General features: G+C 43.7%; 6 protein-coding genes across 9 annotated transcripts in view; 4 read left to right on the forward strand and 2 right to left on the reverse strand.

Annotated features, from left to right (window-relative positions):
• The first annotated feature begins 3,458 nt into the window (after positions 1 to 3,458).
• On the forward strand, positions 3,459 to 14,973 carry RASL10B (RAS like family 10 member B). The gene is made up of 4 exons (XM_067472082.1): positions 3,459 to 3,884; positions 6,744 to 7,169; positions 9,346 to 9,470; positions 10,888 to 14,973. The coding sequence occupies exons 2-4, from the start codon at positions 6,945 to 6,947 to the stop codon at positions 11,156 to 11,158; spliced, it is 621 nt and encodes a 206-aa protein (XP_067328183.1). The 5' UTR covers positions 3,459 to 3,884; positions 6,744 to 6,944; the 3' UTR covers positions 11,159 to 14,973.
• A 4,341-nt stretch (positions 14,974 to 19,314) lies between these two features.
• Positions 19,315 to 30,253, reverse strand: GAS2L2 (growth arrest specific 2 like 2). The gene is made up of 6 exons (XM_067472083.1): positions 29,476 to 30,253; positions 28,020 to 28,264; positions 24,858 to 24,965; positions 24,452 to 24,548; positions 22,002 to 22,323; positions 19,315 to 21,596 (listed from the first exon to the last, which is right to left on the reverse strand). Exons 1-6 carry the CDS (start codon positions 29,810 to 29,812, stop codon positions 20,177 to 20,179), a joined length of 2,529 nt encoding a protein of 842 aa, XP_067328184.1. The 5' UTR covers positions 29,813 to 30,253; the 3' UTR covers positions 19,315 to 20,176.
• Positions 30,254 to 35,323: 5,070 nt separating this feature from the next.
• C11H17orf50 (chromosome 11 C17orf50 homolog) lies at positions 35,324 to 39,604 on the forward strand. Its single transcript, XM_067472084.1, has 3 exons — positions 35,324 to 35,568; positions 37,132 to 37,343; positions 39,540 to 39,604. Exons 1-3 carry the CDS (start codon positions 35,324 to 35,326, stop codon positions 39,602 to 39,604), a joined length of 522 nt encoding a protein of 173 aa, XP_067328185.1.
• A 172-nt stretch (positions 39,605 to 39,776) lies between these two features.
• Positions 39,777 to 52,347, reverse strand: MMP28 (matrix metallopeptidase 28). The gene is made up of 8 exons (XM_060768366.2): positions 52,225 to 52,347; positions 48,893 to 48,963; positions 48,183 to 48,355; positions 46,661 to 46,882; positions 45,931 to 46,176; positions 44,564 to 44,701; positions 43,542 to 43,709; positions 39,777 to 41,740 (listed from the first exon to the last, which is right to left on the reverse strand). Exons 1-8 carry the CDS (start codon positions 52,327 to 52,329, stop codon positions 41,337 to 41,339), a joined length of 1,527 nt encoding a protein of 508 aa, XP_060624349.2. The 5' UTR covers positions 52,330 to 52,347; the 3' UTR covers positions 39,777 to 41,336.
• Positions 52,348 to 54,152: 1,805 nt separating this feature from the next.
• Positions 54,153 to 55,655, forward strand: LOC137097684 (tropomyosin-2-like). Its single transcript, XM_067472245.1, has 2 exons — positions 54,153 to 54,284; positions 54,519 to 55,655. Exons 1-2 carry the CDS (start codon positions 54,153 to 54,155, stop codon positions 55,653 to 55,655), a joined length of 1,269 nt encoding a protein of 422 aa, XP_067328346.1.
• Positions 55,656 to 58,274: 2,619 nt separating this feature from the next.
• Positions 58,275 to 70,905, forward strand: part of ASPA (aspartoacylase) — a 16,507-nt gene continuing 3,876 nt past the window's right edge. Inside the window, exons 1-5 of one of the 4 annotated variants that reach the window (XM_067472087.1) lie at positions 58,275 to 58,422; positions 61,176 to 61,454; positions 65,631 to 65,826; positions 68,583 to 68,676; positions 68,808 to 68,915. In XM_067472087.1, coding sequence (XP_067328188.1) covers positions 61,213 to 61,454; positions 65,631 to 65,826; positions 68,583 to 68,676; positions 68,808 to 68,915 — 640 coding nt within the window. In that variant the 5' untranslated portion in view covers positions 58,275 to 58,422; positions 61,176 to 61,212. Of the gene's footprint in view, positions 58,427 to 59,651; positions 59,706 to 61,175; positions 61,455 to 65,630; positions 65,834 to 68,582; positions 68,677 to 68,807; positions 68,916 to 70,905 lie in introns of those variants that run through there. The other 3 variants (XM_060768363.2, XM_067472085.1, XM_067472086.1) reach the window with 3 other exon arrangements.

Raw genomic sequence — 70,905 nt, forward strand, 5'->3', positions numbered from 1 at the left:
TTCATTCAGGGATTTGGACCCGAAAAGGCAACACGTTTCGTGACTAGGGCCAGGCTTTGAATCTCATGGAAAGGGAAACTAATTATCATATTTGTTTGTTTTTATTTCCTTTATTTTTATGCCGCCTTTCATGGAGGGATGGAAGGATGGATGGATGGGAAATGGAAAGGAAGGATGGATAAACAGATAGGAAGAATGAGTGGATTGATATATAGAATGAATGGATAGATAGGATGGATAAAAGGTAAAGGTTTCCCCCTGATATTTAAGTACAGTCATGTCTGACTCTGGAGAAGCGGTGAAGTGGGGGTGGGGGGTGGGGGGTGGTGCTCACCTTCTTTTCTAAGCCTAAGAGCTGGTGTTGTCCATAGACACCTCCAAGGTCATGTGGCCAGCATGACTGTATGGATTGCCAGTACCTTCCCGCAAAAGCCATACCTATTGATCTTCTTACTTTTGCATGCTTTTGAACTGCTTGGTTGGCAGAAGCTGGTGCTAACAGCAGGAACTCACCCTGCTCCCCAGATTCAAACTGCCAACCTTTCGGTCAGTAAGTTCAGCAGCTCAGCGGTTTAACCTGCTGTGCCACTAGGATGGATGGAGAGGAAGGAAGGAAGGAATGAAGGATAGTATGAATGGATGGATGGAGAGAGATAGGAAGGGAGGATGAATGCATGGATGGCTAGATAGGAAGGAAGGAAGGATAGGATGGATGGATGGATGGATGGATGGATGGATGGATGGATGGAGAGAGAGAGATAACGGTGGATGGATGGATGACATAGATAGATAGGAAAGAAAGAAAGAAAAATAGAAAAAAGGATGGATGGATTGATGGATAGAAAGGAGAAGGATAGGAATAAATATTAGGTAGGTGGGTGGATAGGAGGGGAGGAAAGGAATAGATGGAGGGAGGGAGGGAGGGATGGGAAGGAAGGAAGGAAGGAAGGAAGGAAGGAAGGATGGATGGATGGATGGATGGATGGATGGATGGATGGCTAGATAGATAGATAGGAAGGAAAGATAGGATTGGATGGATGGATGCATGGATGGATGGAGAGAGATAGGAAGGGAGGATGGATGGATGGCTAGATAGATAGGAAGGATGGATGGATGGATGGATGGAAAGGAGAAGGATAGGAAGAAAGGTAGGTAGGTGGATAGGAGGGAGGAAAGGATAGATAGATGGATGGATAGATAGATAGATAGATAGATAGATAGATAGATAGATAGATAGATAGATAGATAGATAGATAGAGGAAGGGATGGATGGAAAGGAAGGATGGATGGATGGATAGGATAGGGAAAGAGGAAGAAAGGATGGATATGTAGGAAGGATGGATAGGATGGATGGATGGATGGATAGGAAGGAAGGATAGAATGGATAGATAGAGGGTAGATAGAAAGGCTGAATGGATGGATAGTATTGATGGATGAATAGATAAGATGGATAGATAGATAGATAGATAGATAGATAGGAAGGAAGGATAGGATAGGATAGGATAGGATAGGATAGGATAGGATAGGATAGGATAGGATGGGAGAAAGATAGAAAGAAATAATGGGTGTGTGGATAAGTAGGAAGGAGGAAAGGAAAAGAGAGTTGGAAGGAAGGAATAGATGGAAAGGAGGGGGAGGATTAGATAGAGATTCAAGGCAACTGACAACAAACATAGTGCCAAACAATTAAAATGAGAGAAATGGAATAATATATGAATATTTGATGAAAACACTGGAGGTGCCAAGGATTGATCAATGGACTGATGGACCAGAAGCTGGAATCAAACCTGGCACCGTCCGCATGTCAAACGGAGTGGGAGATTGTCCTGGGCCTCAACTGGTGCATCCCTTTGCAATAGAGCGGCTGCTCCGCTCTGGTTTTTAGTCTAAAGTTCAAAAGGAACCTTCTGAGGCACAGCCTGAAATCCATCATCGTTCAAAAGAAATGGAACAAAGTTTCCCCTTGAAATGGCTACCTGAGGTGGAATCCGAGAGGTGGAAGGGACTTCCAGGGGTCATCCAGTCCAACCCAGGAGGAAGACATCATCTGATTCCTCCGAACAGAAGGCCACCCAGCTTGTCTATGTACTTGAATTGAGAAATGGACTCAGGCGAGGCCCGAATAACATGAAATAGAATGGGGCTAGCACTTCCCCATTCTTCTTGATGCAGCTTAGAATTGCATTGGCCTTTTGTGCTGCTGCATGACACTCTTGGCTCATGTCACATATATAATACTATTGCCAAGCCATATCCTATATTACTTTCCTTCATTTAGACACTAGACTCCTATCGCTGCAACCTAGAATAGCATTGGCCTTTGTCATTGCTGCATCACATGCTTGGCTCATGTCCAGTTTGTGGTCATATATAGTATTATGGTCAAGTCATAACCTATCGCTCGATCCATCCATCTGTCTCTATCTATCTATCTATCTATCTATCTATCTATCTATCTATCTATCTATCTTGATATATCTCTAGGATTGCATTGGCCTTCTGCGGTGCAGCATCACACCCTTGGCTCATAGCCCAGCTTGTGCTCATATCTATAAAATGCTATGCTTGAGCCATAGTTTGTGTTCCTTAGCTCTGTTTCAGACACTAGTTCCCTATAGATGTGGCCTAAGATCGCATTGGCCTACTGCGCTGCAGCATCACACCCTTAGCTCATAGCCAGCTTGTACTTATATATATATGCTATGCTCAAGCCATAGCCTGTATTCCTTCGCGCCATTTTGACACTAAATCCCTATAGATGTGGCCAAGGATCGCATTGGCCTTTTGCGCTGCAGCATCACACCCTTGGCTCATAGCCAGCTTGTGCTTATATATACATATACATATACATATACACGCGTATACATATATATGGCCTTTTGCGCTGCAGCATCACACCCTTGGCTCATAGCCAGCTTGTGCTTATATATACATATACATATACATATACATATACATATACATATACATATACACGCGTATACATATATACGGCCTTTTGCGCTGCAGCATCACACCCTTGGCTCATAGCCCAGCTTGTGTGTGTGTATCTATCTATCTATCTATCTATCTATCTATCTATCTATCTATCTATCTGTCTAGCCATGCTCAAGCCACAGCCTGTACCCCTTAGCTCCATTTAGACACTAGATCCCTATAGATGTAGCCTAGGATCGCATTGGCCTTCTGCGCTGCAGCATCACACCCTTGGCTTATATCCCAGCTTGTGTTCATATGTATAATGCTATACTCAAGCCATAGCCTGTATTCCTTAGCTCTGTTTAGACATTAGATCCCTATAGATGTGGTCTATGTTCGCATTGGCCTTTTCCGTCCATGGAGTCGAAAGCCAAAACATCTGGGGGACTCAGAGGTTGAGAACCACTACAAGCCTCCTCCATTCCCTTTGCGTTTCTTGATTCTGGAGGGAACCCGTCAGTCTCTATGACCCTGAGGATTCCCTCCTCTCCTCCTCCTCCTCCTCCTTTTTCCATCCCTCCTTCCTTTTTGCACATCCATCCATCCACACATCCAAGCCCCCCTCTTCCAGCATACTTCTCTGCATTGCAATAATAATAATAAAGGCCAAGGAAACACAGGAAGCAAAGGCAGTGCAGGAGGAGAGGCCTTCCATGCATTCACCCCTCCTCCAATTAATTAATTAATTAATTAATTAATTAATAATCATTCATAATCATCCTGGAAAGGGTTTGGAAGGAAGCGCTGACCCCCAGGCCTGGCTGTGTCCATTGGCACAGGCTGAGTTCCTTTTGCAAGCGCATTGAGGCCCACCGTTTGGACCCCGGGAGCAGCAGCCAACCAAGATTTGGATGGAAGAGACCCCCGTTGGGCCACCCTGCCCTTGGCGCATCCAGACCTGCCAGGTAAACATGGGCCTCAAAGGGGGATTCTTCACCGGATAGGGTGCAATCGTTGCATCCGCTTCCAAGCATCCTCGCTCCATCCATCCATCCCTGCATCCTCTCCAACATCATCTCCGGCCTTGCCTTCGCTCCAAACAACACTCCATCCATCCTTCCATGCGTTTCCCCTTTGTATCTGTCTCCTTCTCGGGGTGCATTGGCTCCAAACATCACTCTTTTGGGGATGCTTTGGCTCTGAACGTCAGTCTTCTGGGATGCATTGGCTCCAAATATCAACCGTTCAAGGTGCATTGACCCCAAAGATCACCTTTCTGCTGTGATTCGACTCCAAACATTACTTTTTGGGGTGTATTGGCTCCAGATATCAACCTTTTGGGGTGCATTGGCTCTTAATAGCAACCTTTCAGGGTGCATTGACTCCAGATATCAACCTTTTGGGGTGCATTGGCTCCAAATATCAACCTTTCAGGGTGCATTGGCTCAAAATAACAACCTTTTGGGATGCATTGGCTCCAAATAGCAACCTTTCAGGGTGCATTGGCCCCAAAGATCACTTTTTCTGCTGGGATTTGACTCCAAACATTTCTCTTTTGGGGTGCATTGGCTCCGAATATCACCCTTTTCGGGTGCATTGGCTCCAAATATCGACCTTTTGGGGTGCATTGGCTACAAATATCGACGCTTTGGGGTGCTTTGGTGCCAAATATCGACCTTTTGGGACACATTGCCTCCAAATATCATCCTTTCAGGGTGCATTGGCTCCAAATATCAACCTTTTGGGATGCATTGGCTCCAAATATCTACCTTTCAGGGTGCATTGGCTCCAAATATCAATCTTTCGGGGTGCATTGGCTCCAAATATCTACCTTTTGGGGTGCATTGGCTCCAAATATCGGCCTTTTGGGGTGCATTGACTCCAAATATCGATCTTTTGGGATGCATTGGCCCCTAATTTCAACCTTTTGGGGTGCCTAGATGCCAAAGATCCCCTTTTCTGGGGTGAATTGATTTCAAACTTTAGCCTTTTGGCGTGCATTGACTTCAAACATCACTCTTTCGGGGTGCATTGGCTCCTAATATCAAACTTGGGGTTCATGGGCTCCAAATGTCAACTTTTCAATCTGTATTGGCTCCAAATGTCAATCTTTTGGGCTCCAAATATCATTGTTTTGGGGTGCATTGACCCCAAAGACCACCTTTTCTGCGGTGAGTTGACTCCAAACATTACTCTTTTGGGGTGCATTGGCTCCAAATATCAACCTTTTAGGTTGCATTGACCCCAAAGATGACCTAATAATGGATGCTATGTATGGCTGGGGATGATGGGAAAGGGCCAAAATCCTTATCTGAAAGGAACCATGTCCAATGACAGCTGAATAATAATAATAATAATAATAATAATAATAATAGATGAGATATATGGCTGGGGATGATGGGAAAGGTAGTCCATTCCAAGGACCAGAATCCTTATCTGAATGGAGCCATTTCCAATGACAGCTGGATAATAATAATAATAATAATAATAGAGATGCTGGGGATGATGGGAAAGGTAGTCCAAGCAAAGGGCCAGAATCCTTATCTGAAAGGAGCCATGTCCAATGACAGCTGGATGATGATGATACTATGTATAGCTGGGGATGATGGGAAAGGTAGTCCGTTCAAAGGGCCAGAATCTTTATCTGAAAGGAGCCATGTCCATTGAGAGCTGGATAATAATAACAATAGCAACAACAACAACAACAATAATAAGAATAATTGATGCTATGTGTGGCTGGGGATGATGGGAAAGGTAGTCCAGGCAAAGGGCCAGAATCCTTATCTGAAAGGAGCCATGTCCAATGCTACCTGGATACCATGGATATATTCTCCATTCCTTTGATTGGGACTCTTCTGATGGGGCTTCCTTCTTTTTTGGCTGCCTCGCAAGGAGATGGCTAAACACACATGGGATTTGTAGTACCAAACACATTGTTTGACTCAGCTTCTTAGTCTGGTAGAGCTATTCTCTGTTAAGATTGCTTCCCAATGTGACCTCCCCTCTTCTTTGCTTGAAGGGCAAATGACATTACAAGAGAATGGCTCCAGGCTTGGGTGATGATGAGATTTGTAGTGCCAAAAAAGCATTGCTTGAAGAAGCAATGGGAGACAAGCCTCCTCCACCTGATCCATTCCTCTCTCATTGAGACTTCTCTGATGGAGATCCTTGCACTGACCTTCCTTCTTGGCTTGCTCTTGCAGCAGGGGATGATGGGATTTGTAGTGCCAAAAGCACAGTGAAACTCTGGAAATGTTGTCTCCTCCATCCTGACCCATTCCTCTCATTGGGATTCTTTTAATGGAGGCCTATTTTGCAGGAAGATGTGTATTGGGGGATGATGAGATTTGTTGTGCCAAAAGCGTTGCTTTACCATGGAAAATATATTTTCTCCATCTCATCCATTCTTCTTTTATTGGGACTCCTCTGATGGAGAACCGTGCATTAACAGCCCCTCCCTTTTCTTGGCTTACTCTTGCAGTGCAGGATGATGGGATTTGTTGTGCCAAAAAGCATTACTTTACTATGGAAAAGATTTGTCCTCCATCCTGACCCATTCCTCTCTCATTGGGACTCCTCTGATGGAGGCCCAACTTTGCAGGGAAATATGTGTATTGGGGTGATGGGATTTGTAGTACCAAAAGCATTGCTTTACTATGGAAAAGCTATCTCCTCCATCTCATCCTTTCCGATCATTGGGACTACTCTGGTGGAGATCCCTGCATTGACTCTCATTCTTGATTTGCTCTTGCAGTGAGGGGGGATGCTGGGATTTGGAGTGAGTGCCAGAGCCTCTTCTTTGACATTGTCTTTCTTCATTGCAGTGAGGGGCCTGCCCCGCAAGGCGATGGTTCCTGGCTCTGGCTGAGCCCACAGCTGCTGGAATATGCAGCCCGGGGGCCTCCTGGGCAGCGGAAAGGCAGCGGTCCGGGCCGAGGAAGAAGAGGAAGACGAGGAGGAAGAAGAGGAAGAGGAAGAAGGGGAGGAAGAGGAGGAGGAGGAAGGCCAGGGCGGGGCTGCCCGGCATGGTGACGACCACGACGCTGAAGGTGGCGGTGCTGGGCGCGCAAGGGGTGGGCAAGACGGCCCTGGTCCGGCAGTTCCTCTACAACGAATTCAGCGAGGCCCCCTGCGCCCCCACCAAGACCCGGCGCCTCTACCTGCCCGCCGTGGTCATCAACGGCCACGTCCACGACCTGCAGATCCTCGACTGCCCCCCCATCGCCGCCTTCCCCGTCAACACCCTCCAGGTGGGTGGGTGGCAATGGGTTCCAAAAGGGCAGGGGTGGGCACTGCTGGATCTTCACACCGTAGTTTTACACATAGCTATACACACGAGACATTCAACCTGGAGCTTCTTTTACTGAAGCTTCTCACACCAGGCCTTCTCACACTGTGAGGCCATCTCTCACAGACTAAGGCCTATCTCACACTGTGAGGCTTCTCTAACAGACTAAGGCTTCCCTCACACCCTGATGCCTTTTCTCACAGACTAAGACCTAGCTCACACTGTGAGGCCTTCTCTAACAGACTAAGCTCTATCTCACACTGAGTTCTCCCACAGACGAAGTCCTCCCTCACACCGTGATGCCTCTCTCACAGACGAAGACCTTCCTCACACTGTGAGGCCTTCTCTCACAGACTACGTCCTGCCTCACACTGAGTTCTCTCACAGACTAAAGCCTACCTCACACAGTGAGGCTTCTCTATCAGACTAAGACTTTTCTCACACCGTGATGCCTTCTCTCACAGACTAAGACCTATCTCACACTGAGGCCTTCTCTCACAGACTAAAGCCTACCTCACACAGTGAAGCTTCTCTAAGGCCTCCCTCACACTGTGATGCCCTTTTTCATAGACTAAGGCCTCCCTCACACTATGAGGCCTTCTCTCACAGACTAAGCCCTACCTCACACTGAGGCCTTCTCTCACAAAGGCCTCCCTCACATTGTGAGGCCTTCTCCCTCAGACTAAGCCCTACCTCACATAATGAGGTTTCTCTAACAGACTAAGGCCTCCCCTCAGACTAGGGCCTAACTCACACTGTGAGGCCTTCTCCCACAGACTAGGGCCTACCATACACTGTGAGGCCTTCTCCCACAGACTAAGGCCTCTCTCACACTGTGAGGCCTTCTCCCTCAGATTAGGGCCTACATCACACTGAGGCCTTCTCTCACAGACTGAAGCCTGTGAGACTTCTCTATCAGACTAAGGCTTCCCTCACACAGTGATGCCTTATCTCACAAACTAAGGCCACCCTCACACTGTGATGCTTTTTCTCATACACTAAGGCCTCTCACACTGTGAGGCCTTCTCACAGACTGAGACTTTTCTCCCACTGAGCTTTACCTCTGACAGCTACTAAGCTACAGGCACACAATTAGGCTCAAAAAGATGGAAATAGATACCACTGGGCACCCCAAATGCCACTGGTGGGGCCGACAGGATGGAAATGATTACCAGAATAGCTCAAAGTATGGGAACGGTCATCACTGAGTATCCATATGGTGCCATTGGACACAAAGGGGTGGAAATTGGAACCTCTGGGCCCCTGAAATGTAAGCATAACACCAAAAATAGTGGAAATGGGCATCTCTGGGTATCTGCATCAGTGGTGTCCAAAGGATGGAAATGGGTACCAGCATAGCTCAAAAGTGTGGGAATGCGCACCAAGTGGTGGAAATAGATACCACTGGGCACCTCAAATGGACCGTTTGACCCAAATGATGAGAATGGGCAGCACTGGGTTCCCAAACTGGTAGAAATGGGAACTGATGAGTATCCAAAAGGGCACCACTGCCCAAAACGGTGGGGATGGACATCGCTGGGTATCCACATCGCACCATTGGGCTCAAAGTGGTGGGAATGGACACCAGAATGGCTCAAAAGGGTGGGAATGGGAACCAATATGCACGCCAAATGGCACCATTGGCCCCAAATGGTGGTAATGGGGATCTCTGGGTATCCACATGGCACCATTGGGCTCAAAGTGGTGGGAATAAGGTACCACTGCACATCAAAGTGGTGAGAATGGGAACCAATGGGCACCCAAGATGGCACCAGTAGTCTCAAAATAGCAGAGATGGGCATCACTGGACATCCAAATGGCACAATTGGGCTCAAAAATATGACAATAGATACCACTGGGTGCCCAAAATGGTGGGAATGGAAACCAATCGGCACCCAAAAGGATGGGAATGGGTACCAGAATGGACACCGTTGGGCTCAAAGGGCTGGGAATGGGTATCATTGGGCTTCAAACTGGTAGAAATAAACACCCAGGCCCAGGAGAATGGAAAATGAATGAGATGAACTTGAGCTCTTGACCCAGAAAGGAAAAGAGGGCTATGGCATGGCTAGGGACCCTGACCCCGGCCTAAGGTTGACCCTAAGTGATCTTTCCCTGTCTGTCCGTCTGTCCCTTAGGAATGGGCAGATGTCTGCTGCCGAGGCCTCCGGAGTGTCCACGCCTACATCTTGGTCTATGACATCTGCTGCTTCGACAGCTTCGAGTACGTCAAGACCATCCGGCAGCAGATCCTGGAGACCAGGTACGGGGTGTGATCCTTTGGGGCCATTCTTGTTTATTATTTTTGTTATTATGTCATTTCCTAATATCATATAAACATGGGGAAAGCTTATTAAACTGCACAAACTTTGTCTTTGCGGGAGGGGCGTCCTGCTATAGCACATGTTGCTCTAGTTTTTCAATTAATATCTCATCATAACATCTCAACCACTTCAACATAGTTTGTGTTAACCATGAAAACAATGACATTTTTGGAGTAGGATAAATGCTAATAATAATAATAGTAATAATAATAATAATAATTGTTGTAGATTATTATTATTGTTATTAATGTTGATTATTATTATTATTATTATAGCCTCTATCTGAGCTTGCAGTCAGTATTCACCTTGGAATCGTTCAGTAACACCCATTCTTATTATTGTTATATTATTATTGTTATATTATTATTATCATCATCATCATTATTATAGCATCCCTCCAACCCTTCAGTAGGGATTCACTTGGAATCATCAGTAAAGGCCATTCTTATTATTGTTACCTTCTTCTTCTTCTTCTTCTTCTTCTTCTTATTATTATTATTATTATATTGTCATCATCATCATCATCATCATCATCATCATCATCATCATAGCATTCATCCAACCTTGAAGTAGGTATTCACTTGGAATTGTTCAGTAAAGGCCATTCTTATTGTATTATTATTATATTATTATTATTATCATCATCATCATCATCATCATTATCATAGCATCCCTCCAAACCTGCAGTAAGCATTCACTTGGAATCATTCAATAAAGGTCATTCTTGTCATTGTTATATTATTATCATCATCATCATCATCATCATCATTATCATCATCATAATCATAATTATCCATCCAACCCTGCAGTAGGCATTCACTTGAAATTGTTCAGTAAAGGCCATTCTTATTATTGTTATATTATTATTATTATTATTATTATTATTAAAGTAGATTATTATAATTATTATTGTAGATGATGATAATGATTATAGTAGATTATTACTGTTGTTGTTACAGTGTCCATTCGATTCTGCTTAGGCAGGGAATTGTTCAGTAAAGGTCATTCTTATTATTGTTATAGTGTTGTTATTGTTGTTATATTATTATTATCATAGTACATTATAGTAACGGCGCTCCATGCAGTCATGCCAGCCACATGACCTTGGAGGTGTCTATGGACAACGCCGGCTCTTCGGCTTAGAAATGGAGATGAGCACCACACCCCAGAGTCAGATACGACTGGACTTAATGTCAGGGGACAACCTTTACCTTTAGTACATTTTATTATTATTATTATTATTATTATTATTATTGCTTTTATTGTTGTAATTATTATGATTTTGGTGTGGTTTGGTGAAGTCTCCCTCCTTGACCCTCTCCTTCTGTCTTTTCTCTATCTACTTGGTGGCTGCAGGGTGATTGGCACCTCGGAGGCCCCGATCCTGGTGGTGGGCAACAAGCGCGACCTGCAGCGGGGGCGTGTGATCCCGCGCTGGAACGTCTCCAACCTGGTGAAGAAGACCTGGAAATGTGGCTACATCGAGTGCTCAGCCAAGTACAACTGGCACGTGCTGATGCTCTTCAGCGAGCTGCTGAAGAGCGCAGGCTGCCCCCGCTGCAAGCACCTCCACACCGCCATCCGCTTCCAGGGCGCCCTGCGCAGGAACCGCTGCGCACTCATGTGACCTATGACCGGGCCCAGGGAGGCACCAAAGGGGCCCCTTATCCAGGAGGGCTTCATGGACACCTCCACGAAACAGACGCTTCAACCGCCTTGGAAGAAGGATGGGATCGGCCGACCCTCTTGTTTACATTGCAGTTGGGTTTGTTATCCTCTCCACGAAGCAGCCACTTCAACCGTTTTGGAAGAAGGATGGGAATCGACCCTCTTGTTTGAACTCCAGTTGGGTTTGTTACCCTCTCCACGAAGCAGCTGCTTCAACGGTCTTGGAAAGGGTCTGTTATCTTGATCTGAATCCATTTGGTGTGTTACCCACTCCATGAAGCAGCCGCTTCAACCATCCTGGAAGGAATGGAGGACATCTACCATCTTGGCTTGCTCTGACTCTCAATTTGTTTTCTTGCCATTCTCCACGAAGCAGCTGCTTTAATGGTCTTGGAAAGGGTCTGTTATCTTGATCTGATTCCATTTGGTGTGTTACCCACTCCACGAAGCAGCCACTCCAACCATCATGGAAGGAATAAAGGAAGTCTACTATCTTGGCTTGCTCTGACTCCCAATTTGTTTTCTTGCCATCTCTGCAAAGCAGCCACTTCAATCGTTCTGGAAAGGGTCTGTTATCTTGATCTGATTCCATTACGTTTGTTACCCAATCCACGAAGCAGCTGCTTGAACCATCTTGGAAGAAGAATTGGCATCAACTTTCTTGTTTACATTGCAGTTGAATCTGTAACCCTCTCCATGAAGCAGCCACTTCAACCGACTTGGAAGGAAAGAAGTCTACCATCTAGGCTTGCTCCGACTCCCAATTTTTGTTTTGTTTTTGTTTTTTTGCCGTCTCCACGAAGCAGCTACTTCAATTGTCTTGGAAAGTGTCTGATTGGGTCTCATTCCATGGGGTTTGTTACCGTCTCCACAAAGCAGCCCCTTCAACTATCTTGTAAGAAGGATGGGATAGACCTTCTTGTCTTGATTCCAGTTAGGCTTATTATTGCCTTCGCGAAGCAGCCATTTCAATAATCTTGGAAGAAAGGCAGCTACCATCTTGGTTTACTCAAACTCCAATTTGGTTTATTACCATCCCCATCAAGCAGCTGCTTCAACCGCCTTGAAAGAAGGATGAGATCGACCGACCCTTTTGTTTACATTGCAGTTGGATTTGTTATCCTCTCCACGAAGCAGCTGCTTCAACCATCTTGGAAGGAATGAAGGAAGTCTACCATTTTGGCTTGCTCTGACTCCCAATTTGTTTTCTTGCAGTCTCCATGAAGCAGCTGCTTCAACTGTCTTGGAAAGGGTCTGTTATCTTGAACTGATTCCATTTGGTTTGTTACCCTCTCCGTGAAGCAGTTGCTTCAGCCGTCTTGGAAGGAAGGAAGGAAGGAAGGAAGGAAGGAAGGAAGGAAGGAAGGAAGGAAGGAGCCTGCCACCTTGGTTTGCTCTGACCTCCATTTGTTTTCTTTCCATCTCCAGAAAGCATCCGCTGCAACCGTCTTGAGCAGATTGGATCTATCACCTTGTTTTTATTCCAGTTGGGTGTCTTGCTGCATCTGCAAAGTGTCTACTTCAGTGGTCTTCGAATGAAGGACGTCTACGATCTTGGCTTGATCTAACTCCTAATTTGTTTTCTTGCTGACTCCATGAAGCAGCCACTTCAACAGTCTTGGGCGATGGGATCTATCATCTTGTTTTCATTCCAGTTGGGTTTCTTGTCACCCCCACGAAGTGGCCGCTTCAATGGTCTTGGGTGGACGGCATCTATCATCTTGTTTTTATTCCATTTAGGTTTGTTGTCACCCCCACGAATCGGCTGCTTCAACAATCTTGGGCAGACGGGGTCTACCATCTTGTTTTCATTCCAGTTGGGTTTGTTGTCACCCTCATGAAGCAGCTGCTTCAATAGTCTTGGGAGGATGGGATCTACCATCTTGTTTTCATTTCAGTTGGGTTTGTTGTTACCTCCACAAAGTGGCCGCTTCAACGGTCTTGGGCAGATGGGATGTACCATCTTGTTTTCATTCCAGTTGGGTTTGTTGTCACCCTCATGAAGCAGCCGCTTCAACGGTCTTGGGCGGATGGTATCTACCATCTTGTTTTCATTCCAGTTGGATTTGTTGTCTCCCCCACGAAGCGGCTGCTTCAATGGTCTTGGGCGGACGGGATCTACCATCCTGTTTTTATTCCATTTGGGTTTGTTGTCACCCCCACAAAATGGCTGCTTCAACAGTCCTGGGTGGATGGGATCTACCATCTTGCTTTCATTTCAGTTGTGTTTGTTGTCACCCCCATGAAGTGGCCACTTCAACAGTCTTGGGCGGATGGGGTCTACCATCTTGCTTTCATTTCAGTTGGGTTTGTTGTCACTCCCATGAAGCGGCCGCTTCAACAGTCTTGGGTGGACGGGGTCTACCACCTTGTTTTCATTCCAGTTGGGTTTGTTGTCACTCCCATGAAGCAGCTGTTTCAACGGTCTTGGGTGGATGGGATCTATCAGAACCTTGTTTTCATTCCGGTTGGGTTTGTTGCTCCTGCTTCGCCGATCTTCGATCTTCCTTGGCCTGATTCCACTCCACTTGGGTTTCTTGCCCCTTCCATGAAGCGGCCGCTTCAATGCTCTTGCGCGGTTGGGATCTATTCTGTTTGGGCCTTGGGATGACCCTCTTTCTCGGTTTGGGTTCAGCTCCAAACGGGAAAGCGAGGAAATGGCCCGTACTTTGTCGCACTTTGGAGCCATTTCCTCACCCACTTCCACACCTTTTTGGAGGGCCGGATCTGGACCAGAAGGTGAAGGACCTCAGATGGGACTCTACTGGGTTGCGTTGAGAGGGGAAATGAATGCCTTGGGAATGCTCCCTATAGGGGAAACCTCGGGCGGTGAAGGAAAGATATTGGGGAGAAGCCGTGCTTCCTTTCTGGGACTTTCTGGGGACCGATCCAGCTCTGCTGTTGCTTCCAGAGAAGAATTCTGAGGATCCGCTCCTGGTTTTGGCTCCAGCTCTGAAGGGACTTGCCGATGCGCCTGTAAAGAAGCACCTTGGAGAGCACCTTGAAAACCAGGAGTGGATCTTGGAATGGATTGCCTGCCTTTGCTGCCCTGGGATGGCAATAAATGCCCCTCTTTTTGGACTTTGAATCGGAGGGGCCTTCGGGGTGGAAGGTTAGGGGGAAAACGTCCAACCTTTTCTTTTTGGAAAGAGATATCAAAGCATATATATCCGAGAGGTGGCCTGAGTGCAAAACAAACACATCCATGAAAATGATTGGGGGCTTTTTCTTCTTGAGACTCCATTGAAGTCTTTAGCAAATCCCTTGAAGAAGGATCAGTCATAGGAGGTGACTCTTGCCACCGCCTCCTATAATAATAATAATAATACAATTATTTCTTATTTATATTATTTTTGTTATTATTTATTTTCAATTATTATTAATTACATAGCTATTATTTATATTATTTTATATTATTTACATTATTGTTTTATTTTGTATTATTTGTATTTTATATTATTTTATTTTTTAGTATTTTTATTTATATTTTTATATTATCTTATATCGTTATTTTATTTATTATTATTTATTATTATTTCATTATTAAGTGTTGATTATTATTATTTTATTTATTCTGTATTTATTATTGTAATTTATTCTGAATTTATTATTAATTATTAATTATTCTTTGAAATCTTTGGCAAATCCCTTGGAGAAGGATCAATAATAGGAAGGGGCCTTTCCCACCACCTCCATTATTATTATTATTATTATTATTATTATTATTATTTAATTATATTATATTCTTGTATTATTATTTTTATTCTGTGTATTTAATTATTACAATATTATTTATTACTTATCTATTATTTTTATTATTATTTTATTATTATTATTTATCCTGTATTTATTATTATTCATTATTGTCATCTAATTATATTATTTTATATTATTATTACTAGTCTATTCTTACTATTTTAATATTCTTATTTATTTGGCATTTATTATTTTTTATCATTGTTATTTATAGTATTTAATATTATTTTATTACTTACCCATTATTATTATTTTAATAATATTCTGTATGTATTGTTATTTATTATTGTCATCTATTTATATTATTTTATATTATTATTACTTATCCATTGTCATTATTTTGATATTATTATTTATTCTGTATGTATTATTTATTATTGTCATCTATTTATATTATTTTATATTATTTTATTATCAGTTAATATCCATTATCATTATTTCAATATTATTTAAATTAGTATTTTAATATTATGACTTATTCTATATTTATTATTGTTTGTGGCGCAGTGGGTTAAAGCACTGAGCTGCTGAGCTTGTTGATCGAAAGGTCACAGATTCAATTCCGGGGAGCGGCGTGAGCTTCCGCTGTCAGCCCTAGCTTCTGCCAACCTAGCAGTTCGAAAACATGCAAATGTGAGTAGATCAATAGGTACCACTCCGGCGGGAAGGTAACGGCGCTCCATGCAGTCATGCCGGCCACATGACCTTGGAGGTGTCTACGGACAATGCTGGCTCTTCGGCTTAGAAATGGAGATGAGCACCACACCCCAGAGTCAGACATGACTGGACTTAATGTCAGGGGACTACCTTTTTACCTTGTCATTGTTATTTATATTATTTTATTACTTATCTATTTATTATTATTTATTGTCATATATTTATATTATTTTATATTATTATTTTAATATTATTATTTATTCTGTATTTGTTATTTATTATTGTCATCTAGTTATATATTTTTATTATTTATGAATTATTATCCATTATTATTCTTTCGATATAATAATATTATTTATTCTGTATTATTATTATATTGATTTAATATAATCTAAGTAGGACTAAGTAGGGTTTTTTCCTTTTTTTTCAGGGGGATGCACTCAGGTCCTTCCATTGGGGTGGGAGATGGGGGGGAAGCAACGCCCTGCCTCTAGAAATCTAGCTTTCTCTGTTGCGGGAAATGGGCCGTTTCCATTTATTTCCTTCCTCTTTTTTTGAAAAACGAAGGGATCCCACCCAATGATCCATCCCTCTTCCTTTGAGAAGGAAGCCTCCCGACCGGCCGGTCAAACTTGTACTTAAAACTCATAGATGAATTATTTTCTGGTGATTCCAAAAAAAACGAATAAAGCGAGTGACTAGTTTTGCTCTCGGCTTCCTGTTGATGGATTGGCGGCATTTGGGGTTTCAATGTGTTGTCAAATGTGGGGTTCCAATGGGTTGGTGTAAGTGTTGCTCTTTGGACATTGTTTTCTTCAAATAAGTGTCCCAGCTTTCTAGCTGGACTACGTTTCCAGGTATCATTGGACATTGCTACCTTGAAATATGTATTCTGGCCCTTTGAATGGACTACAATTCCCATCATGCCTCCAGGTATCCAAAGCATCCAGGTATCATTGCTCATTGCTTCCTATAAATAAGTTTTCTGCCCCCCCCCCCAATCTGAGTGGACTACCTTTCCCATCATCCCCACCAAAGCATCTATATATATAAAAACTAGCTGTACCCTGCCACGCGTTGCTGTAGCCTATAGTAGAGGTAGATATCTGGTCTATTATGAAAGAGAGGTACCTACCTATTCCTTCCCCCTTTTTCTCCCCCTTTCTCTCCTTTCTTCCTTCTCTACCTCTTTCTTTCTTTCTTTCTTTCTTTCTTTCCTTCTTTCGCTCCTTCATCCTTCTCTCTTTCCTTCATTCCCTCCCCCTTTCTTCCTTTGCCTCCTTTCTTCCCTCCATGTTTCCTTCCTTCCTTTCATTTTTTATTTTCTTTTCTCCTTCCTTCTTTACCTCTTTCCTGCCTTTCCTTCCTTTTATTTTTCTTTCCTTTCTACTTTCTCTTCTTGCTTCCTTTGGTACCTCTTTCTTTCCTGCCTTCCCTCCTTCCTTTCTTCCTTCCCAAACCCTTCTCATGGGAGTCCTGTGTGCCACGTTTGGTTTAATTCCGTCATTGGTGGAGTTCAGAATGCTTTGATTATAGGTAAACTATAAATCCCAGCAGCTACAACGGAGGGGGGTGGGAGGAGGAGGAGGAGGAGTGCATGGGTGGGGCGTTGGTGGGTGTGGGCGGGGCTTTGGAGGAGGGGTGTGTGAGGAGGAAGAGGAGGAGTGCATGGGCGGGGCGTCGGTGGGTGTGGGCGGGGCTTCGGCGGAGGGGGGTGGGAGGAGGAGGAGGAGTGCAGGGGCGGGGCGTTGGTGGGTGTGGACAGGGCTTCGGTGGAGGGGGGTGGGAGGAGGAGGAGTGCATGGGCGGGGCATCGGTGGGTGTGGGCGGGGCTTCGGCGGAGGAGGGTGGGAGGAGGAAGAGGAGGAGTGCATGGGTGGGGCGTCGGTGGGTGTGGCCAGGGCTTCGGCAGATGGGGGTGGGAGGAGGAGGAGTAGGAGTGCAGGGGCGGGGTGTCGGTGGGTGTGGCCGGGGCTTCGGCGGAGGGGGGTGGGAGGAGGTGGAAGAGTGCATGGGCGGGGCCTCGGTGGGTGTGGGCGGGGCTTTGGCGGAGGGGGGAGGGAGGTGCGGAGGGTGCGTTGGCCGTTTGGCCATGTGCGCGCACCGGGGACTTTGTGCCATTGCGCATGCTCAGTTGTTTTGTTGTTTTGTGAGTGTGTTGTTGTGTTGCTTTTTATTTTGATTCGATTTGTTTGTACCTTGTGGGTTGTGGTAGGTGCATGGGAATTTTGGTTAATTTTCGTTGGGGGGGTTTTGAGTTTTGCTGTCCCGTTGGATGCCCCTTACAGATTTATATATATAGATACTATGTTCGTTTTGAGTGACATCATAACTCAAAATCCGCTGGATGAATTGCCACCAAATTTGGCCGCAAGACACCTACTAACCTAAGGAGTGACCATCACTCAAAAAAATTATTTTGTCACTAGGTAGCTGTAGTTGCTGGTATTTATAGTTCACCTGCAATCAGAGCATTCTGAACTCCGCCAGCAATGGAATTGAACCAAACTTGGCACACAGAAATCCCATGACCAACAGAAAATGCTAGAAGGGTTTGGTGGGCATTGACCTTGAGTTTGGGAGTTGTAGTTCACCTACATCCAGAGAGCACTGTGGACTCGAACAATTGAAAAATCTGAAAAACACAGGTGGGAGTTTGGGCAGAAATAGACCTTGACACTTTGGGGTTTAAGTTACTGGGATTTATAGTTCACCTACAATAAAAAAACATTCTGAACCTCACCAACAATAGAATTGGGTCAAACTTCCCACACAGAATCCCCATGACCAGCAGAAAAAAATAATGTTTTTCAGTGGTCTTTAGCGACCCTTCTGACCCCCTTGTGATTCTCCTAGGGGTCCTGACCCCCAGGTTGGGAAATGATGCCTTAAGGCCATCCAGGGCAAGAAAACATAATCAAAGCCCTCATGACAAAAAGCCATCCAGCCATAGATATTGTTGTTGTTCATTCATTCAGTCGTCTCCGACTCTTCATGATCTCATGGACCAGCCCACGCCAGAGCTCCCTGTCGGCCGTCACCACCCCCAGCTCCTTCAAGGTCAGTCCAGTCACTTCAAGGATGCCATCCATCCATCTCGCCCTTGGTCGGCCCCTCTTCCTTTTGCCTTCCACTTTCCCCAGCATAATTGTCTTCTCTAGGCTTTGCTTCTTCAGGCTAAACATGCCCAGCTCCTTAAGCCGCTCCTCATAGGGCCTGTTCTCCAGACCCTTGATCATTTTAGTCGCCCTCCTCTGGACACATTCCAGCTTGTCCATATCTCTCTTGAATTGTGGTGCCCAGAATTGGACACAATATTCCAGGTGTGGTCTAACCAAAGCGGAATAGAGCATGGGGAGCATGACTATGCTCCCATTAATGCAGGCCAAAATCCCATTGGCTTTTTTTGCCGCCCAATGGACTACCTTTCCCATCATCCCCTGACATTGTAATTGAATTCTGAGGTCCATCAGCGCTCCCCCCCCCCCCAAATGATGCAGTCAATAATAATTCAGATTAGAATCCAAAGACAAAGTTCAAGCGGATTTGACTCTCGACTCATGATCGAAACGTCAATCTTTCTGCATTTACTCCAATGCCACTTAAAACATAGCTAAACAGAGGACGAGGATGGGATAAGCCTAGAATAAGACTTTGCAAGAAAAGGAGAGAATTCGTTCACTGAGGCAGGCGGGAAACGTATCGCAAAAAAAACCACCCTTTTATTACCACCTACAAAACTGTAAACAACAAATTCTAGATCTTATATTTTGAAAACCAACACCAAATTCAAATCAATTTCTTCCAGCATTTGGAAGAAGCTAAAAGAAGGTGTTCAGCTTGGGAAGAAGTCTCACTGTTGTATAGAGGACTCTCTTTTAGTTCTTCAAGTGTTCTCATCACCACACTGTGCAGTTCAACAAAATGGAAAACTGCATTATATTGCTCAACCCAATACGTTTCACAAAGCAGCAACAGGTTGTTTGCTCTTGATTCATTTGGAAGGAACCCTTTCAAAACCCTCTAAATGGACTCAGCACTATAGATAGCTTCGCTATAGTTAGGAGTAGATTTAGGTTGCCCCACTGACACAGATGGGCCACCCTCCATCCCATATATTCACACAATTTGCCAGGAAAAGATAAAGATCATCAATCAAACAGGCTAAGGAATTTGGAGAGTGGTGGATATCATCCATAGTTCTTAATTTCTGAATGGTTTCTCATTTTCATGACAGTCAGACAGAATCTCCTTCCTTCTCTGGAGTTTCTTCAACAGAGGTTGGGTGGCTGTCTGTTGGGAGGGATTGGATGGTGCCTTTATGGCAGAAGAGGGTTGGACTGAATGGGCTTTGGGAGCCCCCATCTGACTCTAGGATTCTATGATTGCAAGCCAAGCTTCAAAAAGCAATGTTTTGGATGGTGAGCAAGAGCAAAAGGAGGCACATTCCCCCATTTTTAATGAAGTCAGCGCAGAACTCAAACACAACGCCTATTTCCTTAATCCAGGATGGCGAGGTTCCTGGTTCTAAAGTCTGTCAAAGCGTCTTGCTTTCCGTGGAAAGTCAGACCCAGGTCTCCTTGCTCTTCAGGAGCCCCATCTCCCCATCTTTCTTGATATTCCCCAAACAGTTTTTCTCCCAGCGGTCACCTTGGCTCAGGGTTTTGGGGCCGAGGGTCTTCTGCTGACCTGTCTGCTGCCTGTAGTGGTGTCCCACCGGCCGAGGGATCTTGGAGGGTCTCTTTTCTGGCCGGTGATCCTTCCGCGGTCGGATCTGGGGGCGCAGCTTGAGCTTGTAAATGGATGGCACTCGCTTCGGCTTCTTGAGGGACCGTTTGGGTTTCTCTGGGATCAAGGCAGCCTCCTCCGATGCAATTGGGTTGGTGAACATTGAGGCACTGCCATTTAACTTCGCCTCCTTGATGCCCACCTCCTTTGATTCAGTGTCTTTGGGGGCAAGGCTCTCCTCTATATTTGGGGATTTCCTTTCCTTCAAAGGTCTCCCTGTCTTCACCTGTTCGTGATTCAGTGCCACTGAGAGTTCCCGGATCACATCCTCATAGCATCCCCCAACCAGTGGCCATTTTGCCCCTCTTTCAGGCACATAGACCCCGCTCCGAGGCACCCTTTCCCCATTGACACAGACCTGCTTATGCTCCAAACTGAATCCATCAGGTCCCAGAGCTTCGCCAGTTTTTACATCATTGCCTTCTAAGTTGTCCTCAAGCTCCTTGACATTGGCCATGATTTCCTCCTCCAGACTTTGATACAGTGAACATTCATCCTCCAGATTTACTGGCAAAGGGGTATTGACACATCTTTTCTCTATAATACTCCCATAACTCTTTTGCACACCTCTTTGCAGTCTTTGTGGGACTCGCTGACCACTCCTTCTATTCCTGTCAAGATCCATCACGTCCATTCCAGTCTCTGCCCTCCATCCAGATACTTCCACCAGATTGGTTTTCCCTTCTTCCTTCTTATTGTTTGGTCCTTGGGTCCCATTTCTACAACAAGGAAGACTTTTACTAGGAGTTGGAGGCCTGTAGTTAGTTCGACTAACTTTCCCTGTGGCCAAAGCTTCCATTTTGGGCACTGGGGTTTTGACCGGAGAAGTTGACCGCTGTGTTATGGAATCTTTTCTCTGGCTGTTGAGTGTAGGAACTCTTTCTTGTGTGTTGGAGGCTCGAAGAGGCTTCGTTGGGCTGGAAGGACGAGTCAAAGGACAACTATCCCTCTCTTTATGGCGACTGGTTTGAGGCGTTGCAGCCCTCGTTGCTGGTTTCTTAGCCATCTCTCTCTGAGGGTCCAAGTCAGTCTGAAGGCTACCGGACCCCCACCTAGAGATGGGCAAGTCCTTCATTGGGTGTCTGTCCATCTGACTGAAGGCATGAAACGTCCCACTTCGGCCATGCTGCTCCAAACTAGGTCTTTCCTCTGCAGTTGTCCACCTTCCAGGTGGAGTAGTTGATTGTTCCCTTATCCTGAAAGAGATTAAAGATGGACAGTGGACACCAAAGTTGATTAAAAACTAACAACGGACATCAACGCTAATTAAATATTGTCAACGGACACTCAAATTGGTGAAAAATGGACAATGGACATGAGTTGGTTCAAGATGGACACTGAAATTGATGAAAAATGGACAACCGACACCAAAATTGGTTAAAGATGGACAACCAAGTTGATTAAAGATGAACAATAGACACCAAATTTAGTTAAAGATGTACAATGGCACCAAAGTTAAGTAAAGATGGGCACTGAAGTGGATTAAAGATGGACAATGGACACCAAAGTTGGCTAAAGATAGATGCTGAAGCTGGTTAAAGATGAAGAAGAGACAACAAAGTTGGAGTTCACTATCTCAGCTTCAGTTGCAAATGGCTCACCTGTCGGATGAAGAAGCCCTCCTAGGTCCAATGTGGTCTTGGGAGATGGACCTACTTGTCATTTTCTTGCGGTCATCAAGGCCAATGTTGTCCACTGAAGGTCCAGAGGCTACCTTCCACCCAGATCCCAGACCTGGGGAAACGTAGGTCCTCCACTCCACTGGGGGCAGCGGGCTTTGTGACCGGCTGACAATGAGGGCCGTCGGCTGTGGCACATGGGGTTTGTTGTCTGTCCGAGGGGTCAGTCGGGCTGTGATCTCATGCTGGACCGGCGTGGCAAGTGTCCGTTGGGGGCTGGACATCCTCAAGGCCTGTTTGTGGGCTGCAGAGAGGATCCAGACAACAGTATGAAATGAGACCTGCTTTACTATCCCGAGTTTTCTTGGGATAGTAACACATTTTTCTCAGCTTTCAGCACTGCTTCTCGGTGACATTTCCAGGAAAGCAGTTCACTAAAACAATTCCAACATATTTGAATATATGGGATTGTGCTATGCCATGTTGGTCTAAAACTTATTTGTATCTGGGGCAGTTTCTTCCAAAAACTATAACCTTGGTCTTGGAGTAATTTATTGACAGCGCTTCCTCTTGGCAGTAGGTCCTGAAAGCCTTCAAAAAATTTTTAAGACCCAACCGAGAGAGGGAGAAAAGCACAATATCATCTGCATACATTGTTTGGTGAAGGAGAGTCAGTTCCAGCTAAATAAGGCACTAAATCATTCACAAAGAATGGGAGCTAGTAAGTACCCCTGTTTTACTCCCGTGTTGTTGTAAAAGCTTGTCAGATAAGCATTTCTGCCAACTCTGACCATCATTTCTGGAAAATGTATCTATATGTATGGCAAAATATAAGTCTACTCAAAGTTAAGAAAGATGAACACATAAAAATCTAAGTGACATAAAGTAACAGAACAGAACAGGAGGAAGACAAATTTTGGGAACTTGTTACCAGAGGACTACAAGGAGTAAGATGTACATCGGAGGCCTCAACTACTACCTCTACTTGGAGATACTGAAGAACATCAAGGTCAATCTCATTACCAACAAAAGACAGGGATATCCAAGTCAATGGAGCACTGAATCCATGCTGGGTTTGAGCTGGTGGTAATATGTCTCCTGGAATGGATATATAGCTCTATTGATAGTAAGTAGGAAGTTATGGAAGCCTGGGGTAGAACCATTGCCCCTTTGATAGTATCATATGGCAGTAAGAGCTTCATGAAAGCTTGGTGTAGATCCACTGCCCCATTGGCCTGAGATTTGAGAGATCTAGGTTGCATCCCATAATAAACTATAAAACACTCAGGGAGATCTTCATCCAGTACTACCTTACAGGGTTGTCGTCGTAAGGATTGATGGAAGAGTAGGAGTCAGGAAGTCATTGAAACCCAATGGGGCCCAATAGAGGAGAGGTAAGATAGGGCTGTAACAAATCAATTAATCAGTTAGGTCAATTGGTCTGGGATTTGGAAGATCTAGGTTGCCTTCCCTACTAACCACTTCCTTACTAAAGGTAATATAGGACTGTATCCAATCAATCAATTAAACAATTAGGACAATTGGTCTGGGACTTGAAGGATCTAGATTGCCTTTCCTACTAATCACTTCCATACTAAAAGTAAAATAGGACTGTATCTGATTAATCAATTAGATAATTGGCCTGGGACTTGGAAGATCTAGGTTGCCTTCCCTACTAACCACTTCCCTACTAAAGGTAAGATAGGACTGTATCCAATCAATCAATTAATCCATTAGATCAATTGGTCTGGGACTTGGAAGATCTAGATTGCCTTTCCTACTAACCACTTTCTTACTAAAGGTAAGATAGGACTTTATATAATTAATCAATTAGGTCAATTGGTCTGGGACTTGGAAGATCTAGATTGCCTTTCCTACTAACTGCTTTCCTACTAAAGGTAAGATAGGACTGTATCCAAACAATCAATTAGGTCAATTGGTCTGGGACTTGGAAGATCTAGGTCGCCTTCCCTACTAACTACTTCCCTACTAAAGGTAAGATAGGACTTTATCCAATTAATCAGTTAGATCAATTGGTCTGGGACTTGGAAGATCTAGGTTGCCTTCCCTATTAACTACTTCCCTACTAAAGGTAAGATAGGACTTTATCCAATTAATCAGTTAGGTCAATTGGTCTGGAATTTGGAAGATCTAGGTTGCCTTCCCTACTAACTACTTCCCTACTAAAGGTAAAATAGGACTGTATCCAATTAATCAATTAGGTCAATTGGTATGGAATTTGGAAGATCTAGGTTGTCTTTCCAACTAAGCACTTCCCTACTAAAGGTAAGATAGGACTGTATCCAATTGATCGATCGTAGGGATGGGAGTGTTGGTTTGGGACCTGGGAGATTTAGGTTGCCCACGATTGAAAGCAAGGTAGGTCTGCAACAAATCAACCAATCAATCAATTCTATGCATGATGGACATACAGAGGGAGGTGCAGCGGCAGGGGTCATGTTTGTCCAAATAGTGCTCCAATGTATCCCATCCTCCACCGACTCGGACCATGACGTGTTTCCGCAGGATCTAAAGGAACGAGAAGAGAAACCATCATCAAATAGGATTTAGGATTAGCTGAGGCTCGGTGCCTCCAAAACCCCTAGTATTTATTCCAACCAGATACTAGAGGCAAGGAGATCGAAGTACAATAACTGTTTTGCCAGAACTTTTCGGTCTTCACCTTCTTAATTAATGTCCACTCTTTTCAGGAGGATCGCTGACCTCCTTCCAAGCCCCAACTGCAACGCCATGACCCTTTCCTTCTTGATGGCCAACACGCTGGGATTTGTGGTTGCAATCCAAACATTTGTATTGTTTTCCAATGGGGGAACTCACCCTGACGAAGATGAGGGTACTGGAGTCGCCCACGCGGTATTTGCCTTCGGAGACTTTGACCATGGAGAACTGGACGGGGCAAGTGCAGCGGCTGATCAGATGCTGGACCTGAAGGGCAAGCAGAAAGGCCATAGGGGGATGATGGGATTTGTTGTTGTAGAGATTGGGAAGTGTTGATGAGGCTCAGCCCCATATATCTCTAGTCTCTAGAAATGAGATCAAAATACAATAGGCGATTAGGAGACTCAACCCTCAGATGTCAAGAAAACCGTGATGGAAAATGATCCATGAAAATATACAGAAAATCTTAAAAATAAAATTTCAAATGAAACCTGAAAATTATTTATTAGGGATAACAGATATGAATATGAATAAGACTCAAGACATCCTATTTAATTATATGATAATTGCAGCCAGAATTGTATACACAAGAAACTGGAAGACTCAAGAAAACCCAACAGAAGAAGAATGGAAATTAAAAATAATGTATAAAGAATATGGACAGACTGAATTTTTTTTAAAGGACATCAAGGCAAACCCAAATGCCCCACAGACTGGACTTTACTAGACGCTTTAAAAAAATAACAAAAGGAAATGACGCAATTATGAGAAGACGGAGGGACTAAACATAATTTATATTTAAGAGACTAATACCCCAGACAGGGAAAGATTCGGAAATCAACAAGATTTTATTTTTATTTTTTATTCCCTTTTTCATTTTTCCCCTTTTTTTCAGTTTTTTTCTATTTTTATCTTTATCCCAGTTTTTGTCTTTCCTTCCCCCGAACCCTTCGACCTCCATCCCCACGAGTAGGGAAACTTCTGTATCTTTTTCGTTAACTTTAGTTAGCTTTTTTACCCTCTCTTCTCTCCTACCCTCTTCCCTATCCTCTAACTTTCCTTCCCCCCTTTTATTTTTCATACCTAGTTTTTTTCTCTTTTCTTCCCCCTTTTTTCCTCTAAAAATTCAATAAAATATATATTTTAAAAAGAAAACCATAACTTTGAAAGACTTTGGATCGAACATAGGAGTTTGCAAAAGGGTCGAAATTGACAAGATCTCAGGACTTGTTGGTGAAGAACAGTTGTTACTCTACATATACTCTCTGTAACACATTTCTAACCCTATGATTAAAACCCACAATTCAGAGACAGTCAAAGGTGGCACTTTTCTTGACGCTTTTCTTGTTTGTAAAACCACCCCTTAGTTCTTCTGCAGAATCAAACTATTGCATTTTAATCTCCTCGTTTCTAGTCCTTGAGCTTTCTTTACTTGTCTCGATTGCAAAACACCCTTTAGTTCTTCTTCTGCAGAATCAAACTATTTCATTTTAATCTCCTCGTTTCTAGTCCTTGACCTTTATTTACTTGTCTCAATTGCAAAACCACTCTTTAGTTCTTCTTCTGCAGAATCAAACTACAGTGTTCCCTCACTACTTCGTGGTTCGCTTTTAGCGGACTCGCTGTTTTGCGGTTTTTTAATAATTATTCAAAATATATATCGTGGTATTTTCGCTGTTTCGCGGGATTTGCTGCCATCGCTCTCCGAAGCATTTTCCCTCCTCACGATTGCATTTTAATCTCCTTGTTTCTGGTCCTTTAGCTTTCTTCCTTGTCTTGATTGCAAAACCACCCCTTAGTTCTTCTTCTTCAGAATCAAACTATTGCATTTTAATCCCCTCGTTTCTAGTCCTTGAGCTTTCTTTACTTGTCTCGATTGCAAAACACCCTTTAGTTCTTCTTCTGCAGAATTAAACTATCGTGTTCCCTTGCTACTTTTCGGTTTGCTTTTAGTGGACTCGCTGTTTCGCGGTTTTTCAATAAATATTAATTCAAAACATATATCGCGGTATTTTCACTGTTTCACGGGTTTTTGCCGCCATCGCTCTCCGAAGCACTTTCCCTCCTCACTATTGCATTTTAATCTCCTCGTTTCTAGTCCTTGAGTTTTCTTTACTTGTCGTGATTGCAAAACCACCCCTTAGTTCTTCTTCTGCAGAATCAAACTACAGTGTTCCCTCACGACTTCATGGTTCGCTTTTAGTGGACTCGCTGTTTTGCAGTTTTTCAATAAATATTCAAAATATTTATCGTGGTATTTTCGCTGTTTCGCAGGTTTTGCCGCCACCGCTCCCCGAAGCACTTTCCCTCCTCACGATTGCATTTTAATCTCCACGTTTCTTTACTTATCTCAATTGCAAAACCACCCCTTGGTTCTTCTGCAGAATCAAACTATTGCTTTTTAATCTCCTAGTTTCTATTGCCTTTCCTACTAACCACTTTCCTACTAAAAGTAAGATAGGACTGTATCCAACTGATCGATCGATTAGATGTAGAGATGTGAATTTTGGTTTGGGACCCTGGAGATTTAGGTTGCCCATGATTAAAAGCAAGGTAGGTCATAACAAATCAACCAATCAATCAATTCTATGCCTGATGGATGGACTTGCTGTTTCGTGGTTTTTCAATAAATATTAATTCAAAATATATCATGGTATTTTCACTGTTTCGCGGGTTTTTGCCACCACTGCTCTCCGAAGCACTTTCCCTCCTCAGTCCTCCCTCTCTCCAACCTTGAAGGGCCTTTCCTTCCTTTTGTTTGCTCTCTCTCTCTTCAACTGGTGAAGGGAAAGGCAAGGAGTTCTTGCTTCCTTTCATTCCTTCCTTTGCAGCCACCGCACTGACAGGAAGGCAGGTGGGGGGAACCACGCGGGGAGGGGGAGGAGGAGGAGGAGGAAGCAACTACTAAAATAATGTATAAATATTAAAATGATGTTAAAACAAATATAGCATTCCTACTTCACGGATTTTCACTTATCCCGGGTGGTCCTGGAATGTAACACCCGCGATAAGTGAGGGAACACTTTATTGTATTTTTTGATCTCCTTATTTCTAGTCCTTGAAGGAGAAATAAAAAAGAGTAGAGGTATTGGGGAACTGTGTCTCAACATTTTTGGTGCCCGAACAGGGACTCGAGAAAATTCTCGATGTTTGCCTTTAAGACCTCCTGCTTCTGGTTGGGAAATAAAGAAACGAGAGGTGTGCCTCAACAATCTCTTTCCAAGTTCCATCGCATTTCACTCCTTCCCATTCTTTAATATTTCCTTCTTTTAAATTTCACTTGCAAAATCAGCCTTGAAACCCCATAAAGGTGAGTCCTACCATCTGGTCCAGATTCCGGAAGTGTTGGGGCTCCCGCTGGGCCTTGGGGAAGGGGTTCTCTTCCTCCGTGGGTGCCGGGCCCAAATCCAGCCGCATCTCCTCCTCAATCTCCTGCTCCATCCGCACCAAGGCTGGGGCCTTCATGCCAAAGCGGGCACCTCGGCGGGCCACTTCCAGCAGGCACAACACCACCTGCCGCTCGTTCTTCCGCAGGACCAGGTCCTCTGTCTCGAACATCAGGACCTCTAGAAACATCAAAGGGGAAGGAGTGGTCAGTTAGAGGAGAGGGGACACTCTGGGACCGTCATCCCATTTTGGTCCATTGAAAAAGGTAGATGCCCAAGGAGCTCTCCAAGAGCTTAGAATCATAAAGTTGGAAGAGACCACAAGGGCCATCTTGTCCAACTCCCTTCAATTCATGAAACGCACAGTCAAAGCACAACCAGATGGCCATCAAACCTCTGCTTAAAAGCCTCCAAGGAAGGAGCCTCCATCAGATTCTGAGGCAGAGAGTTCCACTGTCTAACTGCTCTTGTTACAGTCAGTAACAAAAGCGGTTACTGACTCATGTTCAGGTGGAAGCAATAGTGTCATCAATAGAGAGATAGATTGATTGATAGATTTGTTTATATGATAGGCAGATGAACAGATATAGACAGGTATAGAGAGAGAGAGAGAGAGAGAAAAGAGAAAGTCAGATAAGGATAGATAGATTGATAGGCAGACAAAGATGGATAGATAAATAGATTGATAGAGATGGTAGACAATAGATAGACAGATAGAGATGGATGGATAGATAGATAGATAGATAGATAGATAGATAGATAGATAGATAGACAGATGATAAATTGATGGATGTAGGTGGGAAGGTAGAGGGATGGATAGACAGGCAGAGAGACAGATAGATATACATGGTTAGGTGGATAATTGATAGATAGTAGGATGGATGGATAGATAGATCAATACAGATGGATAAATGGGTAGATAGCTAGCTAGCTAGATGATGGATGGATGGGTAGGTAGGTAGATGGACGGACAGACAGACAGACAGAGATGCTTAGCTAGATGGATAATGGATAGATAGATAGATAGATAGATAGATAGACAGATAGATAGACCAAGATGGATGGGTGAATAGATAGATCAATAGAGATGGATAGATGGATAGATGGATAGATAGATAAATATATATGGATGATATATGGATAGATATATTGATAAGCTGATGGATGGATGGACAGACGAGAGATGGAAGGATAGATAGATTGAGATGGATAGAAGGATAAATGGATAAAATTGATGGAGATAGATAGATAGATAGATAGATAGATAGATAGATAGACAAACGAACGGATGAATAGATGAATAGATAGAAATGGATAGATGGATAATCAGATAAAATGGATGGACAGATAGAGATGGATGGATGGATGGATGGATGGATAGACAGACTTACCTGGGATGTGCATCTCCTGGCGGCACCATTGGATGAAGTTGGCCACGTTGTCCCTGGCCTGGAAGGTCCCCGGCCGGGCTTCGTGGTTGCAGCTGGTTCCCCTGGCCGGTAGCAGGGCTTTGCTGGCCACCTTGGGCTGCTCCTGGCTGAAGAGTGCGGCTTCCTTGGTGGCCTGGTTGGCGTGATGGCAGAGGAGAACGCCGGTCTCCAGGGGCCCCAGGAAGGCTGGGCCAGTCCCCAGGTGGGCCCCATGAAGCTCTCGCAGCCACTCAGCCAGGTCCTCCTCCATGGCCTCCAGGTAGGCCTCGCGGGATCCATAGCGCCGGACGCTCTTCATCCCCTCCGGTTGTGCTCAGCCCATCCCTGGCAACGGGGAAAGACCATACACCTTGGCCAAGCAGAGGGAGTGGCTTCTATCACATACCATTGCTTCTTGTATGACACTCCATCCCTTCTCCGTGAAACTGGGAAACAATAGATAGATAAATAAATAGATGCATAGATATAGGTAGAAAGGTCAAGAGATACTGGTAGATAGCTTGGCAGATGAATGGAGATGATAGATAGATAGATAGATAGATAGATAGATAGATAGATAGATAGATAGATATGATTGATAGATAGCTTGGTTGGTGAATAGGTTGATATAATAGATGAATAAATAGATGTATAGATATAAGTAGAAAGCTAAAGAGATAGTGTTAGCTAGACTGGTGGATAGATGAAGAGAGAGAGAAGATAGATAGATAGATAGATAGATAGATAGATAGATAGATAGATAGATAGATAGAGGTGGGTAGATAGATACATGATAGATAGATCGTTAATAGGTAAATTATAGATAATAGAGAGATAGATATCTACAGAGAGGTGGGTAGATAGCTATATAAAATATAGATTGTTAATAGATAAATTATAGATAATAGAGAAACGATAGATATCTACAGGAAGGTGGGTAGATAGATATACGATAGATCGTTAATAGATAAATTATAGATAATAGAGAGTTGATAGATAGCGATAGATATTTACAGAAAGGTGGGTAGATAGATATATGATAGATGGTTAATAGATAAATTATAAATAATAGATAGATATATGATAGATAGATCATTAATAGATAAATTATAGACAACAGATGATAGATGATAGATAGATAGATAGATAGATAGATAGATAGATAGATAGATAGATAGATATCTACAGAAAGGTGGGTAGATATATGATAGATAGATCGTTAATAGATAAATTATAAATAATAGATAGCTATATGTTAGATAGAGATAGATAGATAGATAGATAGATAGATAGATAGATAGATGATAGGTAGATAAGTAGATAGGTAAGTATATAAGTAGATAGCAATCGATAGATCTACAGAAAGGTAATTAGATTCACATATGTAAGACAGAGATAATCTACAGAAAGGTTATTAGATTCATATATGATAGATGAAAGATAGATAGATAGATAGATAGATAGGGGTGAGCAGATAGATTGACTGAGAATTTAGCTGGATAAATAGAATAGATGAGTAGGTAGATAAGTTGATAAGTAGAGATTGATCTAAAGAAATGTAGGTAGATAAATATATGATAGATCAATTGATGATAGATAGATATAGATTATAGTGAGATTGAGAGATAGATATAGATAGATAGATGGATAGGTGGAAAGGTTGATGGAATAGATTAATAATAGATGTATCGAAATAGAGAGATAGATAGAGGTGAGCAGCTAGATGAATGGAGAGATCAGATAGATAGATAGATAGATAGATAGATAGATAAACATGTCTATCTATCTACTTATCTATCTACTTATCTACTTGTGGGGGGAGAGGGAGGGAGAGGTTGGTGGAAGGGTAGATACATAGATGGATGGATGGATAGATAACAGATAGACAGATGGATGAATGTATAGATATAGTAGATGAATAGGTAAATAGTAGGCATGTAGATGGGGAGCAGACAGATTGAGAGACAGAGAACTCAACCTCCGAAATGAGGTTCTTGGATGGAGGAGCAGCTCAGGTGAGAAGGGGTTACCTGCGGAATGAAAGGTTGGTGGCCAGGTCTGTCCAGGAGCTCAGAACAGCGACAGATAGGGTTCAGTTACATTAGAAATGGCCTGGCAAGGGCTGCCTAGGGTCCAGCAGGGCTCGGGTCATTATATCTGGATGTGTGATGTATGTAGATCTCAAGATGTTGACCTCCCTTGACCTCCATGTATCCAAAGGAGGCCTTGGGTCCAAGGGGCACGACGTCTCTCTGCAGCCTCTTCCTCCTCCTCCGGTGTGTTGTGTGTGTTGTTTCCTCCTTCCAGGTCCGGCTGCTTCTCCTTGGCGACCGGCTCTTGGCTACGAAACACTCCCTCCTTCCTTCCTGAAAGGGATCGGATGTCGCTCTCCATACAACAGATGCAACCTGCTTTGACTATCTATCTATCTATCTATCTATCTATCTATCTATCTATCTATCTATCTATCTATCTATCTACCTACCTATCTACCTATCTACCTACCTACCTATTCATCTATTGTATCGCTCTATCCACCTACCTACCTACCTACCTACCTACCTACATTTCTGTATATTAATATCTATTTATCTATCTATGTATATCTATCTACTTATTTACTTATCATAGATAGATAGATAGATAGATAGATAGATAGATAGATGAAATAGATGAATAAGTAGGTACTGATTCATCTATCTATCTATCTATCTATCTATCTATCTCTATCTACTTTTCTCTATCTATCTATCTATCTATCTATCTATCTATCTATCTATCTATCATCTATTTATCTATATTTACCTACCTACCTATTCATCTATTCTGTCCACAGACTTACCTACCTACCTACATTTCTGTAGATCAATATCATTCTATCAATCTATATCTATGTATCTATTTACCTACCTATTCTTCTATTCTATCGATCGATCTACCTACCTACCTACATTTCTGTAGATCAATATCTATCAACTTATCTATCTACCTACCTACCTACCTACCTACCTACCTACCTATTCATCTATTGTATTGCCCGATCCACCTACCTACCTACCTACATTTCTGTATATTAATATCTTATCTATTTATCTATCTATGTATCTACTTATCTACTTACCAACCTATTCATCTATTCTATCTAATCTATCTCTATCTACTTTTCTGTAGATATCTCTATCTATGTATCTATATTTTCCTACCTATTCATCTATTCTATCGATCTACTTACCTACCTACCTACATTTCTGTAGATCAATATCATTCTTTCAATCTATATCTATCTATCTATCTAATATCTATTTTTCTGTGGAACTTTATCTAGCTATTTATATCTACATATCTACTTATCCACCTATTAATTTATTCTATCTATCTATCATTGATCTATCATATACCTACTTACTTTCTGTAGATCTATATCTACCTATAACTATATAATTATCTAATTATTTACTTACCTACCTATTCATCCATTCTATCTATTGATCTATCAAATATCTACCTATTTTTATGACATTTATATGCCTACCTTTCTGTAGATCTATATCTATCTATTCATCTATCTATTTATCTATCATTACCATCTATCAATCGATCGATCAATCAATCAATCGATTGATCTGTATCTATCTACCTTTCTGTAGATCTTCTGTCTATCTATCTATCTCTATCTAGTACTTATTTATCTATTTTCTCTATCTCTCTCTTTCCATCTAACCTTTCCATCCAGCTATCTGTTCACCTCTATCTGTCTCTCTGTCTATACATCTATTTATTTGTCTATTATATCGAGCAACCTATCCACTCACCAAGCTGTCTGTCTATCTATCTATCTATCTATCTATCTATCTATCTATCTATCTACTATCTATATCTATCATCTACCATATTCCCATTCTTCTTCCCTTCTAAGACTTGGGTGCTGTCTGCACTGTGGAGTTAACACAGTTTGGCACTGCTTTATATTGTCTTGGCTAAGTGCTATAGGAGCACTTAGCCAAGAGCTATATTCATGGGGAATGGCCTTTGCAGAACTACAATTCCCTAAGATCTTGAGCTTCCATAATGTAGCATTGAGACATAGCTGTTCCCAGAGGGGTTGCATGGCATACATTCAAAGGGTAGGTGCACTCAGGGAAGATGGAAGGCTTTGCAGAACTGCAACTTCCAGGATTATAATTACGATATTTTATAACATTTTATGTTATCTTATATTTTACATTATTTTGTATTATTAATGTACTTTATATTGTATATTATTATTATTATTATTATTATTATTATTAACATCAGCATCATCTTCAGTGAAGAAGCACTATGAGACATGAGACTGTTTGCAAGATATATGATAGATATATACAGATGATATGGATAGAGATGATAGATAGATAGACAGACAGACAGACAGACAGAGGTATCTTCTACCCAATATAAATAGATGATGGATGGATGATATAGATCGAAAAGACTAGATAGACATATAGATGGATGGATAGATAGAGATAGATTGATAGATTAATGGAAACATTGCTAGATAGATGCTTGACCTTTGGGGGATTGTGGGAGATGGAGTCCTGGCTAGGAAATCCATCCGACCTCACAATGGCCCCTTGATGGCGGAGTTGGTGGAACGTGGCATTGTGGGAGGGTGTCTGGTGAGTCAGTGGGGTCACCCCCCAAAAATCCCTGAAATGTGGGGTCAAAAGACCTTGGATGGATTGATGGATGGATGGATAGATAGATAGATAGATAGATAGATAGATAGATAGATAGATAGATGGAGAGACAGATAGAGATGGATGGATATAAATATAGATGGATAGATGGATAAACAGATAAAATGGATGGACAAACAGATAGAGATGGATGGATAGATAGATAGATAGATAGATAGATAGATAGATAGAAGATAGACTTATGGGTGGAAGTATAAATGGATGGATAGATAGGTAAGTAGGTGGATAGATAGATAGAGTTGGAGGATGGATGGATAGATGAATAGATGAACAGATGGGTAGATGGATGGATGAACAGAGAGACAGAAATGAATGGATAATTGGATGGATTGCAGAATAGATAGATGAATAGATGGATAGAGATGGAGGATGGATGGACAGATAGATAGAGAGACAGACAGGAAGAGATGGATGGAGATAGATAGATAGATAGATAGATAGATAGATAGATAGATAGATAGATAGATAGAGGGATAGATGGAAAGATAGACAGACAGATGGACAGTAGAGAAACAAACAGAGATGGATGGACAGAAGGATGAAAGGAAAGATAAATTAATAGAAAGATAGAAAGATAGATAGATAGATAGATAGATAGATAGATAGATAGATAGATAGATAAATATGGATGGATAGATGGATGACTATATAGATAAATATTGATGATAGAGATGGATGGATAGAAATAGAGGGATAGATGGATAGATAGACAGACGGAGGACAGACAGAGATGGATGGATAGAAGGATGAAAGGATAAATAAATGAAATAGATGGAGATAGGTATGGATGATAGATGGATGGATGGATGGATGGATAGATAGCTATATAGATACATATTGATGATAGAGATAGATGGATAGACAGACAGATGGACAGACAGACAGAGAGACAGACAGAGATGGATAGATAGATATCAATGATAGAGATCGATGAATGGATGGATAGATAGACAGACAGACAGTCAGAGATGGATACAGAGATGAATAGATGAATAGATTTTGATGTTTTCCATCATCATCATCATCATCATCATCATCATCATCACCCTTCTTGTTCTTCTTCTTTTAGCCCAGGTGTTCTGCAGCTCCCAATGTCCCAAAGCACAGAAGAGGAAGAACCGACCGAATCGGAGAAATCCCTGCGAGAAACAGAAGCCGAAGAAGAGAAGGAGGAGGAGGAGAAGGAGCCAGAAGCAGATGTGGAGGAGTCTAGTCCTGGGCCTCCTTCTTCTCCTCCACAGAACCCGAACGTGGAACCAGGCCCCAAGCAAGAGAGCTGGCTCTGGAACTGGCTCCCTTTCCCGCTCCTTTCCGGATTCACCTGGTTAGGAGACAGGTACAGAGATCAGGAAGGGGACTGCAACTCCCAACAGTCCGCTTCCGCATGATAGGGTCACTCCTTCAGCAACTATGGGGGAGGATACTGGGAGTTAGAGTCCAAAGAAAGCGACTTTCCTCACTCTGCTCTAATGTAGAACCTGGGTCTTTGCTGGTTCGGGTGGGGGGATGCTGGGAGTTAGAGTCAAAATATTTTTCCAAACTAGATCTAGTTTGTCATATGGTGGATTTGAGGAGTTATAGTCTGAAGGAGGAGATCTCTCAAACTCTGACCTAGTTCAGTACCTGATGCATGGAGGATACTGGGAATTGTAGTCCAGAGGAGGAGACTCAATAAGGCCTAATGCATCAAATTATACAAGCATAATGACCTAATGTAGTTTAGTGTCTAGAACATGATGCATAGAGCATGTTGGGAGTTATAGTCCAAAGGAGAAAATTCAATAAGATTTAGTTCAGTACCTAGAATATGAAGCACTGAGTTGTAGTCCAAGGAAGGAGATTCATTAAGGCCTAATGTAGCTTAGTGCCTAGAACATGGTGCATAGAGGATAATGGGAGTTGTAGTCCAAAGAGGAGATTCGTGAAGGTCTAATGTAGTTCAGCATCTAGAACATGATGAATGGAGAATACTAGGATTTCTAGTCCAAAGGAGATTCCTTAAAACCTAATATAGTTCAGTATCTAGAACATGATGCAATGAGGATAATTGGAGTTGTAGTCCAAATAATATTAATTAAGGCCTAATATAGTTTGATGCCTACAACATGGCACATGGAGAATGGGACTTGCAGTCCAAAAAACAAGATTCATTAAGGCCTAATGTTGTTTAGCACCTAGAACATGACACATGGAGGATAATGGGAATTGTAGTCCAAAGAAGGAGATTCACGAAGGCCTGATATAGTTTGGTGTCCAGAATGTGATGCATGGAGGATAATGGGAGTTGTAGTCTAATGAAGGCGATTAAAGCTTAATGTAGTTCAGCACCTAGAACATGAGGCACAGAGGATAATAGGAGTTGTAGTCCAAGGTATATTAATGAAGGCCTAATAGTCTGGTGCCTAGAACATGTAAGCTATTGAGAATTGTAGTCCAAAGGAGGAGATTCATTAAGGCCTAATGTAGTTTAGCACCTAGAACATAACACATGGAGGATAATGGGAGTTGTAGTCCAAAGAACATTGATTAAAATCTAATGTAGTTCAGCACCCAGAACATGACACATGGAGGATAATGGGAGTTGTAGTCCAAAGAACATTGATTAAAATCTAATGTAGTTCAGCACCCAGAACATGACACATGGAGGATTCTGGGAGTTGTAGTCCAAAGAAGGAGATTAATTAAGGCCTAATGTAGTTCAGCACCGAGAACATGACACATAGAGAACACTGGGAGATTCCTTAAGGTCTAATCTAGTTCCCAACTGTCTTTGGGAACTGGGTTAGTAGCTAGCATTGGTTCCTAGGCTTCCAAGGTCCAAGATCGGACTGTGTTCCGGATGCGGCCCTGCTGATGCCCGCCCCCCTTTCCTTTCTTCCCCATCTCCCCCATAACCCAGGGCCAAGGCTCCCCAGGAGCCCGTTTGCTGTCGGGCGGAGGGGAAGCGGCCTTCCTCCTCCTCCTCTTCCTCCTCGGTGGCCGGGATGTGTCCGGACTGTGAGGTGACCTTCTGCCCCAAGTGCCGGACCCTCCACTACAGCCGGGGCTTCATTGAGCACGGCCTGCTGGGACACCCACCCCTGGAGGCCCAGAGCCCCTCCACCAGTGCAGGCAAGACCTCCATGTGGGAGGGAAAGGCTTTGATGGGCATCTCTGGGTGGGAGATTGAGGATGAGGGACCTGAGGTGGAGACTTGGGATGGGAGGTCACCATTGGGAGGTTCCATGGGAGGCTTGGGAGGAGAAGCTTAGGGTGGGAGGAATCAGTAGGAGGCTCAGGATGGGGGGTTTAGGAAAAGGGACAAGATGGGAGATTTCCATTGAGAGAGTTCAATGGAAGATTTGGGATGAGAAGCTTCAGATGGGAGACTTCAATGGGGACTACTGGGAGGTTTGAGTTGGGATGCTCAATGGGAAACCTTTGGGAGGAGAGACTTTGGGTGGGAGGCTTTAGATGGGAGACATCAACGGTGGGGTCTAGATGGGAGGTATCCATGGAAGGTTTAGTATGGGAGACTTGAGGTGGAAGGTTTTGGTTGGGAGGCTTCAACAGGAGATTTAGGATGGGAGGCTTTGGATGGGAGACATCAACAGTGGGGTCTAGATGGGAGGTATCCATGGGAGGTTTAGGATGGGAGACTTGAGATGGAAAGTTTCGGTTGGGAGGCTTCAACAGGAGACTTAGGATGGGAGGCTTTGGACGGGAGACATCAACGGTGGGATCTAGATGGGAGGTTTCCATGGGAAGCTTGGAATGGGAGACCTAAATGGGGGGCTTTGGTTGGGAGGCTTCAATAAGAGACTTGGGATGAGAAGTTTAGGGTGGGAGGCGTTGGATGGAGCACATCAATGGGAGCCTCTGGATGGGAGATTTCCATTGGAGGTTTATGATGGGAGACTTGAGGTGGAAGGTTTCAGTTGGGAGGCTTCAACAGGAGACTTAGGATGGGAGGCTTTGAATGGGAGGCATCAACGGTGGGGTCTAGATGGGAGGTTTCCATGGGAAGCTTAGAATGGGAGACCTAAATGGGGAGCTTTGGATGGGAGGCTTCAATGAGAGACTTGGGATGAGAAGTTTAGGGTGGGAGGCTTTGGACGGAACACATCAATGGGAGCCTCTGGATGGGAGATTTCCATTGGAGGTTTAGGATGAGAGACTTGAGATGGAAGGCTTCAGTTGGAAGGCTTCAACAGGAGACTTAAGATGGGAAGCTTTGGATGGGAGGCATCAATGGGAGGGTCTAGATGGGAGGTTTCCATGGGAAGCTTGGGATGGGAGACCCAAATGGGAGGCTTTGGGTGGGAGGCTTCAATGAGAGACTTGGGATGGGAAGCCTAGAGTGGGAGGCTTTGGATGGAACAATGGGAGCCTCTGGATGGGAGATTTCCATTGGAGGTTTAGGATGGGAGACTTGAGGTGGAAGGTTTCAGTTGGGAGGCTTCAATGAGTGACTTCAATGGGAGGCTTAAGGGAAGAGGCTTTGGATGAGAGACATCAACGGGAGGATCTAGATGGGTGGCTTCTTTGGGAGGCTTAGGATGGGAAACCTCAATGGAAGACCTGGGAGGAGAAGCTTCAGATGGGAGGCTCTGAATGTGAGGCTTTGGATGGGAGGTTTCGATGGGTGGTTTAGGACGGGAGACTTGGGATGGGGACTTGAGGTAGGAGATTTCAGTTGGGTTTATTCAATGGGAGGCTTGGGAGGAGAAGCTTTAGATGGGAGACTTAACAGGGTACACTTCACGGGGAGACTTGGAAGGAGAAAGAAGCTTCATGTGGGAGACTTTGGATGGGAGGCTTCAACTGGAGATTTCAGTTGCGAGGTTTCAATGGCAGCCTTTGGATGGGAGACATCAATGGAGGACTCTGGATGGGGGGTTTAGGATGGGAGACATCAATGGGCGACTTGGAATGGGGGTCTTAAGATGGAAAGCTTAGGAGAAGAGACTTGGGATGGGACACTTGGGATGAGAAACATCCCAGGAGATAGCAAGGATGGGATGAGAAGCTCCAGATGGGAGACTTCAGTGGGAGAAATAGAATAGGAAAATGGGGAAGACATAGCATGGGAAGCTTAGGATGGGAAGATGAAGCATTTAGGTCAGAAGACTTCAATGGGAGGCTTCAACAGAAGATCTTCAACAGAAGATCTGGAATGGGAGACTTCAATGAGGAAGCTTGCATGGGAGACTTAGGATGGAAGGTTTAAGATGAGGGACTTCAATTGGAGGCTTCAAGTGTCCAATGGACCAAGGAGGCAATGGTCAGTTGGGTGACCCACCTATCCCTCCATGGTTTTCCCCTCAGGATCCCTGGACTTGACCACCGCAACAGAGGAAATGGAGGATGAGGAGGAAGCGAAAGGTCCGTGACAGGTCATCTCCACCTTTTGATGGTGGACATCTTCCACTTTGCCACGTTTCACTCTCAATAAACTCCCATGTTTGCCGTCCCATTCTCTCAGGGCATTTTTGGTCTGTTTCGGGTGCCATCTTGGTTTACCAGAGACCCCCCCCCCCCAAAAAAAAAACCACCCAGCACTCCTTCTATTTAACATTAATGGCCTTTGCCTTTTAATTTTCCTTTTTCCGTTCATGCCAGAAGGAATGGAAGAGGTCAAGAAGGCCTTCTTCTCAGAGGGTTCCATGGAGAACGGAGGTGGAATAATTCAGTAATACATTCAGTTCTTCACAGAATATTCAGGCAATGCATACAATACAGTAGTGATATTTCATATCCCATCCACCCAAAATGTAATATTGAGGTATTTGGTAGAAGAAGAACAGCGAGGTGTTGTTGTCCTGCAAAAAAAACAAAATGGCCACCATTTTTGGACCAAGGAGGCCATTTTAGGCATCCTTCTTCGCACAAGGAATGAAGGATGCCCCCATTTTCTTGCAATTTGGACCCTGAGATGGAAATCCAAGATGGTGGGTGGTCAGTAGTAAAGGGTGGAGGAAGGGACACCATTTTGTCACTCTTCAAGGCAGCCATCATTCCCTGTCAGCCTTCCCCGGAGCCATTTTGTCCTTCTGAAGGCAGCCATTTTGGAAGGGAAGAGAATTAACATTGGCGGGAGCAGACATTGCACACTATGGTTCTCCTCCTTGGCCATCAGTCTCTTCCAACTCAAAATGTTGTCCTAAATCTAAGTGTTGAGTCTTCTGGGTCCAAAGGTTGGAGTTCAGGTTGGTGGTCAGTTAGTGGAGGAGGACCACCATTTTGTCCTCTCCAATGTAGCATTTTTGAGAAGAAACCATTGCTCCCTATGGAACCTGTCCTCGGACAACCCAAATGTGAGCCCAGCATAAAAGCTAGCCTTGAGTTGATCCATGTACATGGTCAACAGGAGGAGGGTTGCCGTTTAGTCCTCCAAATGGCAGCCATTTTGGAAGGGAAGAGGGTTAACATTGGAGAGGAAAACATTGCTTCCTATGGGCCTCCTCATTAGCTAATCCAAACATTGGTCTATCATAAATTGGCCCAAATGTCTGTTCCTTATCCCTCTGTAAAACAGCCAGAATCCAAAATGGCCATCCACATGAAGGCAATCATTTTGGAAGGGAAGAAAATGAATGTTGTGAAAGAAGCCATTCATCCCTATGGGCCTCCTCCATAGCCAATCCAAACATTGTCCTCTCATAAATGGGTCCAAATGCCAGTTCCTTCTCCCTCTGAAGAAGAACTAGAATCCAAGATGGCAGACAGTCCATAGTGAGTGGAGGTTGGCTATTTTGTCCTCCTGAAGGCAACCATCTTGGAAAGGAAGAGGGTTAACACTGGAGAGGAAACCATATATGCCAGCCTCGAGTCCTCTAGGTACAACTGCTGGCACCTTCCTTTTCCACAAACCAACCAAGATGGTGGATGGTTCCTGGTTAGTGGATGAGTTTGGTCATTTTGTTCTTCCAAAGGCAGCCATCTTGGAAGAGAAGAGGATTAATGTTGGAGTGGAAACCATACATGCCAGCGAGTCCACTAGGTCCAAAACCTGGCTCCTTCCTCCTCCACAAACCAACCAAGATGGTGGGCGGTTCTCGATTGGTGGAGGTGGTTGACCATTTTGTCCACCATGCAACCCAATGTGTGTTCTGGGAGGGGTGATTATTCCCCTGCCCGGTTGAGGGCCGCGTCCTGGCACCCGAGCCAGGCCAACTGGGCAGCCCACTTCCCACTGCCCACCACCCGTAGCTTCTCTGGGTCAAACTCCCAGAAGTCGTCATTGCGAAAGAAGTAGACAGAGCCACCCGGGCGGGTGAGGGCCCCATTGGCCAGCGCTGGTACTCCCCCCCAGTCCCGGAGGCTCCGGGGGTAATAGGGCTCCACCTGGAGGTCCTCCCCATCCACCACAAAGTACTTTGGGCCCTTAAAGAGGACCAGCTGGTGCAGCGGACGGAAGAAGAGGGCCATGTCTGGATGCCGGGGGAGAGCACTGCTTCCACCACCACTGCACTTCTGAGGGAAGCCGTCGTCCAGGAAGGACCCATTGTAGCGCCAGCACCGCCCCCCTGCAAAGAGGAAGGCCAGGTGAGATTCCCAAGCTCCGCCCCCTCTGATGACACAGAGGTTATGTGAGATCCCCCATGCTCCTCCCCTTGTGATGATGTCAACAGATTGATTGTGAGTGCCCAAGCTCCTCCCCTTCTGATGATGTCAACAGGTTGAGTGAGAGACCCAAGCTCCACCCTTTCTGATGATGTCAGCAGGTTGAATGAGACCCAAGCTCCACCCTTCTGATGATGTCAACAGTTTGAGTGAGAACCCCAAGCTCCACCCCTTCTGATGATGTCAGCAGGTTGAATGAGAGACCCAAGCTCCACCCTTCTGATGATGTCAACAGGTTGAGTGAGAGCCCCAAGCTCCACCCTTCTGATGATGTCAGCAGGTTGAATGAGAGACCCAAGTTCCACCCTTCTGATGATGTCAGCAGGTTGAATGAGAACCCCAAGCTCCACCCTTCTGATGATGTCAACAGTTTGAGTGAGAACCCCAAGCTCCACCCTTCTGATGATGTCAACAGGTTGAGTGAGAGCCCCAAGCTCCACCCTTCTGATGATGTCAACAGGTTGAGTGAGAACCCCAAGCTCCATCCCTTCTGATGATGTCAACAGGTTGAGTGAGAGCCCCAAGCTCCACCCTTCTGATGATGTCAACAGGTTGAGTGAGAACCCCAAGCTCCACCCTTCTGATGATGTCAACAGGTTGAGTGAGAGCCCCAAGCTCCACCCTTCTGATGATGTCAACAGGTTGAGTGAGAACCCCAAGCTCCATCCCTTCTGATGATGTCAACAGGTTGAGTGAGAACCCCAAGCTCCACCCTTCTGATGATGTCAACAGGTTGAGTGAGAACCCCAAGCTCCACCCTTCTGATGATGTCAACAGGTTGAGTGAGAGCCCCAAGCTCCACCCTTCTGATGATGTCAACAGGTTGAGTGAGAACCCCAAGCTCCATCCCTTCTGATGATGTCAGCAGGTTGAATGAGAGACCCAAGCTCCACCCTTCTGATGATGTCAACAGGTTGAGTGAGAGCCCCAAGTTCCACCCTTCTAATGATGTCAACAGGTTGAGTGAGAGCCCCAAGTTCCACCCTTCTGATGATGTCAACAGTTTGAGTGAGAACCCCAAGCTCCACCCTTCTGATGATGTCAACAGTTTGAGTGAGAACCCCAAGCTCCACCCCTTCTGATGATGTCAGCAGGTTGAATGAGAGACCCAAGCTCCACCCTTCTGATGATGTCAACAGTTGACTTAGAGCCCTAAGCTCCATCCTTTCTGGTGATGTCAACAGGTTGAGTGAGAGCCCCAAGCTCCACCCTTCCGATGATGTCAACACATCAGTTAATATCCTAAGCTCTACCTCCTCAGGTTATGTCAATAGGCCAAAGGTATCCCTGAAGCTCCAACCCTTCCAATGACATTAGCAGCTTAAGTGAGAGCCACAAGCTTCATCCTTTCTGATGATGCCAACAGGTTGAATGAAAGCCCCCAAGCTCTGTCTCTTCTGATGACATCAATAGGTTGAATAAGATCCCCAAGCTCCTCCCTTCTGATGATGTCAACAGGAAAGTTACAGGAAAGACCCAGCTGTTCTCCATAGAGGTTGATGAAGGGTCAGAGGAAAGACCCAGCTGTTCCTCCAAGTAGCCATTTGGAGGGCTTCCATGGATTCCATCTAGGGGCAGTCACTCCCTGAGGGACAGAGAACATACTGCTTGGCCTTTCACCCTGGCGATAGAATCATTCAAGTATTTTTTACTAATGAATGCCATGACAAAAGGCAAACTCGGGTACCTAAGCTAGTTCCTCACCTTTGAAGAAATAGTATTTCCCATCCTCCTCTGAGAAGGCGGCTGCGTCAAGGCTGGACGCCATCCCTGGCCACTTGGCCTGGATCGGGTGCGGACCGCTGCTCACTCCCGCTTTGGACACCGTCCAGTAATGGCCTCCCTTGAAGACCACGATGTTGTCCTCGAGATCTGCACACAATATGGACAAAAGTGTGTGAGAATTCACAGTTCTTTGCAACATATCAAAAGTAACGAGTTACTATTGGTATTTTAGTGTGGGTTCTTAACAAGTAACTTGTTAATATTAGCCACACAACATTCATTGTGGAGTAACTTGTTGATCTCCATGTTTGGTTGTAGCACAAACAAACCCACAAACCAACATACAAATTTTCATTTTAGTAACTATATATATATATAAAGTTACTATTTGTATTTTATTGTGGCTTTTAGAAAAAAACTCAATAGCATCTTGTAACTATCAGCCATACATTTATTGTGATTTTTCAAAAAGTAACTTGTCAATCTCCTTGTTTGGATGTAGCACTTCCTATTTTATATATATAGCAAACAGTTCCTATTGGTTTTTCATTGTGGTCTGTTAAAAAGTAACTCGTTGCTATCGGTGTTACATTGTGGCTTTTGAGAAAGTAACTCATTACTATTGGTATTCCACTGCAGTTTTTTAAAAGTAATTTGTTACTATTGGTATTGTGGCGTTTTAAAAAATAACTCACATTGTGGCCTTTGAAGAAGATACTCATTACTATTGGTGTTAATTGTGATCTCTTAAAGTGTAACTTGTTACTATTGGTATTTAATTGTGGTCTTTGAAAGAGTAACTTGAGGTCTTTTAAAAAGTTACTAATATGGTGACCTTTTAAAAAGATACTTGTTACTATTGGTATTTCTGGAGGTTTTTAAACAGAGGCTGGATGGCCATCTGTTGGGAGGGCTTTGACTATGCCTTCCTGTCTGACTGAAGGGGGATGGACTAGATGACCTTGGGGGGGGGGTGTCTTAAGACTCAGAATCTTCCTTACCTGTAGTGATGGCATCAAAAAAGGACCAGCAGTAATGGACACTAAGGTTGTCTTCCTCCTGATGTCCTTCTTCAATTTCTGGGAAGCGGGCAAAGAGTTTCCCTGGAAGCTGGACCACTGGCCCCCGAGACGGTTTCCCTACCAAAAAAGAAGAGAAAGGATAAATATGCAAAAAGGTGAGCATTAGATTTGAGTAAACAGGGTATTTCCAAATGTGAAGAAGTCCTAAAAGTATCTCACTAGGGCAACCTATCTCTAATCTGGGTAGATCTTAGAGCTCCCATTCAAGGTTGTCAAATGCCTTTTCTACCTCCAAAGACTGGGATGAAACCTATATTTGGCCAGTTCTTCAGTGGCCAGCTATAGGGCCATGCCATTGGGGTGGTGGGTCTGCTCTGGTTTCATTATAGTGTCTCAATGGATTCTCCAAGATTTCTAAGTCCCATTGCTAAAGAGCATCGGGACTTCGGAGATCCCATTCAGTGTTGTCAAATGCCTTTTCATTCTTCACCAAGGGTTCATGCATCCCATTGCTAAAGGGCATCGGAACCTCGGAGATCCCATTCGATTTTGTCAAATGGCTTTTCTACTTCCTCCAAGGATTCCTAAATCCCACTGTTAAAGGGCAACAGAACCTCAGAGATCCCATTCGATTTTGTCAAATGCCTTTTCCACCTCCTCCAAGGTTCCTACATCCCAGTGTTAAAGAGGGTTGGGACCTCAAGATCCCATTTGATGTTGTCAAATGTCTTTTTTTACCTCCAATTTAACCCAAAGACTGGGATGAAACTTGGATTTGGCCAGTTCTTCAGTGGACAACCATAGGGTCATGCCATTGGAATGGTGGGTCTGCTCCATGTTTTATTTGTAGGGTCTCAATGAACTATCGTACATCCCATTGCTGAAGAACGTTGGGACCTCAGAGATCTCATTCGATATTGTCAAAACCTGGATTTGGCCAGTTTTTCAGTGGACAGCCATAGGGTCATGCCATTGGAATGGTGGGTCTGCTCCATGTTTTGTTTGTAGGGTCTCAATGAACGTTCCAAGGTTCCTACGTCTCACTGCTGAAGAGCGTTGGGACCTTGGAGATCCCATTCAATATTGTCAAATGCCTTTTCTACCTCCAAAGACTGGAATGAAACCTGGATTTGGCCAGTTCTTCAGTGGACAGCCATAGGTTCATGCCATTGGGATGGTGGGCCTGCTTCAGTTTCATTATAGGGTCTCAATGAACTTTCCAAGCTTCCAAAATCCCATTGCTAAAGGGCATCAGGACCTCAGAGATCCCATTCAACATTGTCAAATGCCTTTTCTACCTCCTCCAAGGGTTCCTACATCTCGTTGCCAAAAGTGTAGGTGCTTACCGTATAAGTTCTGGATGGCCAGGATGTCGTCCCAGTTAAGAAGGAAGCCCTTGCCTAGCTTCTTGTAGTAGGGGGACATCAGAGCCCCCCGGACGGGAGAGTGCGCCAGGCCCAGTGTGTGGCCAATCTCGTGTGCCGCCACCAGGAAGAGGTTGCGTCCTTTCCCACCACCCAGCACCCAGCGCTCCTCGCTGTCGAAGTGCGCCTCCCCTCGGAGCGGAAAGAAGGCATGCGCCAGGGCGCCCCCTGCAGAAATGGAGAAGGATGTCAGGTAGAAAATGCTGTCTGAGGTAGGAATTAATTGCATGTACCTCCAGTGTGTGGAAGAAATACAATTCTAATGCACATGTGTTCACAGCACAGTCCACTGGAGGGTTAATGAAGTGGAGATGTGATTCTAGAGCAGGCATGGGCAAAGTTCGGTCCTCCATGTGTTTTGAACTTTAACTCCCACAATTCCTAACAGCCAGTATAATAATAATAATAATAATAATAATAATAATAATGGATAATAATATAATATAATAGTAATTCCATCTTCCTTCATAGCAGAAGGGGGATGGACTGGATGGCCTTTAGGGATCCCTCCCAATTCAATGAGTCTAATAATAATAATAATAATAATAATAATAATAATAATAATAATAATATAGTAATCCTATCTTCCTTTGTGGCAGAAGATGGGGGGAGGGCTGGACTGGATGTCCTTCAGGGGCCCCTCTATTCTTACCAGGCCCGTCAAAGGCATTGTCGGTCCCGTCATTGTGGTCTCCCTGGAAGAAGGTCAGGCGGATGTCGGCAGGCTCCCCCTCGGCCTCCCAGAAGAGCAGGCCGGAGACGTTGCTCCAGAGCCGGAAGGCTGCCTGGATGGCCGAGTGGACCTGGTTCGGAGGCAAGTACCGTGGCCAGTTGACCAGGCGGAAGGTCAGCTGCCGCTTGTGCCATTTTCCACCTGAAAGAGACAGGGAAAGAGAGATGGAAGCTTCCAAGTTCCCAAGAGTGCAGACCAGGTGTGGGCCAACTTCGGCCCTCCCTCCAGGTGTTTTGGACTCCAACTCCCAACTTTTCCTAACAGCCTCCAAGCCAACTCACCATCCACAGTTGAGTTGGGTTCATGGCAACCCTATGAAGGGCTGACCCTATGACTGGGAATCTAAGTCAACCCTATGAACAAGTTCATGGCGACCCTATGGACCTCCAAGCCAAATCATCATCCACAGCCTTGCTTAGGTCTTGTAAGCATGACTTCATGGAGACCCAATAAATGAGAGACCTTCATGGTGACCCTATGGATGGGAATCCAAGTCAACCCATCATACACAACTGAGTTCTCATGGTGACCCTATGAAGGAGAGACCTCCAAGCCAACCCAACGTCCATATCTGAGTTAGGTTCATGGGGATACTGTGAAAACGTTCATGATGACCCTATGAACCTCCAAGCCAACCCATTGTCCAGAGTTGAGTTGGGTTCATGATGACTCTATGGACAAGTTCATGGGGACCCTACAAAGAAGACACCCTATGAATGGGAATCTAAGTCAACCCATTGTCCACAGTTGAGCTGAGATCATGGTGACCTTATAAAGGGGAGACCTTTAAGCCAACCCATCGTCTACAGTTGGGTTGGGATCATGGGGACCCTATGAACAAGTTCATGGTAACTTTAGGATCCTTCAAGTCATCCGATTGACCACAGTTGGGTTGAGATCATGGAGACCCTACAAAGGGGAGTCCACCCACTGTCCACAGCTGAGTTGGGATCATGGGGACCCTATGGATGGGATTCCAATTCAACCCATCATCCACACCTTAGTTCTCATGGTGACTCCACGGAGGAGAAACCTTCAAGCCAACCCATCATCTACAGTTGGGTTGGGATCATGGGAACCCTATGAACGAGTTCTTGGTAACTTTAGGAACCTTCAAGTCAACCCATTGTCCACAGTTGGGTTGAGATTATGAAAACCCTATGAAGGGGAGTCAACCCATCGTCCATAGCTGAGTTGGGATCATGGGGACCCTATGGATGGGAATCCAAGTCAACCCATCATCCCCACCTTAGTTCTCATGGTGACTCTACAGAGGAGGAATCTCCAAGCCAACCTTTCATCCACAGCCCTGCTTAGGTTGGTCATTCAGAGGGTCACTGCATGCTGATCCCATGGAGGGGAGACTGCCCACCCCAGGGGATTCTGGGAGTGGCAGTCCAAGGCAGAGGGGTCTTTGCTGAGCATCGAAAGGTTGGCTTACTTGGCAGGAGGTCCCGTCCCCTACGGCTCCTCCTCTTTGGTCCAGGCTTCATCCAAGTGATCACTCTGTGCTGTTGGCTGCCTTTGTTACCGCATCGGGGAAGGGTCATCTGGTGGAGAGTAGGGGGGTCCAGTGCTCCGCTGGGATCCAAGTGGGATTCCCGTTGGAAGGCCCTAAAACAAGGAAGAAAAGAGAGAGGAAGTCCCAAGTTGGCACTAAAACCCGGAGCGGACATCAAAGGGAAAGGCGTGTTGCTTCACCAGGCAGCATCCCCATTGTGTTGGCCTTATAGGGTATTATTATATAATATATATAATACTAATATTGTGCTGTGCTAATAATATAATAGATTGTATATACATATAATATTGATAATGACATTCTAATGTAATACAATTTAATATATAATGATATTGTAATATAGTAATACTAATGTATTAAATATAATTACTCCTGATAATATACAATGCTGTTTTATTACTGTATATTTGTATATTTGAAGTTGTAATGTACTTAAAGTTTGTGATTTAAGTAGAGACTCATACTATGGCAATCATTTTGGAAGAGAAGGCTACATTAAATAACAATAACAATAATAATAATAGATAAAATTATTATGATAGATAATAATAATAATAGATTATAATAATAATAGATGATAATAGTAAATAATAGATGGCGATTATAATAATTATAATGATAATAATTACCGGACGGCTTCTGCAAATGCTTGGGATCCATCGGCTGTTGGCTCAAAATAGCCATATTTCTCCAGGAACCTCTGGAATAATAATAATAATAATAATAATAATAATAATAATCTTTTGGAATAATAATAATATAATGATGATGATGATGATAATCCTTTGGAATAATAATAATAATAATAATAATATAATGCCGTCTGGTTGCTCCTGACACAATAAATAAATAAATATAATAATAATAATAATAATAATGATAAAATAATAATAATAATCCTTTGTAAAATATGCAGGGAGTGAATCCAGGAATGAATCTGCTTTCGAAGAATAATAATAATCTGAGGATGCTTGCCATAGATGCAGGCGAAACGTCAGGAGAGAATGCCTCTCTAGACCATGGCCATATAGCCCGAAAAAACCTACAACAACACAGTGATTCCGGCCATGAAAGCCTTCGACAATACAATAATAATAATAATAATAATAATAATAATAATAATGGCCTAGGCAAAAGGGAAGAATACTTCTACTACTAATAATAATAATAATAAATAATTATTATATTAATTATATATATTATTATATTATATTAATTATATTTATTGTATTCTTGTATTATTATATTATCTTGTCATATTATATTATAATATTTATTATGTTATATTATTATAATGTTATCTTGTCCTATTACATTTATGATTTTTATTATATCATTATCATTATATAATTGTATTATTGTACATTATATCATTACATTATTAATTATATTATTGTATTATATTGTTATACTACTATATTGATTATTTCATATCATTATATTATATTGTTGTGTTATTTTATTATTTATATCATATTATATTGTATTGATTATATTGTTATATTATGTTTTTATTATATTAATTATATTATATCATTATATTGTTTTGTTATTATATTATATTTATTATATTATTGTATTGTTATAATATTATTATTATTTTGACTCTGAAAGCTGCAGCGTCTTATTTCCAGACAGCGTCAAGGGCCTCTTTCCTTTTCCCGAAGGATTTTGCAAAGGAGGAAATGCCATTCTCTGTACAGAATGTCATTGCAAAACAAGAGGAAATGGGCTGCACTGAAGCCTGGGAAAAACCACGTTCCCTTTTTTGTGCAAAAAAGGAAAGAGCAGAGACATATTGCAAGGCTATAAATATAGATCGTGCCAGAAACAAAGGATCTTTTCCAATGAATTAAATTGGCAAAGCCTGCAAATCTATGCTTTGAATAGTGTTTAACTTATGTGTTCTATAGATGGTGAGCTGGTTGCATTTTAGATTCTCCCAATGGAGAGAAAAAAGGTATATTATTATTATTATTATTATTATTATTATTATTATTATTATTAATGATAATAATAATAATAACAATAATAATATAGTTCTCCCAATGGAGAGAAAAAAGGGGCAGTATGATTAATAATAATAATAATAATAATAATAATAATAATGTTGTTTATTATTACTATTATTGTTGTTGTTGTAATAGCTTTGAATAAAACTCCTATTATTATTATTATTTCCAATGAAAAGGGCATATTATTATTATTATTAACGATAATAATAATGATAACAATAATATAGTTCTCCCAATTGAGAGAAAAAAGGGGCAGTATGATTAATAATAATAATAATAATGTTGTAATAGCTTTGAATATTATTATTATTATTATTATTATTATTATTATTTCCCATCAAGAGAAAAGGGCATGGTATTATAATAATAATTGTTGTTGTTGTAATAGCTTTGAATAAAATTCCTATTATTATTATTATTTCCAATGAAAAGGGCATATTATTATTATTAACGATAATAATAATTACAACAATAATATAGTTCTCCCAATGGAGACAAAAAAGGGGCAGTATGATTAATAATAATAATAATAATGTTGTTGTTGTAATAGCTTTGAATAAAATTATTATTATTATTATTATTATTATTATTATCATTATTATTTCCCATCAAGAGAAAAGGGCATGGGATTATAATTATTGTTGTTGTAATAGCTTTGAATAAAATTCCTATTATTATTTCCAATGAAAAGGGCATATTATTATTATTAATGATAATAATAATGATAACAATAATATAGTTCTCCCAATGGAGAGAAAAAAGGGGCAGTATGATTAATAATAATAATAATAATGTTGTTGTAATAGCTTTGAATAAAATTATTATTATTATTATTATTATTATTATTATTATTTCCCATCAAGAGAAAAGGGCATGGGATTATAATAATAATTGTTGTGGTTGTAATAGGTTTGAATAAAATTCCTATTATTATTTCCAATGAAAAGGGCATATTATTATTAATGATAATAATAATGATAACAATAATAGAGTTCTCCCAATGGAGAGAAAAAAGGGGCAGTATGATGATGATGATGATTATTATTAATAATAATAATAATGTTGTAATAGCTTTGAATAAAATTATTATTAGTAGTACTATTATTATTATTTCCCATCAAGAGAAAAGGGCATGGGATTATAACTATTATTGTTGTTGTTGTAATAGCTTTGAATAAAATTCCTATTATTATTATTATTATTTCCAATGAAAAGGGCATATTATTACTATTAATGATAATAATAATAATAATAATAATAATATAGTTCTCCCAATGGAGAGAAAAAAGGGGCAGTATGATTAATAATAATAATATGCCCTTTTCATTGGAAATAATAATAATAATAGGAATTTTATTCAAAGCTATTACAACAACAACAACAACAACAACAATAATTATAATAAGCCCATGCCCTTTTCTCTTGATGGGTAATAATAATAATAATAATAATAATAATAATATTCAAAGCTATTACTACAACATCAACATCAACAACAAAATAATAATAATTTTATTCAAAACTATTACAACAACAATAATAATTTTATTCAAAGGTATAATAATACTAATAATTATTATATTCAAAGCTATTACAATAATAATGCTTTTATTTAAAGCTATTACAATTATTATTTTTATTATTATATTCAAAGCTATTACAATAATATTAATATTCAAAGCTATTACAATAATATTAATATTCAAAGCTATTACAATAATAATAATAATAATTTTATTCAAAGCTATTACAAAAATAATAATAATATGCCCTTTTCTCTTGATTGGAAAACAATAATAATAATAATAATAATAATAATAATTTTAACCAAAACCCAGTCATTTCCCAGCTTAATTCCCCCGAAGCAAAGGACATGGTCCAATTTTTGTTTGGCAAAGAGTGCCTCTGAGCATGCACAGAGTTCCATCCAAGTGACCCGGCCTCACCTTTGCCCCCGAAACCGAACTTGACCTGCTTCGTCTTAAGAAGGATCCAGAAGAAAGAGAGAGGAAGAAAAGGAGGAAGAAGAAGGGAAAGGGGAAGGGTGCCATGAAACCTCTTCCTTCCTTTCTTTCCTTCTTTCTTTCTTTCTGTCTTTCTTTCTCTCTTTCTATCTATCTATCTGTCTGTCCTTTTTTCCTTCCTTGTCTCCTTCACTTTAGGCTCCTTCCTCTTTTCTTTTCTTTTCTTTTCTTTTCTTTCTTTGCCTTCTTTCTTTCTTTCTTTCTTTCTTTCTTTCTTTCGTCTCTTCTTCCCTCTATCTCTCTTCCTCTCCTTCTTGCCTCCTTCTCTCTCAGACCCTTTCTCCGCCTTCTACCCCCTCTTCTTCCTTCTTTTTCTTTCTCTCCTCCTCCTCTTCCTTCCCTTTCTCCTCCTCTTTCCTACCTCACTTTCTCTCCTCCTTCTCTCTTGTGATACACACCCTTTTTCTTTTTCTCTCTTCTCTCTTTGGTTTCTGTCCTTCTCGTCTCCTCTTACTCCCTTTCTTTCTTCCTCTCCGCCTTGTCTCCTTTACTTTCAGCCCTTTCTTTTCTTTCTGTCCTTTCTTTCTTTCTTTCTTTCTCCTCTCTCTTTCTTTTCTTCCTCTCCTCCTTGTCTCCTCCACTTCCTTCTTCCTTCCTTTCTTCTGTCTGCCCTCCCACCCTTCCTATCTCTCTGTTTCTTTTCTCTTTCTTTCCTCCTCGTCTCCTTCTCCCTTTCTTTGTTTCTTTCTTTCCTCTTCCTCTCCTTCTCTCCTTTTTTCTGCCTTTCCTTCCTTCCTTTCTCCTCCTTTCTTTTCTTCCTCTCCTTCTTTTCTCCTGTCTCTCTCTTCTTCCTTCTCTCCTTCCTTCTTTCTCCTCCTTCCCTCTCTCCTTTTCTTTTTCTCCCCTCCTTGTCTCATTCTCTTTCTTTCTTTCTTTCTTTCTTTCTTTCTTTCTTTCTTTCTTTCTTTCTTTCTTTCTGCCTTTTCTTCCTTTCTCTCTCCTCCCTCTCTTTTCTTCCTCTCCTTGTCTCCTATCTCCCTGTCCTTCCTTCCCTCCCTCCTTTTCTCTCCCTCTCCTTGTCTCCTTCTCTCTTTTCTTTCTTTCTTTCCTTCTTTCTCTTTCTTTCTGCCTTTTCTTCCTTCCTTTCCTTCTTCTCCCTCTCTCTTTATTTTCTTCCTCTCCTTGTCTCCTGTCTCACTCTCCTTCCTTCCTTACTTCCTTCCTTCTTCTCCCTCCCTCTCTCTTTATTTTCTTTCTCTCCCCCTCATATCCTTCTTTCTTTTTCTTTCTTTCTTTCTGCCTTTTCTTCCTTCCTTTCTTCTCCCTTTCTTTTCTTCCTCTCCTCCTTGTCTCCTTTCTCTTTCTTCTCTCTCTCTTCCTTCCTTTCTGCCTTTCCTTCCTATCTTTCTCCTCCCTCCCTCTTTCTTTTCTTCCTCTTCTTGTCCCCTGTCCCTCTTCTTTGTTCCTTCTTTCTTTATCTCCTTTTTCACTTTCGGCTCCTCCCTCCCTTCCTTTCTCCTCTTTCTTTTCTTCCACTCCTCTTCCTTCCTTCCTTCCTATCTTTCTCCTCCCTCTCTTTCTTTTCTTTCTCTTCTTGTCCCCTGTCTCTCTTCTTTTTTCCTTCCTTCTTTATGTCCTCCTTCACTTTCGGCTCCTCCCTCCCTCCTTCCTTTCTTTCTCCCCCCTCTCTCTTTTCTTCCTCTCCTCCTCTTCCTTCCTTTCCTTCTCTCTCTTTCCCTGGTCTCTTTTCACCTACCCTCCCTCTCCTTCTAGTCTCCTACTTTTCTTTCTTTCTTTCTTTCTTTCTTTCTTTCTTTCTTTCTTTCTTCCTCCTTCTTTTTTTCCTCTCCTTTCGCTCTGAGAAGGAGCCCTGCCCAGTGATAATTAAGGGGTTAGTTAGCCCATCCTTGATGTCATTGGACAGAGAGAGAAAGGAAGAAAGGAAGGAAGGAGGGAGGGAGAGGAAAAGGGAGGGGAAGAAAGAAAGAAAACAGAGCAAAACAGGAGGGAGGAATAAAACAGGAGGAAAGAGTCCCAATTGGGTGGGACTTTTATTTCTTGTATGTAGAGAAAAACTTCAGATAATAATAATAATAATAGATTTAATTTGGTAGGTATTTTTAGTTCTGTACTCCCTTCTTCATCACCTTCTGCTGAAACTTTGATGTCTTAGCAAAACCGAAGTCACAGAATATCCTTCCGAATTGAAATATACCGTAGATAGTGAGATCCAGACTGTGGATAGTGAGATCCAGACTGCGGATTGTGCAATACAGACCACGGATAGTGAGATCCAGACTGCGGATAGCGAGATCCAGACCGCGGATAGCGAGATCCAGACCGCAGATAGCGAGATCCAGACCGCAGATAGTGAGATCCAGACCGCAGATAGTGAGATCCAGACCGCGGATAGTGAGATCCAGACCACGGATAGCGAGATCCAGACCGTGGATAGTGAGATCCAGACCGCGGATAGGGAGATCCAGACCGCGGATAGGGAGATCCAGACCATGGATAGCGAGATCCAGACCGTGGATAGCGAGATCCAGACTGCGGATAGCGAGATCCAGAACGCGGATAGAGAGATCCAGACCGCGGATAGCGAGATCCAGACCGCTGATAGCGAGATCCAGACAGCGGATAGTGAGATCCAGACCGCAGGTAGCGAGATCCAGACCACGGATAGTGAGATCCCTACCGCGGATAGTGAGATCCAGACCGCAGATAACGAGATCCAGACCGTGGATAGTGAGATCCAGACCGCAGATAGAGAGATCCAGACCGCAGATAGCAAGATCCAGACAGCAAATAGTGAGATCCAGACCGCAGATAGTGAGATCCAGACCGCAGATAGTGAGATCCAGATTGCAGATAGTGAGATCCGGACCGCGGATAATGAGATCCAGACCGTGGATAGTGAGATCCAGACCGTGAATAGTGAGATCCAGACCGCAGATAGTGAGATCCAGACTGCAGATAGTGAGATCTGGACCGTGGATAGTGAGATCCAGACCGTGGATAGCGAGATCCAGACCGCGGATAGCGAGATCCAGAACGTGGATAGAGAGATCCAGACCGCGGATAGCGAGATGCAGACCGCGGATAGAGAGATCCAGACCGCAGATAGCGAGATCCAGACCGCGGATAGCGAGATCCAGACCACGGATAGCGAGATCCAGACCGCGGATAGCGAGATCCAGACAGCGGGTAGCGAGATCCAGAACGTGGATAGCGAGATCCAGACCACGGGTAGCGAGATCCAGACCACGGGTAGCGAGATCCAGACCACGGATAGCGAGATCCAGACTGCGGATAGCAAGATCCAGACAGCGGACAATGAGATCCAGACCGCAGATAGTGAGATCAAGACCGCGGATAACAAAACCCGAAGTGCAAATACAGCATCCCAATAAGCGGTTACTGTCACCAGCTGTGGGCTGTCCATGGATCCATGTGCCTGGCGAGGCGAAGAAACTACAACCCAATAATTCCCAATCAATAATCTCACCAAGTTGGAGAAGAAGCCACCGAGGTATTTATTCAAGTCAGCTCATGGTAATCCACCAAAGAAAGCTGAGATACCATTACAGTGAAAAACAGACATTTTTATACAGTACAGTTCTTTGGGGCCCCCTAGTGGTGTAGTGAGTTAAAGCGCTGAGCTGCTGAACTTGCTGATCGAAAGGTTGGTGGTTCGAATCCCGGGAAGCGGGTGAGCTCCCGCTGTTAGCCCCAGTTTCTGCCAACCTAGCATTGTGGAAAGCAGGGCGAGTCATCCCAACATCAGGAAAGGGAATGCCAAGCGATACATCCATGTGGCTGCACAAAGAACAGGCAGTCCAAATCCGAGGCCTGTTGTCTCCTGCACGGCCAGGTGATGGGCGATTGAGTCCTTTGTAAGTAGGTGATGACCAGGAAAAATACTGGAAGGCATTCCCAGGTCAAGGGGTGCAGATGCATGGTCACCAAGGTTGTGCTGAGTGGCTTTGTTTGCCAAAGTTTTATATCAAGAGATAAAATATGAAATATGAAATATTATACAGAACAACACACATGAGGGGCCTGTGTATACCGAGGGGGACCCAACGATTCCAGAGGCTTAGTACCCACGGGGTAAGGGCACACATACCCAGGGGATCTGTGCATACTGAAGGGGGACCCAATGATTCCAGAGTCCTGGTATCCATGGGGTAAGCGGGCATGTACACAGGGGATCTGTGGATACCCAGGGGGATTGGACAACTTTGGAGGCCTAATGTCCATGGGGTAAGGAGGCACATACACAGGGGATCCATGGATACTGAGGGGGAGTTGACGACTCCAGAGTCCTGGTATCTGCATGGTAAAGGGGCACCTAAACAGGGGACCCATTCATATCAATGGGACCCGACAGCTCGGGAAGCCTGGTATCCATGGGGTAAGGGGGCACATACACAGGGGATCCGTGAATACCGAGGGGGACTTGACAAATCCGGAGGCCTGGTATCTGCTGTGTAAGGGGGCACATACACAGGGGATCCGTGTATACCGAGGGGAACCCAACAATTTTGGAGACCTGATATCCATAGGGTAAGGGGGCACACACACAGGGGATCTGTGGATACCTAGGGGGACCCAACAACTCTTGAGACCTGATATGCGAGGGGTAAGGGGGCACACACACAGAGGATCTGTGTATACCAAAGGGGACCCGATGATTCTGGAGGCCTAGTATCAGCGTGGTAAGGGGGGGCAAGTACACAAGGATCCATGAAGACTGAGGGGAACCCAACGATTCTGGAGGCCTGGTATCCATAAGGATAGGAAAACATGTATGCAGGGGATCTGTGGATACTGAGGGGGACCAGACAACTCCAGAGGCCTGGTATCCATGGGTTAAGGGGGCACATATACAGGGGATCCATGGATACCTAGGGGGACCCAACGACTCTGGAGGACTGGTATCCATGGGGTAAGAGAGGCACATACACAGAGGATCCATGGATACCTAGGGGGACCCAACGACTCTGGAGGACTGGTATCCTTGGGGTAAGGTGGCACATACACAGGGGAGCTGGGGATACCGAGGGGGGCCCGACAACCCCGGAGGCCTGGTATCCATGGGGTAAGAGGGGCACATATTCAGAGGATCCGTGGATACCTAGGGGGACCCAATGACTCCAGAGACCTAGTATCCATGGGGTAAGGCAGCATGCACACAGGGGATCTGCGGATACCAAGGAGGACCCAATGACTCTAGAGGCCTGGGATCCATGGGATAAGGGGGGCATATACACAGAGGATTCATTGATACCTAGGGGGGCCCAATTACTCTGGAGGACTGGTATCCATGGGGTAAGGCAGAATGTACACAGGGATTTGTGGATACCTAGGGGGACCCAACGACTCTGGAGGACTGGTATCCTTGGGGTAAGGTGGCACATACACAGGGGAGCTGGGGATACCAAGGGGGGCCCGACAACCCTGGAGGCCTGGTATGCCTGGGGTAAGGGGACACATACACAAGGGAGCTGTGGATACCGAGGGCAACCCAATGATTCCGGAGGCCTGGTATCCACGGGGATAGGAGAACATGTACGCAGTTGCTCTTCTCCGAAGAATGGACTTGGCAACACCGGAGGCCTGGTTCTTCATCCTATGAAGTAAAGGTGAGCTGGGGTCAGCCCTCCCATTGTGCTTTGATTGGAAGGCTTTTCTATCTGTCGGGGAGAAGTCACTATAATGACGCTGGCCTTCTTCATTAGTGTGAGATGGTTTGAGAATGAACGCTCTGGGCTTTCCCTCTTTTGGGAAAATCGTGGGAGATAAACACATTTTGAGACCAAGCCGGGCTACTCCAAACAAGGTAAGCGGCCAGCTTTAATGAATGCCGACTACTACTATTATGACTCTTATTATGATTTGCTTTACTAGCCAGTGCAGAGCACCAATGGGAAACTTGCATCGGCAGGCTCACAGTGTCTATTTTCCCGAAAGCATGGAGCTATTTCGGTCCTTTACAAGCCGCTCGATCCGCTCTTGTTAATGAATAGCCTCGCGAGACGAGGGCAAAGGACGGTACAGCGAGTCCCTTGGCATCGAATCCTATTTCTCTGCCTTGGCATCGTCTCCCACTTTGAACTTTCCCATCAGCTTTGGAGGAGGAGGAGGAGGAGGAGGAGGAAATATACACACCGTTGTGTAGGTAAAAGGAATTGTTGTTTGTTTGTTTGACGACACTGACCGGTCCAGCAAATGCTGACCCTGTTTATTGGGCTAGTAAGTAGCTGGTGTTGGTAAAAATCTCTTGTTTTCTATGTGATTTCTTGCAAAACAATTCACGTGAATTTGGGCTCTGCTCCTGGCTGTGTCCGTCCCAAATGGGAGGGAAGGAAGTTTTTGTATGCAATGGAAAGTTGTGCGTAAAATATAAAATTATTGGGTTGTTTTGAGTTTCAACTTTTGGGAGAGATATCAGACCTCTTGGTTAGTTCAATAGACAAAACATATTAAGAGTTGTGCACCTCCGATGATACATCCAAATCTCCTATTACAGTGTTTCTCGACCTTCCTAACGCCGCGAACGCTGAATACAGTTCCTCATGTTGTGGTGACCCCCAACCATAATGGACTGAAAGCCAAAACCAAGGTCACAACAACATCTGTTATAGAACTCCAGTATGCTGATGAAAACGTCGTCTATGTGCATTCAGAAGAAGACCTACAAGCCACTCTAAACACCTTCGCAGAAGCTTACGAGAAGCTCGGCCTCCCATTGAACATCGAGAAATCCAAAGTGCTCTTCCAGCAATCACCAGCCAACCCCATTCCAATGCCAGAAATACAGTTTAATGGTGTAACATTAGAAAATGTTGACCCTTGGTAGCCACCTCTCCACAAAAGTCAACATTGACATCGAAATACAACACCGCCTGTGAGTGCAGCATTTTTCCAAAAGAAGCAGAGAGTGTTTGAGGACTGGGACATTCGTAGGGATACCAAGGTGCTTGTTTATAAAGCTATTGCCCTCCCAACCCTGCTATATGGCTGCGAGACGTCGACTGTCTATAGACGTCACATGCAACTCCTGGAACGATCCCATCAGCGCCACTTCCGGAAAATCCTGCAAATCTCTTGGAAAGACAAGCGGACAAATGTCAGCGTGCTGGAAGAAGCAAAGACCACCAGCATTGAAGCGATGGTCCTCTGCCATCAACTCCGCTGGACCAGTCACGCTGTCCGAATGCCTGACCACCATCTCCCGAAGCAGTTGCTCTATTCCGAAATCAAGAACGGAAAATGGAATGTTGGAGGACAGGAAAAGAGATTGAAAGATGGGCTCAAAGTCTGGCATAGATACTGAGAACTGGGAAGCCCTGGCCCTTGAGTGCTCCAGCACGTTCTTCGGTTTCAGCCATCTGCTTCTCTGGCCCTGGAACTCAACAAAAAAGCTTCTGTTTTGTAACAGATTCCCTATGAAGCGGGTGAAGTGGTCGTCCTTTGTGATATTATACATTTTTCTCAGGAGGAGGCAATAATTTAGAGTATCATAAGCTGCTGATAGGTCTATGAAGATGGCACTTGTAATCTGCTGTCTTTCAAAGTCATCTTTGTCTGGTTTAGCACTTGTGATGTGCAGCTTTCCCCTTTCCTGTGGGATCATAAATGGGTCCATTTTCCCCATAATTCTGTGCAGGGTAAATCTTATCTTGCACTTATCACCCAGATTGTCAAAGAAGATAATCCACATTGTCTGCTTCGAAATGGATTAAATGAGTCTACACCAGCATTTCTCAACCTGGGGGTCGGGACCCCTGGGGGGGTCGCCAGGGGGTGTCAGAGGGGTCGCCAAACACCATCAGAAAACACAGTATTTTCTGTTGCTCATGAGTTCTGTGTGGGAAGTTTTACCCAATTCTATCGTTGGTGGGGTTCAGAATGCTCTTTGAACTATAAATCCCAGAAACTACTACTCCCAAATGTCAATGTTTATTTCCCCAAACTCTACCAGTATTCACATTTGGGCATTTTGAGTATCAGTGCCAAGTTTGGTTCAGATCCATCATTGTTTGGGTCCACAGTGCATTCTGGATGTAGCTGAACTACAACTCCAAAACTCAAGGTCAGTGTCCACCAAGCCCCTCCAGTATTTTCTGTTGGTCATGGGAGTTCTGTGTGTCAAGTCTGGTTCAATTCCATTGTTGTTGGAGTTCAAAATGCTCTTTGATTGTAGGTGAACTATAAATCCCAGCAACTGCAACTCCCAAAGGGCAAAATCAATCCCCCCAACCCCACCAATATTCAAATTTGGGCACATCGAGTATTTGTGTCAAATTTGGTCCAATGAATGAAAATACACCCCTCATATTTACATGATTATTCATAACAGTAGCAAAATTACAGTTATGAAGTAGCAACAAAAATAATTTTATGATTGGGGGTCACCACAACATGAGGAACTGTATTAAGAGGTCGCAGCATTAGGAAGGTTGAGAACCACTGGTCTACACTGTCATATAATTCGGTTCAAAGGAGATAATCTGGATTTTATATGGCACGGAAGGGCGGGAGATTAATATGCAAGGACTTTATTGCATTGGGATGTAATTCGTTTCGGAGACTCTCTGAATGCGATTCCAAAACAGGTCTGATCACATGATGTGATGTTTCCCATTCTTTTGCTATTTATAGTGTCTTGGGTGAAATATTTGCACACACATTCCTTCCTTCCTTCCCACAATCCCCACTCCCATTTGAAGGAGAGTTAACCTCTCTCGCCTGTCAACATATTTCTCTTGGAATAGAATTGTGTTTGAGCAGAGTTTCTTCTTGCAGAGAAGCCTTGCAAGAACTTGGAATGTTTGTCCTCCTTGCTCTCCTCCAATCGGAAAAGAGCTTCCCGGGGCTCGAAAGCAGGCACTTGAAAGTTTTGTTTGGATCTGTTCCTCGTCCAGATCGCCTTCCGTGCTTGTTGTGCAGCGGCTTCGCAGAATGACTTCTGATGCGATTTTCGAAGAAGCTCCCATACGGCGAGTGGCAATCTTTGGAGGGACTCACGGCAACGAATTGTCCGGCGTCTTTCTGGTCAATTATTGGCAGCAAGAGGACCACACTGAGATCCAAAGGCCTGGCTTGGAGGTCAGGCCATTTCTGGCCAACCCAAGAGCGATTGAGAAATGCTGCCGATACGTCGACTGCGACCTGAACCGAACGTTCAAGGATGACAATCTGGGGTGAGCCAACCAAGCATCCATGTTGAGAATAGGTGAAGGTAAAGAGTCTAGTTGTGTCTGATTCTGGAGGGCGGGGGTGGGGTGGGGGTGGTCATCTCAATTTCTAAGCTGAAGAGCCGGCATTGTCCATAGACACTGTTCTTTATACTTCCTTCTTTGCTTCCACGCTGCACTTCTTCCTTATGCAGATAAACAACTTTGCTTTCACAGAGCTTCCTCTCACACCAAAGTTACACAGAAGATTCACACAGTAGCTTTTTACACATAGCAGCCTTTACACATGAAGCTTTGCACACGAGGCCTTCAACCTGGAGCTTCTCTCACCGAAGCTTCTCACACCAGGCCTTCTCACACTCAGCCTTCTCATAGACTAATGCCTACGTCACACAGTGAGGCCTTCTCTCACATAATAAGGCCTACCTCAGACTGTGAGTTCTTCTCTCACAGAATAAGGCCTACCTAACACTGTGAGGCCTTCTCTCACAAAGACCTACCTCACACTGTGAGGCCTTCTCTCACAAAGTCCTACCTCACACTGTGAAGCATTCTCTCACAAAGACCTACCTCACACTGTGAGGCCTTCTCTCACAAAGACCTATCTCACACTGTGAAGCCTTCTCTCACAAAGACCTACCTCACACTGTGAGACCTTCTCTCACAAAGACCTACCTCACACTGTGAGGCCTTCTCTCACAAAGACCTACCTCACACTGTGAGGCCTTCTCTCACAAAGACCTACCTCGCACTGTGAGGCCTTCTCTCACAAAGACCTATCTCACACTGTGAGGCCTTTTCTCACAAAGACCTACCTCACACTGTGAGGCCTTCTCTCACAAAGACCTACCTCACACTGTGAAGCCTTCTCTCACAAAGACCTACCTCATACTGTGAAGCCTTCTCTCACAAAGACCTACCTCACACTGTGAGACCTTCTCTCACAAAGACCTACCTCACACTGTGAGGCCTTCTCTCACAAACTAAGGCCTATGTCACACTGTGAGGCCTTTTCTCACAGACTAAGGCCTACCTCACACTGTGAGGCCTTTTCACAGACCGAGACCTTTCTCCCACTGAGGTTTACCTCAGACTGATGGCTACTAAGCAACTTTCACACTTGCTTCAAACATATAAGAGTTCCTTCTCCCACCCTGAACATCATTCCACAGGGATAAATACACTCCATTTGCTTCACTACCTCTAGGCAGATACCCTCACTGATTGACTTTGCACCTGCAAGGCTATTCAATGCTAATCAAGACAGCCCAGAAAACTCACAGCAACTCAGTGATAAATGCGTTGAAAAGGTCAGCTGTATTTGTGTAGGAACCCTGAAACAATTATTATTATTATTATTATTATTATTATTATTATGTTGTTGTTGTTGTTGTTGTTGTTGTTGTTGCTGTTGTTATGTCTTACCCGCCTCTCCTTGTCGCTCGAGGTGTGTTACGTACGACATAGCTAAAAACACATCATCATCATCATTCCATAAAATATAGAATACACATATTAAAATATATTTCTACAAATCCCAAAGAGTTGTGAGGCTTAGATAATTGCATTTACCCAAATGTGAGAATTCCAGAGGGAAGCGGAGAGGCCGCCTCAAAGTGCACTATTTGTACCAAGTCTGTTGAATTGGTGTGTCAAATCGGAAGTGTCACTTTTAATCCGAGCGCTTTGTGTCCCTCTCCTCCCTTGTGTCCCTAGATGAACTTTCCAAGTGATTTGCGCTTCCTAGGGACTGCTCTGGTTGCAGCGGCCGCAATGCAAACACATCCCCGAAAAGTTAAAGCAGAAACATGATGAGTGGCTTCAAGAGCTGGGTCTGTTTATCCTGTCAAAGGGAAAGTTGAGAGGAGACATGAGAGCCATGGATAAATATGTGAAAGGATGTCCTAAGGAAGAGGGAACAGGCTGCCCTGGAAACGAGGACTTAGAGTAATAGCTTCAAATTACAGAAAAAGGGTCAAAACAGTGGACCAAGATGGGACCAAGGACCAATAGAGACCAAGGGTCGATAGAGAGGGCCAATGATAAATAGAGGAAACCAAGGGTCAAAACAGTGAACCAAGGGACAATAGAAGGGGCCAACAGCTAATAGAGGGGACCAATAGTCAGTACAATGGACTAAAGGGCAATAGATCGGACCAAGGGTCAATAGAGGAAATCAAGGGTCAATACAGCAGACCAAGGGTCAATAGAGGAGACAATGGGTCAATAGATGGGACCAAGGGTCAATACAGTTAAGCAGGGGTCAATACAATGGACCAAGGATGGGACCAAGGGTCAATAGAGGAAACCAAGGGTCAATACAGCAGACCAAGGGCCAATAGAAGGGATGAAGTGTCAATAGAGTAGACCACGGGTCAACAGATGGGACTAAGGGTCAAAACAGTGGACCAAGGGCCAATAGATGGGACCAAGGGTCAATTGAGGAGACCAGGGGTTGATAGAGAGGACCAATGATCAATAGAAGAAACCAAGGGTCAAAACAGTGAACTAAGGGACAATAGAAGGGGCCAACGGCTAATAGAGGAGATCAATAGTCAGTACAATGGACCATGGGCCAATAGATTGGACCAAGGGTCAATAGAGGAAATCAAGGGTCAACATAGCAGACCAAGGGCCAATAGAGGAGACAAATGATAAATAGAAGGGGCCAAGGGCTAATAGAGGGGACCAATAGTCAATACAATGGACCAAGGGTCAATAGAGGAGACAAAGGGTTGATAGAGAGGATCAAGGGTCAATAGAGGAGACAATGGGTCAATAGATAGGACCAAGGGTCAACACAGTTAACCAGGGGTCAATACAATGGACCAAGGGTCAATAGATGGGACCAAGGGTCAATAGAGGAAACCAAGGGTCAATACAGTAGGCCAAGTACCAATAGAGGGGATGAAGTGTCAATAGAGTAGACCATGGGTCAACAGATGGGACTAAGGGTCAAAACAGTAGACCCAGGGCCAATAGATGGGACCAAGGGCAATAGAGGAAACCAAGGGTCAATACAGTAGACCAAGGGCCAATACAAGGGACGAAGTATCAATAGAGTAGACCAAGGGTCAACAGATGGGACTAAGGGTCAAAACAGTAGACTAAGGGCTAATAGATGGGAACAAGGGCAATAGAGGAAACCAAGGGTCAATACAGCAGATCAAGGGCCAATAGAAGGGACAAAGTATCAATAGAGTGGACCAAGGGTCAATAGATGGGACTAAGGGTCAGAACAGTAGACCAAGGGCTAATAGATGGGAACAAGGGCAATAGAGGAAACCAAGGGTCAATACAGCAGACCAAGGACCAATAGAGGACACACAGTGTCAGTAGAGTAGACCACGGGTCAACAGATGGGACTAAGGGTCAATACAGTAGGCCAAGTACCAATAGAGGGGATGAAGTGTCAACAGAGTAGACCATGTCAACAGATGGGACTAAGGGTCAAAACAGTGGACCAAGGGCCAATAGATGGGACCAAGGGCAATAGAGGAAACCAAGGGTCAATACAGCAGACCAAGGGCCAATAGAGGGGATGAAGTGTCAATAGAGTAGACCACGGGTCAACAGATGGGACTAAGGGTCAAAACAGTGGACCAAGGGCCAATAGATGGGACCAAGAGTCAATAGAGGAGACCAGGGGTTGATAGAGAGGACTAATGATCAATAGAGGAAACCAAGGGTCAAAACAGTGAACCAATAGTCAATACAATGGACCAAGGATCAATAGAAGAGACAAAGGGTCAGTAGACGGGACCAAGGGTAAATACAATGGACCAAGTGTCAACAGAGTAGACGAATAGAATCATAGAATCATAGAGCTGGAAAAGACCCCATGGAGCCACCTAGTCCAACCCCATTTGCCATGTAGGAAAAGCACAATCAAAGCATCCCTGACAGATGACCATCCAGCCTCTGTTTGAAAGTTTCCAAGAAAGGAGCTTCCACCAGACCCCGAGGCAGAGAGTTCCACTGCTGAACAGCTCATATGGTCAGGAAGTTCTTCCTAATGTTCAGGTGGAATCCTTGTGGTGGTGGTGGTGGTGGGGAGATTCCCAACCCTTTCAAAAATACACATCAAACACTAAAAATAAAGTGGAGGGTGCCAAAGAATTCATGCTTGACACGCTCCCACCAATATAGATTCATGGACCTGTGGGTGCCTTTTACCCACAGAAAGCCACTGGAGGACAACGCTCCCTATGAGGTCGAAAGAGCTCAGGAAATCAATCAAATCTTTGGCCCCAAAGGCAGCCCGGATGCCTATGACCTCATCTTCGACCTGCACAATACGACCTCCAATATGGGAGGTACCCTCATCTTGGAGAGCTCCGAAGACGCTTTTGCCATCCAGATGTGCCGCTACATCAAGGTAAATGGTGAGATTCACAGAGAAGTCTCCGCTCTGCTCGAGAGTCAATGGTGAATTCTCATGTAGGGTTGGAGAGACTCAGATCCTCCCTAAAACTAGATCATGTAGCTTGAGTTCCATCAACTAACACCCCTTCCCATCCACACAACTGGATTTTAGATGGTCATTCCATTTGTGGTTAGGAATTAGGGAAGCTTTGTTATAAGACAGGAAAGAACCCTAAAGTCAGCTTGATGTGGAAGTCTGCTTTCTTAACTCCATCTCCTTGGTAAATTGACACTGGGATTGTGTTCGCTTACGGTGTCGAAGGGCACCAAGAAATGCCATCTTGTCTGTTTTCAAAGGATGTCCTCTCTCTCTCTCTCTCTCTCTCTCTCTCTTCATTGACCAGGGACCACTTTGACGAGTGACCACTCTCCAACATTAGTACCAAAAAGGTTATTAATAAGTTTTTGGTCAACTTTAGATTCGGTTTGGTTATTTGGGGTGTTGATTCAAAAAATTGCATTGGATAGACCACATCAGCTCTGGTTTCTGATACAGATCCTATGTCATCCAGTAGTTGCCATCTACTCACCCTGTCTGGATCTGTAGCTTTCCAGTGAAGAAATTACCTCACAAACAAAGTTGGAAGGCTTTAATTCAAAGCATGCATTAAGGAACACAACAAAGTTCCAACTGACAGTTTATTTCCCTCATGCCTCACCCTGGCTCTCCCCTGCATTGCTTCCATTTCCATGGCAACCCAGATTTCAAATATACACAGGACAGGTCTAAGCCATGGCCTAATTTCCTGGCTTCACACAAAACCAGGAAATAAGGTCATGACGTGCCCACAGAAAACCATATTTAATAAGACTCAGAATTATTTTTGTGAGACCAGTTGCTCTTGTTGCAATGTTGTAGTAATGGTGAGGCCACAGACCATATTTTAATTCTTGTGGACCATTGGTGGTCCACGGAGCACAAGTTGGGAACCATTGATATGTACTCTATGAAAGACAATGTACAAATCGTGTCCACATCAGCAGAGCTTTTGTGAGTCCAGCTTTTAATAATTGCATAGGAAAAACATTAAACAACTATATTTTCCGCAGAACGCTTTGGAACCGGACGGCTGTCCTGTGTTCCTTATTGAGCATCCCAGCCTGAAATATGCAACGACTCGGTCTATAGCCAAACATCCTGTGGGTAAAAATAAATGTTTACAAAGTTGGAAGGTTTTGATTCAAAGCATGCATTAGGGAACACAACAAAGTTCCAACTGACAGTTCATTTCCCTCTTGCCTCACCCTGGCCCCTCCCCTGCATTGTTTACATTTTCATGGCAACCCTCTTCCAGATTTCAAATATACATAGGACAGGTCTAAGCCATGGCCTAATTTCCTGGCTTCATGCAAAACCAGGAAATAAGGTCATGACGTGCCGCAGAAAACTATATTTAATAAGACTCGGAACTATAAGAGCGTTTTGCGAGTTGCTCTCATTGCAATGGTGTAGTAATGGTGAGGCCACAGACCATGTTCCATCTTCCAGGAGCATAGTTTGCATTACCTTTTAGTTGCATGGGATAGCATTCTTTTGCATTTCCCCAGGGTTGCTACAATCTCAGCTACACTCTGAAAGTTAGCAGCATTAGAGGTTGGAAAACCAGCCTGCAGGTACCTTTTTGCAGCTATTGGTTCAGAAAGTATCTCTTTGGGTTTAGAGACCGCCCTTTTTCCTGGGTTGAGATCTCCATTTTGGAATTTCCCCTGCCTCCTTCAGTAGAGAAAGAAAGCTTCAGATGTGCTGTTGGTCAGGCAGGTAACTCTGAAAAAAACCATTATAAGAACGATTGAGAACTAAGTAGGAAGATTGAGATGCTATAGATTGAGTTATTTAGATAGAGAAACTATTGAGTACTATAGAGATAGATAGATAGATAGATAGATAGATAGATCCTTCAGTAGAGAAAGAAAGCTTCAGATGTGCTGTTGGTCAGGCAGGTAACTCTGAAAAAAACCATTATAAGAACGATTGAGAACTAGGTAGGAAGATTGAGATGCTATAGATTGAGTTATTTAGATAGCAAAGCTATTGAGTACTATAGAGATAGATAGATAGATATTGAGTACTATAGAGATAGATAGATAGATAGATAGATAGATAGATAGATAGATAGATAGAATAAGTATTGTGTTATATATTGAGCATTACTTCATCTCCAAAGCTAACCTTGAGCTATAGATAGGGAAAAAAACTGCTTTTTTCCCTAAACCATAGCAGCTCAGGGTTAGGGTGAAAAGATCCCAGGATTTTCTTCTGCCATTTTGGGGAAAAGTTGCCTCCATAACTGAAGGAAAGGAAAGAAAGATAATCTCTTTCTCTATTGTTTCACCAATTGAGTGTTTTGTTTGTAGCTCTAACAAGCTGTGCCACGTCTGCAAGGACTTTGTGAAATAAATATTCTGTTTTGGTGTTCCAAACCTGTAGTAGCCTCAGTTTCTGGGAATCTCAAGCTTCTAAAGAAAGACCCCCGCGGTCCACCCAGACAAAGAGAGAAGCACATCTTAGTTTGTTTTTATAGGGTCTGGGTGTGACGGCACAGACCGTATTTTAATTCTTGTGGATCACTGGTGGTCCATGCAACACAGGTTGGGAACCACTGATGTATATCCTATGAAAGACAATGTATACATTGCGTCTGCGTCCGCAAAACTTTTGTGAGTCCAGCCTTTAATAGGAAGAACATTAAACAACTATATTTTCCACAGAATGCTTTGGCACCGGACGGCTGTTCCGTGTTCCTTATTGAGCATCCCAGCCTGAAATATGCAACGACTCGGTCTATAGCCAAACATCCTGTGGGTAAATATAAATGTTTACAAACGTCGTCCATGTCTAGTATATCGATCTAGAGTGTTATTCAGATGGTCTCCCAAAAAAGGGTGGGTGGGTGAGTGGGAAGGAAACTCAAACTTTGCTAATTTGCTACACAGGTGTCGAAGTCGGCCCTCAACCCCAAGGAGTCCTCCGAGCTGACATTCTGGAGAAGATGAGGAAAATCATCAAACACGGCCTTGATTTTGTTCAACTGTTCAATTCAGGTAGGACACCCGTGACAATTAGAGCAAGCAGAAAGTACCTGATGGGTTTGGTGATGGAGGGTAGTTGTAAAGCTTGAGTACGGATTCGTTTTTAGCCGTTGCCTTTGGCTTCTTCGGAAGGCCGTAACGGCAAGAGTCCAGCCGTCACGGTTTCCCATCCATAACGGGACCACTTGGCTGTCATTAAAAGATACTTATCGCAGGGTACCGTTCCAGGACTACCCGCTATAAGTGAAAATCCGCAAAGTAGGGTTGCTATATTAATTTTAATATTCATACATTATTTTATATATTTTTTTATATTATTTTCTTACCCACGCTTCCTTGCCCACCTCCCGGACCATCTCGAGGGTGCCTGCCTTCCCCGGCGTGCCTCAGACCACCGCACTTCCGGGGTCCGTGGAGGCCAGGGAGGCAGGCCTTCCCCTCCGCACCTCAGGATGCTGCACTTCTGGGGTCTCCGGCCTCCACTGGACGTAAATATTTTATATTAATATTTTCAAAAACCCACGAAAAAGCGAGTCCGCGTGAAGCGAACCGCGAAACAGCGAGGGAACACTGTAATGCCTAAAATGACAGGAAGGGGAGCCTGGGATTTATAGTTCACCCACAATCAAAGAGCACTCTGGACCCCACCAACTATGGCTGTGGACCTCACTTTGCACACAGAGTCCCCATGACCAACAAAAAATACTGGAGGTCTTTGGGGAAAATTCACCTTGATTTGGGGGAGTTGTAGTTCGCTTACATCCAGAGAGCACTATGAACAGATGGAACTGGACCAAACTTGGCACACAGATCTGATATGTTGAAATTTGATGACTAGGGGGAAATAAGGGGAACTGACCTTCCTTTCTGGGAGTTGTAGTTCACCCACAACCAGAGGAATTGTGACCCCCACCAATGATGGACCTGGACCGCACTTGGCACACAGAACTCCCATAACTAACTCAACCTACAGGAGGGGTTTGAGGGGACTGACTCACCATAGTGGGAGTTATAGTCTACCCTACAGTCAGAGAGCACACTGAACCCCACCGATGATGCATCGAGAGCAAACTTGACCAACATAACAAACTTAAAGTATTGATGGAGTTTCTCAAGGTTGGGGCACAGAACCTCCATGACCAACTGAATGTACTGGAGGGATTTGGCAGGACTGATCCACCACAGTGAGAGTTGTAGTTGACCCTATAGCCAGAGAGCACACTTAACCCCACCGATGATGCATCGAGAGCAAACTTAACCAACATAACAAACTTAAAGTATTGATGGAGTTTCTCAAGGTTGGTGCACAGAACCCCCATGACCAACTGAACATACTGGAGGGATATGACGGGACTGATCCACCATAGTGGGAGTTGTAGTTGACCCTATAGCCAGAGAGCACACTGAACCCCACCGATGATGCATCGAGAGCAAACTTGACCAACATAACAAACTTAAAGTATTGATGGAGTTTCTCAAGGTTGGTGCACAGAACCCCCATGACCAACTGAACATACTGGAGGGATATGACGGGACTGATCCACCATAGTGGGAGTTGTAGTTGACCCTATAGCCAGAGAGCACACTGAACCCCACCGATGATGCATCGAGAGCAAACTTGACCAACATAACAAACTTAAAGTATTGATGGAGTTTCTCAAGGTTGGTGCACAGAACCCCCATGACCAACTGAACATACTGGAGGGATATGACGGGACTGATCCACCATAGTGGGAGTTGTAGTTGACCCTATAGCCAGAGAGCACACTGAACCCCACCGATGATGCATCGAGAGCAAACTTGACCAACATAACAAACAAAGTATTGATGGAGTTTCTCAAGGTTGCTGCACAGAACCCCCATGACCAACTGAACGTAATGGAGGAATTTGATGGGACTGACCCACCATAGTGGGAGTTGTAGTTAACCCTATAGCCAGAGATCACACTTAACCCCACCAATGATGCATCTAGAGCAAACTTGCCTTACATGACAAACTTTA

This window comes from Anolis sagrei, chromosome 11 (assembly GCF_037176765.1).
Source record: "Anolis sagrei isolate rAnoSag1 chromosome 11, rAnoSag1.mat, whole genome shotgun sequence".
NCBI lineage: Eukaryota > Metazoa > Chordata > Lepidosauria > Squamata > Dactyloidae > Anolis > Anolis sagrei.

Coding starts and splice junctions, on each gene's coding strand:
- RASL10B (XM_067472082.1), top strand. CDS start 6,945: ATGGTGACGACCACGACGCTGAAGGTGGCGGTGCTGGGCGCGCAAGGG. Junction 7,170..9,345: donor TCCCCGTCAACACCCTCCAG/GTGGGTGGGTGG, acceptor TCTGTCCCTTAG/GAATGGGCAGATGTCTGCTG. Junction 9,471..10,887: donor CAGCAGATCCTGGAGACCAG/GTACGGGGTGTG, acceptor TGGTGGCTGCAG/GGTGATTGGCACCTCGGAGG.
- GAS2L2 (XM_067472083.1), bottom strand. CDS start 29,812: ATGAAGAGCGTCCGGCGCTATGGATCCCGCGAGGCCTACCTGGAGGCC. Junction 24,549..24,857: donor GTACCCTCATCTTCGTCAGG/GTGAGTTCCCCC, acceptor TCGTTCCTTTAG/ATCCTGCGGAAACACGTCAT. Junction 21,597..22,001: donor AGGGCTTCTTCATCCGACAG/GTGAGCCATTTG, acceptor AATCTCTTTCAG/GATAAGGGAACAATCAACTA.
- C11H17orf50 (XM_067472084.1), top strand. CDS start 35,324: ATGTCCCAAAGCACAGAAGAGGAAGAACCGACCGAATCGGAGAAATCC. Junction 35,569..37,131: donor TTCACCTGGTTAGGAGACAG/GTACAGAGATCA, acceptor CCCATAACCCAG/GGCCAAGGCTCCCCAGGAGC. Junction 37,344..39,539: donor GAGCCCCTCCACCAGTGCAG/GCAAGACCTCCA, acceptor TTTTCCCCTCAG/GATCCCTGGACTTGACCACC.
- MMP28 (XM_060768366.2), bottom strand. CDS start 52,329: ATGGCACCCTTCCCCTTTCCCTTCTTCTTCCTCCTTTTCTTCCTCTCT. Junction 48,356..48,892: donor GCATTTGCAGAAGCCGTCCG/GTAATTATTATC, acceptor TCCTTGTTTTAG/GGCCTTCCAACGGGAATCCC. Junction 44,702..45,930: donor GGCCATCCAGAACTTATACG/GTAAGCACCTAC, acceptor CTTTTTTGGTAG/GGAAACCGTCTCGGGGGCCA.
- LOC137097684 (XM_067472245.1), top strand. CDS start 54,153: ATGTCATTGGACAGAGAGAGAAAGGAAGAAAGGAAGGAAGGAGGGAGG. Junction 54,285..54,518: donor GAGGAAAGAGTCCCAATTGG/GTGGGACTTTTA, acceptor TGTGCAATACAG/ACCACGGATAGTGAGATCCA.